Source organism: Rousettus aegyptiacus, unplaced genomic scaffold (assembly GCF_014176215.1).
Source record: "Rousettus aegyptiacus isolate mRouAeg1 unplaced genomic scaffold, mRouAeg1.p scaffold_m13_p_1, whole genome shotgun sequence".
Classification (NCBI taxonomy): Eukaryota; Metazoa; Chordata; class Mammalia; order Chiroptera; family Pteropodidae; genus Rousettus; species Rousettus aegyptiacus.
The window spans coordinates 9,688,207-9,758,784 of NW_023416284.1; the positions used below are offsets into that span (position 1 = coordinate 9,688,207).

General features: G+C 51.3%; 1 protein-coding gene across 2 annotated transcripts; it reads right to left on the minus strand.

Moving 5' to 3' along the window:
• Positions 1 to 3,908: 3,908 nt before the first annotated feature.
• On the minus strand, positions 3,909 to 46,199 carry PADI2 (peptidyl arginine deiminase 2). Of its 2 annotated transcripts, none has more exons than XM_016128391.2 (16): positions 46,087 to 46,199; positions 34,337 to 34,520; positions 33,281 to 33,353; positions 27,008 to 27,069; positions 24,740 to 24,857; positions 24,201 to 24,326; positions 18,890 to 19,068; positions 17,457 to 17,560; positions 16,577 to 16,688; positions 15,923 to 16,030; positions 13,444 to 13,595; positions 11,474 to 11,618; positions 10,639 to 10,732; positions 8,880 to 8,965; positions 7,341 to 7,469; positions 3,909 to 6,693 (listed from the first exon to the last, which is right to left on the minus strand). In XM_016128391.2, the coding sequence occupies exons 1-16, from the start codon at positions 46,176 to 46,178 to the stop codon at positions 6,460 to 6,462; spliced, it is 1,998 nt and encodes a 665-aa protein (XP_015983877.2). In that variant the 5' UTR covers positions 46,179 to 46,199; the 3' UTR covers positions 3,909 to 6,459. The 2 variants fall into 2 exon arrangements, with proteins under 2 accessions (XP_015983877.2, XP_015983878.2); XM_016128392.2 differs by lacking the exon at positions 46,087 to 46,199 and adding an exon at positions 45,863 to 46,057.
• Between the last annotated feature and the right edge of the window lie 24,379 nt (positions 46,200 to 70,578).

Genomic DNA, 70,578 nt, shown 5'->3' on the forward strand with positions numbered 1-70,578 from the left:
TACTGTGGTTTGATCATTTTCAGGTAGTTTCTTAAACATGTTTTTTCCTATTAGCTTAATAGCAATACAGAAATATATGTTACTGTCCTCTTTCTAAAATACAGAATTGGTCATGTGACTGCAGCTGCTCCAAACCTTCAGGGCATCCCCATTGGTCAAACCCTTGTATTTCCAGCATAACTTCAATCTATGATCACCATTTCTCAAACTGTCAGCCCTTTGTATCTCTACTCAGCTTGGCAGACTTTCCTTCCTTCTCTCCCCAGTCATTTGTTCCTGAATTCATTCAACAGTCATTTAGCCTAGCCCAAATAAACATTAAGGCTACCCCTGGTCACTCTTCCAGCCGGAAATAAGTACATATCTGTGTGAAACTACAGCGTTTTCTACCTTATTCATTTCTACCTTATTCAATATTTATCAAGTGCCTACTCCATCAGTCTGCCTCCTAGCTCTCCCGTCTCTCTCCTTGATTCAGCTGTCAGTCCCTTAAGGGCTGAGATTACGTCTTATGCGTAGGGTTTTCCAGGGAGAACAGATATCCTAGTTTGCCCAGCGTGGTTCTGGTTTTCATCTGCTATCTTGGTGGGATTATTTGTCATGCCTCCTTTCACTGTGGTTTAAATGAAAAATGATATAATCTCTTGAGTATTTCATCCAATAGATGCTTATAGCAAAAACAGAGAAAAAAAAATGAATGAGCGCATAAATGAATACGATTTAATTTTCATGGAATAGATGCCATCTTACTCTGAGCTCAAGCCTAGAGAGCATGTGCGATGCTAGGTAGAGGTCATTTCTCTCTGAGCTCTGTTGCCATTGAGGAGGTCATAGGAATCTTATAATCTCCAGACACCTTGCTTGCAGGTTGTGGGGTTTTCTTATCATAAGGTTGTAATAGGACATTTAGTATATTTAAAAATGACTGGTGTAAAGGCAACATTTATGAATAAAAGAATGATAACCGATTGAACTTGGGTTGGGAAGTTATTTCTGAAATGAGGTAGGTTGTCAAGAGCAGGGGTTTAGTGGTTAGGTTCACCTGGGTATGAATCCCATAAATTCTGCGGTATAACTTTGAGCAAGTCGATGCCTTTCTGAGCCTCAGTTTCCTCATCTATAAAGTGGAGGTAATAACCCCACATCTTTGTTGTGAGAATTTAATGAGATGATTAATGTAAAACATTAATCTGGACTATATGAAATCGACTCTGAGCATTTTGACCTTCGAAATGGCATTTTGTATAGTTCAGCCCGGCAGGTGCCTGGCATATGGTCAGTGTTTAAGAAATGGTGGCTATTATTACCTCATATCTGGTTGAGCTGATATTTCTGCTCCCATTGTCTGGCTGAACAGATGTTTCATTCTTTCATCCAAAACGTATTTGCTGAGCACTGACCCACCAGGTGCCAGGAATTGCCATCAGAGGAAAACAAAACATGCCTGTAACAGGTTGAATGTATCTCTTCAGTAGCACAGTAGTGTGAGAATAGGACCCTGAAATGCTGGTCAGAGACTGTTCTTAGAGAGTCATCTTGGGATATACCATGATAAAGTGGGCCTTAGCTTCTGGGGTGTGAGGGGCTGAGGCAAAGCAGGCTTGGCTTGAACTTGGCAGTTTGCTTTGAGGCTAGCTAGAGGACACCAGCCTTTTGCTTTCTCAGAGATCAGGGATGAGAAGGAGCCCAGCTGGCTGGGGGATGAAGCACAAATGAAAAAGCAGACTTCTCATATCAGCCAGGCTCGAGACAAAGCGGCAGAACTGAGCTTTCTGCCTGGGCATGTCCTTTTTCTGGTTGTCCAGCTGGAGAAAAGATTCTACATGCTGTCACTCACTGTATGTTTAGTTACCAATAACATTGCTATCAGTCCCCTGGGCCTAATGCCACTTAGATGAGGATCCTGGATAAGTCCCGCTGGGGAGGCAGAATTCATCTCTGGTTGCTCTTTTGTTAGGAGGGGAGGATCCCAATTCCATGGGCTTTTGGCTATTCCACGGTATGGCTCAGATCTGGAATGAAGGGGCTGGGATAATGAGGACCTCAATTCCCCTCACCTGGGATCCCAAGATAGCATCATCTTACATGAAAATGCAGACACAGGTTGTGTCCCAGGGAATGGTGAGAGGAAGGAAGCTAGAGGTGAGGGAGTTATGTTTTTCAAGGAACTCATAGGGTTCCCACCTTGACCTGGCCCAAGGCACTCCCCTTGCTGACAGAGAGGCCAGACCTGGCAAAGTGGTAGCAGTCATGGTTCAGGCGAGAGGACTTCCCGAAGGGGGCAGGGCAAGGCCCTGCACACCAGGGCCAGGGAGGGCCAGTGTTTACTTTATGCTTCTCTTTTGGGTATTATAATAATAAACTTTTGTTAGCCATTGCGGCCAGACTTGCTGTGGACTCTGAGGATTTAAGAAATGTGCCTATTTCTACCACTGGGGCTCAGCCTGGCAGAGAAGATTCTAGAACTATGCCTTTCAATATGGTAGCCACTGTAGCTATTGAGCAGTTATAATGTAGTTAGTCTGAATAGAGATTTGATAAAAGTATAACATATACATCAGCTTTTAAAGATTTGCTCTCAAAGAGAATGTAAAATATTTTATTAATATTTAAAAAGTTTTATAACATGTTGACATGAAAATAATCTGGATATATGGGGTTAAAGAAAACATATTAAAATTAACTTCGCCTTTTTTTTTTTACTTTTTAAAATGTGGCTACTAGGAAGTTTAAAATTACATATGTGGCTTGCATTATATTTCTATTGGAAAGGACCATTCTAGAAGTCTCAGGGTGACCTTCAGCTATCTTGAGGTGGGTGAGTAGCCAAGATGTGAAAATACCATCAGAATAGATTTAATGCACTAGCATCCTTTTGGGGGAGTCTCAGGAATAGGTGGGTCAGGAAACCCCATTGAATATTGGCCTAGCTGTGGCTTGGGCCACATTAGTTGGGTATAAAAGAGTGGGGGGAGGGGAAATGACTTTATAGGGCTGGACTTTTGAGTTAAGTCTCAGAGTAATAGAACTAGTAATTATCATTTTGCAATGACCCCTTAAAATGGCTGCACCAAAACATCAGTCCAGAAGCTCAAGATGGGGCTGAAGGGTGTATCCCCAGGTATATCCCAAAGAGTTTGGATGTGGCTTTTAGGTTCAGCAACCAATTAGGTAGCTCTCCTTTAGGGCCTTCAGAGTTGGTTCATAAAGACCGTGTTAGACCATGGTTATGTTGTATGGATTTTTATACCACGAGTCAAATCACAAATACCTATGTATAACAATTCCATATTATAAGGACATGACATTACTCAGAACAGTGGACACTGTTGATGCCCACCCCCAGCTCCTGTGACTTTATTGCTAATAACTACATTGCTGTGATCCTCTTTAGATGATTACACATCCATGGGTTACTGATGTCCCCATGCCCAGAGAGCCAAAGTCTCCATAGTCAGTGACTGATCTCCCTCTAGATGCGACAACTCTGATTTACCATATATGCTCCAGTGATGAGTCAAAGGCTGGACCTGAAATCACACTCTTGTTTGACTTCTTCCTTTTTCTATCCTGCTCCCTCCACTCCCTTCCTGGTTCCTCCTAGAGGCACTTCCTTAATAAATCACTTGTTCCTAAATGCTCAACTCGGGGTCTGCTTCTGGGGAAGCCCACCAGAAGAACATAATCAGATTTCATGGTGGGTATTAGTTTTCACCTTGGGCGGTCGCCATGTAATACACATCTACCGAGTATGTGTGGAATTCCAAACCCTTGAGATACCCTTGCTGAGAGCCTTGACCCTGTGCCCAGAAGAGCAGGGGCTGTAGGACCAACAGAGGGCCAGCGTGTGATCTTCATCACTCCAGGCTGTGACCGTGAAGCAGCAATGAACATCACACCAATAGACATGACTTCTCTTCTGACAGTTTATTTTTACTGTTATTTAATCTTCCCCATACATCTTTCGATCTTTATCATGGTATCTTGTCCAGAAAGTTGAAACTGTGCTATATTCATGACATCCCTGCCCTCTTACATGAAATATTTCAAAATAAAGATTGAAACAGGAACTTTTTTGAGTTTTGCAATACAGAAGTATATTCTAGGCCTACATTTATAGGAAGTGTGGGGCGGTGGTGGGGGAGTAGGGAAGAGCAATGAGTCCAGGGAGAAAAGGGGTGTCCACATCTAGAGTAGTCACACTGGGTGGGCAAGCAAGATGGAAATGGGTGTCTCAGTCTTGGGGGCTCTAGAATTACCAGGAACTACTACTGACTTATCGATAGGGAGAGCCTTAGAAAAATCTATAAACACACACTGTCTCCACATGGGAGGTACTTACTTCCCCTTCAAATAGACTAGAAAAAAATGAAAGAAAGCCCGAAAACCCACATTAACCAAACACACACACACACACATGACAAACCATAAGTCTCCAGATAAACACCCTCAAATAGGCACTTGGTATCTCCAGCTCTAGGGTTGGAGAGAAGATCTGGGGCTTTGTCCCCAAAAGCAGGGGCCACTGTCCCCACAGGGGGCACGACAGCTTCTAAAGGCTCTGGGGTCTGACTTGTTGGGTGGTCCTGGCCCAGCTAGACCGAAAGGAAGCCTGTTTAATGAACACTCCCCCTTCCCATTTCACAGAGACAGTGACCTTCAGAAAGCTCTGTGCCCTGTGCAATTTCTGAATATAGCAGCTTGGCATTTCTAAAGAGCACACCACTGCAGGATGAATATTGGCCATTTAAATGTGGGTGTTGCATGTTGGAAATTGACCAGCTCCATGAGGCAGGGACCAGGTCCAGCTTGCTACTAACCACCGTATCCTCAGATGCCAGCACTGGGCCTAGCACTTAGGCATACAACAAATGTTTGTTGAATGACTGAATGAAATAATCCAAGAAGAACATTGCATTTGCCCAAGAATATAAATTTATAACCTTTTCATTGGTTATAAACTGGTTCTTTTTAGCCATCAATGTGGAACTATAATTCACCTACTTTTTTGACATCGGCTGGCCCTTATGGAACTTCTTTTAGCTGAAGCCAAGTCTTTTCAGTTGAAGCCAGGGAATTAATCTGGTTACGTCCAAATGAGAGGGTCTTCAGCATGCTCGAGTGAACTTCAATGGGATAATCAATCTATCTCTAAGGCCAGCAGCTGGCCGAGAACTAGCTGTTTTGGCTGGAGGCCAGGCCAGCATCCTTATGGGTTGGGTCTCATTTCTGGGAAAGAGGGATAGGTCTTTAATTACATACTGGGAGAAGGGCTAGCTGCCTGGAGAGCTGGCATCAGGAATAGGATATTGAGGCATCGTGAGAAGAGGGAGGTCAGGGACTGGCCCTAGAACTGAGGACCAAGGAAGAGAAGATAGATATGGTTGACCCCGGGGCATCTTTACACACTGAGAAGGCTGCTCTGATAAAATCTGTTTCCAGGAACAGTTCTAAGCTACATTATTGGACCCTCAGGGAGTGGGAAGGCTAGCCAAGAGCGTCTACTCTGCAGAGAGAAAGCCAAGGGGATTTGAGAGAGGCTGGTAAGGAATGAATGATTGAGGTGGCTACCTCGATCCCCCAAAGGAGGTGAATTTGAAATGATGATGGCAGTTCAAGGTATGTTCGGGGTCCCACGGTCCCTTTGCACGGGATCTACCATGACCTTTAGGGCATGGGTACTGGAGAACTGGTGAGCCCAGAACCTCTTTCCCTTCTCATTTCATTCAATTTTGGACCAGACACTAAGGCTTCTTTGGGGAATGGTCTCCCAGTGGGAGGTCTCCCAGTCCACATCAGGCAGGGGAAAGCTCGGGGGCACAAGGAGTCTGGAGAAAGGAGGGCAGGAGAGGAGTTCCTCTGTAGTAGCGCAGTCCTGGGAGCTGGTTTCTTTTTGCAGTACAGGTGCCCGACTGAAGCTGTGATTGCTGAGGCGTCCACTTCAAAGATGGCATCCACTCCCAAGACACTATCTCCAATACACTCACTGCCAGCCACACGACTAGATAAAGAGCCAGGCTGCACAGCAATGCTACCCTATTCCCTACCCCCTCACCAAGCTCCTTGATTTTAGTAATCTTGGTTGGTTTCCATAACTGACCATTTGGGCAACTCATTTTTTCTCTTCCCATACTTCAAATTCCCGCTCTTATGTTTTAAATCTGCCAAAAAGAGTGAGCCCGAGAAACACTAAGCCCCGACCCTCGACCCCAACAAAAGCAGAACTCCAGGCCTGTGCACATGCGCACTCACTCTCTCTACCGGCGACCTCACTGTGTGGCCTCAGGTGTGCTGTGTAAGTTCCAGGTTCTGTAAGTAATAACACCTTTGTGTTTTGTTTCAAAGTTCCCTGATGGTTATTGCTGAAGGGTGTCGTGAGATCATAAGAACCACAAGGCCTGGTCCAGCCACAACATTGGTTGTTGACAGGCTGAGACCACACACGACAACCTCTGCTGGTCAGGGCACCATGTGCCACCACTTGAAGGTGAAGGGCTTCCTGCGGACGTTGGTGCCACAGTGCACCTCCCCCAGAAACTTGTGGTAGGCGGAAATGTCATCGATGAAGGTGCAGCAGAGGCCCAGGGGCTCCAGCAGGGAGCGCACGTGTGTCTCCAGGCAGCACACCTCCTCCACCTGGGGCCCGAAGGGCTTGGGGATGCCCAGGTCCTTGTCCAGCACAATCATGTTTACCTGTGATGAGGGCGGGGCAACAGCGTCTGTTTAGTGAGCACCTACTAAGTGCCCGGTCCTGTTCTAACCTCATTGGACCCTCCCGACAATGCTATGGAGTAGGTGTTGTGATTTATCCCCACTCTACTGAGGAAACTGAGGCACAAAGGGGCCTAAGCAAGTCATACGCACAGAGCTGAAGTAGAAAAGCAGGAAACCTGCCTCTGAATGTTTGTGTATACACGTGCACGTGCACATGAGTGTGTGCATGTGCACGCATGTGTATTTGTGTACATGCTGTATGTGTATGTATATGCATCCATGTATGTATGTATATGCATCCATGTGTGTATATTCTAACCTCTTCCTATCTCATAGAAGACTCTCTTCTATGATGAAAATCACTCCCGTCCACAAGGCCTTGTTAACTTACACAGCCCTTTCCTCTCTGTTAGGGTAAAGCATTCTTTAGGACCCCAGTGAGGCTGCTCAGAGGAATCGAGGCTCAGACAAGGTCAGTGCCTGGGGTGGGAGGGTGAGGCCACACAGCAGCTCAGCCAGGACTGGGACCTAGGCCTCCTGAGAAGACAGCCTCAGCCCGAGGGTCCTTCTGGATCTGGCTGTCCCCTGATTGGCCTGGATGAGGTTCGGGGTCCATGGCACCTCACCATGTTTGGGAAGTAGGCTCTGGCTTGGCGGTCCTCATCCATCTTGAACAGAGCGGGCAGATCGATGATGTCCTGCTCTGTCAGCCCCAGCTCCTTCTTGAGGATGTCACGGTTCCAGTCCAGGCATCGCTGGGAAAGGGGCAAGGAAGGAGGGCAGGAAAGTGAGGGGACACCTCTGTCCCCTTTGTCAACCCCCCTCATCTCTGCAGCCTCAGACCCAGGGCCCCAGTGCTCGGGGAGACTTTCAGTGCTCATCTGGCACACCTGCCACTCTCCAGGGCCCTCTCCCCAGGGCCCAGTGACGGCAGTAATAAAGAGAAGAGAGAAGATCACAAAAATATTACTACGACTCAGACCCCGTGCTAGGTGCTTGCTACACAGTATCTCATTGAATCTTCAGGCCGTACTCCATGACCTGAGAATAACGGTGACCATGATTTTGATTAATAATAATAAAAGCTGACATGTACAAGTGCCCTAAGGGTACAAATGTCCTAAGTGCTTTACAGGTATTACTTATTTAAGTCTCAACTCCATGATAGACACTGTTAGTATCCCTTATTAGAGATAAGGAAGCTGAAGACATGGTGTCCTTAGTCAGCTGCCCAAGGTCCTACTACTAAAAGCTGGGGGCCATGATTTAACCTCAGAGCTACCAGATGTCAAAAAATGAGCATGGAGCAGAGAGTTATAATAGAATCAACTTTCAAGTAGCCAGGGAAGCGTTTTGTGAACTTTGGGACATGCCGCAGTCACTTCTCCAGCATCCACTCCACCTCCCCTTGTAACGCAGCAGCACTTTGTGGGGTTGGATTCGCCACACCCTACCATCTGGTGAGAGCTAATAAGTAGACTCTCGCTCCTCTCTCCTTGCCCCAGTGATTGGTTCAGAGATGGGCAGTAAACCAGGTTTAAGGCAATCACTGTATGTAACTGGTTCAGTTATCACAATCAGAGTGAAATGCAAGGCTTTTGTTTAATTGTTGGGGGCATGGAAGACCTCTCTCTTTGTGGGTGGCATGCTGGGAGGATGTGAGACCTTGAACTATAGCAGCTGTGCTCCTACCCCTGAGGGTCTCTGCAGAACCCAAGAAATGCAGAGAAATGGAGCTGGAGCCCTGATCAACCTGTGCCTGAAATCCATAGCACCACTAAACTTCCCACTCACATAAGCCAATCATGCCTTTGTTTAAATCAGTTTGAGTTTTCCAGTTTTTTTTTTTTTTTTTAAAACTTGGGAAGTAGTGGAGAGACCATTCCATGACATGACTGCTGCTGGACCCATGAGCTGGACCTGGGCCAGAACAGAGATTGCTTCCTGCAAAACCCCCTTGGAGGCTGTCTGATCATAATCAACAGGAGCAAATCATGTAGGTGGAACCCAGTGCTCATTAAAGCCCTTCCCTCTGTCATAGGCCATTCCCTATGGAAGCCCCAAGGTTGTAAGATGTGACATCGGGCACAGCGACATCCTTCCCAGGAACCCTCTGCCCCAGCCCCATGGGCCCCTTGGCCGTTGGCCCCCTGGCCCGCTCTCACCTGGAAGTACTGGTTCTCTTGCACGAGGCTCTCATTGGACAGAATCTTGTTGATGGTGATTCGCTTGTTGCTCATCCCACCCAGGCCTGTGGGGGTCAGAGGACAGGAGACAGTCTAGCATTAGGTACCCAGCCAGGGTGCTCCCCTCTGCCAAGGTGAGTCAGCTTCTGCGCTAACTGCTAGGATGAAGGAGATGGGGTTGGAAGCAGGCTGGGGCACAGGAGGGCAACCCCAGGGAGACAAGGCCCTCTCTGCCTGCGGAGGGCAGCATATACTCCTCTCTCGAGGGTTGGCCATGTCACCTGGGAAGGGGTGGCAGCTGCCTTGCTCTCTCTCTGGCCAGATGATGGGGTGGCACAATTACCTACCTGAGTCTTCCACCTGGACCCTGCTTCTAAGAATGAGCAGTTGACAAGGCTGAGTATGACAGACACAGGATGCCCAGAGATGTTGACTTCCTGTTTTCCAGACCTGCCTCATGCTTGGCCCCTGCCTGGTCTGCCAGCATCTGCCTCCTATTCCGCCATGGTGGCCCATATGGCTTGAGCCTTGATTAATGACACCTAACGCTCACCAAGCACCTACTATGTGGTGGGCACTTTCCTAGATGTTTTACATGGATTAACTCAGTAATCCTCCCACATTTCTATAGGTAGCTGCTAGCATTAAAGATGAGGAAACCAAGGCACAGAGAAGTCACATGACTTGTTCGAGGTCTTACAGCGAGTGGCACAGCCCGATCAGGGAAGAGTCTGCTGATCCATTGTATTCGCCAGTCTTGTAGCTTGTTAGTGGCAAAGAGATTGGGGCTGTCAAACCCTATACCTGAGCTGTCTCCACACAGCCACTTGGACCTATTGGTATGAAGATAATGGTTCCTAGATCCTATGGGTAGCTTTGGAGATATGTTTAATATAGAAAGAAGCCTCCAGAAAATCAAGACGAATGCCTACCAATCCAAGATAAAACTTCTCATTGGTGAGGAACTGAAAAAAGGACAGTGGTCTTAAATTGGCCCTTTCTGTCTTTGATACCAGTCACTATTAGAAGCACTGACTTTGGATATGCAGGGCACTAATTTGTGTTAAGTATCAAACAGACTTTTGGATGCAGATAGATTGGAGAAACCAACCTGAAAGTGACAAAAAGTAATTTAAGAAGAACAGAAGAAACTGTCATGGCCTCTCTAACCTGGCTCGTTGTCTCCACCTGATCAGCTTTCCCTCTTTCCATGATTAATTTAAGAGCAAAGCTCATTCCCATCTATATCTGTCCTAATTATGTGAATGTCTCAGTTACGCAGGGAACTTCTCACTTTGGGGCTGACAGTAATGATGTCTGGCTGTCATGTCTGTTGACTCCCACTTTTCTTCTGGTCCCTAAACTGCATTATGTATATTTCTCTCTCTCCTTTTCTAAAACACAAGCTCCTTAAAGGCAGATTGTATGTCAGTTTTGAACCATTTGCTTCTCCTCTAGGTCTGGTGCCATTTACAGTGTACACTAGGTCCTGAAGAAGCATGTGGCCCTGTTGATGATCATAAGGAGCAGTCGGCAGTTCCATGGTCCAGCTGGCCAAAGCAAGGGTCATAAGAGGCTAGGGCTGTTTTCCACCATGGTGATAGCCCTGGGGTAGACCAGACACTCAGGGAGGTAGAGCTGGGTGCTCAAGGACAAAGCGCTCATCTTCCCCGTCCTCCTGAGGGTCTCTCTGGGGGTTCAGCTCCCCGCTCCCTGCCAGGACCCCGTGGGCACTCACCTTTGAACATGATGGCCTCCCCATGGCCTTCCTTCTGCTTCTCTCGGAAGAGCTTGTAGCAGGCTGAGGTGCTGGCCATGAGCATTCGGAATTGCTGCAAGAGACCATCCAGAGGGACAGTGTCAGCATAGGGGATATGGCCACAGAGCACAAGGGACCCCTGAGACCCAGAGCCTGGTCTGCACATCGTATCGAGCCTCCCTGCACCAAATGGCAAAGGCTGCCTAGCAGGGTTTCAGAGGACTGTTTCTCACCCTTCCTGTTAGAGAAACGCCTCTACCTCAGCAATGCCATCGAGTCAAAGGTGGCCTTGGAGGAGCTTCTCAAAGTTGCTGAGAGGCCAGGTCATTTGCACAAAATTTCCAGGGTATAAAGTTGCCACCATTCCTTTCACTTCAGAAAATGAAAGAACCTCTCTCCAGAGGTCCTTACCCCATGCTCCATAGAGTGTTACGGCCAAGACAGTAGCCGCCAACCCTCCGTGATTCTTAGACACTTGAATTGTGGCCAGTCTGAACTGAGATGTGCTGTTAAGAGTAAAATACATACCAGATTTTAAAGCCTTATGAAAAAAGAATGTAAAAGCATGAAAAAAAGAATGTCGAATCTCTCAATAATTTTTATTTCAGTTCCCTGTTGAAACGCTAATATTTTGAATATGTTGGGTTAAAAATTTATGTGCTACAGCGACAATACACACACCAGCTCTAGCCTGCTTCCTCCTTCCTTTATGCAGTCCACTTCCTCCAGATCACACCTTCTGCGGACAAGAACTAACAGTACTATCCTATTCACTTCACTATCCTATTCGCTCCAGCCTCAGGAACCAGCTCACCTTTGTGCCCGGGATGGGGATGAAGGTCATGAACTCGTCCACATGGCCGACGGTCAGCCAGTCTGAGTAGAGCTCCACAGGTGCCTGCACCTGCTGGGCCTGCAGGAAGTCTTGCACCACCTTGGTCATCCTTCGACCGCCGGACCTGGGGCAGGGTCGAGGAGCAGGCAGCTTTTCAGAAGGTCGCCCACCGTGCCTGTCTCACCAGAGGGCCTGCAGCCTCTGGAATCCAGCCTGAACCCAGGGCAGCACCAGCAAAGAGATCACAGGAAGGCATCCGAGCTCAAGTGGAAAGAGGGAGATGTTTGCTGCTGCCACGGCCCGTGTGACAGGCATGGAGCCCACCCAGCCTTCAGCCCCCGAGGGCGCCAGTGGGTGTGAGGGACTTCTGTGTTCAGGGGTCCTTCTCGGATTTCTGGAGGGGGCTAGGGCATAGGCATGGTTCTAAAATCTGCCCTAGCCCATGTGCCTCTTTGCTTTATTAACTTCTACTCAACTTCATTTTTAATCAATTCAAGTAACACCTCCTCCAGGAAGCCTTTCAAGACTTTCAGGTCCTCTGAGGTCTTCAATCTCCGCATTACCCTTAGAATATAATCCAAGGTCTTTACAATAAACGACAAATTCCTCTGTGATCTGACTCCACCTGGCACTCCTACCTCATCTCTCTTTCTTCCTTCTTTCTCTGTTTGTTTCAGCCGCTGGCTAAGCCTGTTATAACCTCCAGGCTTTGCTCGTACTGTTTTTTTTTTCTGTTAGGAATGCTCTTTTCTTTCAATCTTCTGACTTCCTCCTGTTCTTCATCCAAGCCTCAATTCCAAAGCCACTTTCTCAAAACCACAAGTTAAGGTGACCCCGCCCCTCCACTCTTTGTCATATAATCCTATCGTATCTTCATTCCACTTATTAGCACCAAGAAGTACCTTATTTATGTTCTTGCTTTCATGTTTATTTTCTGTACTCCACCCACCCTAACTGAAAACCACCTGAGAGCTGAGATTTCCTCTGCTTTGCTCAGTGCCGTATCCCCAGAGCCTAGAACAATGCCTGGCACAGAAGCCGCTCAATTCATATTAGTCTCTAGAAGTCCTCCCTGAGTTCCCCACGGGGGCTAGCGACCCCTCCTTTGATTCCCCTGGCTCTCTACCATTCTTTCTATCACTGTACGTGCCCCTGTTTGATGTCTGTGATTATCACCATCCCCTCAAAGTTGGGGGCTGGGCTTCATGTTTGGAACCCCATGCCTGACACAGGGCTTGGCACTTGGGTGATGCTTGGAGAATACCTGCTGAATGGACGAGCGGCTGCTGAATGAAGGGAGAAGGAGGGAAAAGGGGGGGCAATGGTCGCTGACGGTGCCAATGGTCCCCACTAAGAAGGTCAAGCATTCCATGTGGCTCAGAGGCACTTGGTGCCCAAGTCCTGGTTGCTCCCATTTATGCAGGCTTCTGGCAGCCCTTTTGTGAAGTGAGGACCACAATACCCTCTCCCCAGCCCTGACTGAGGAAGAATCTGCCTTTTCATTGACAGGTCATCTGGGGATGGAATTATGATGTTGTAAACAGGCCATGAAGCCAAGGACTCATGCTTTGTGACAGGGCTATGTCTTCTCATGCCTCTTTTGTACGTGGGCACCCCCGGGGATTTGTTGGTAAGCTCCTACTCATCCTCTTTCAGTATTCTTTCTCTGGACTCTTTCATCCCTTCCTTACCTGGTTTATAATGTCATTATATACCCTTCTATTTTGAGAAGAGAGTTATTTAGTTTTATAGTCGATCCTAATTTATACTAAGATGTAAAGGCTAACTTGGTTTTCTTTTCATGAGCATCTGTACCTTATCTGAGTGTAGTGGGAGCAGTTAATTTTCTAAGCCAATCGCTCTCTATATGAGGAACCAAGACCACTCCCAAAGAGACACAGTAACCACCTCACGCCCACTGCCCCCAGACCCATGCTGGCTTCTCTTACAGAGGAAAGCTGCTCCCGATGAGGATCCGGCCCAGGGGGTATGTCTTGCCATTCACAGTCACTGGGGGACTGACCTCCAGGTTCCCAAAGGAATCAAGGCTGGTGACAGGCTCAAAGAGGGGCTCCCGGTTCACATAGCCAAAATCTGGACCCTAGGTAGGGGGCACACACTTGTCATTAGTCTCCTGCAGCCAAGAGTCCTTAGCCCCAACCTACGTACATTCTGATGACCACTCTTTGACCACCTGTGGTCTGGCACTGTGGGCAGGTCCTGGCATGGGGAGGCTGAGTGTGTGAGTACGTTGGTGTGAATGCGGGGATGAGTGTGTGTCTGTGTGTGTGCATCTGAGCCTCTGCATAGGCCTCTAACTATCTCCCCGACACAGAGACCCATTTGTGAGTTTAGGACTGGTCCTCAGTTTGTGCTATGGATGTAACCGCTTGTCTCTTCGTATCTCCGACTCTCAGTTTCCCCATCTGTCGAAGAAGTGTGGGACTAAGTGACCTGAAGCAGGGTGGTAGAGAGTATTATTGTTCCCAGAGACTTGCTATCCCCCTTCCCAGTAAGAGGATTTTGCTCTTGCTGTGTGACTTCCGGTACCTCCCTGGAGAAGGAATTTTCCTCCCTGCCCAATATCAGACTTGGTCATGTGACTTGCTTTGGCCAATGAAATGTGAGCAGAAGTCACTCATGCCAGTTCAGAGTAGAAGCCATAATATTCACAGTGTATGCCAGCTGTCTTTCTCCTCTCCTTGCGTGAGGAGAATGGCGCTTCCCAGACCGGGACCGTTCCTGCAGCCTGAGCTCTCAAATGAGGAAGCATGAGGAAACAGAGCTGTACACAACCAACCAGCAGTCGACATGAGTATAAGCAAAAAATGGACCTTCACTGTTGTCAAGCCTTGAGATTTGGGGGTTGTTTGTTACTGCGGCCTCACCTAGCGAAAGCTGACTGATACATGCAGAAATGACAGATATGTAACGTATATGACATTCCAACCTGTTCCCAACCAGCCACATTTATTCACTGAGCCCAGATGTAGCCTCAGAATCCTTAGCACGAAGCTCCAATAGATTGGAGTTAGCCTAACCTCGGTGATCTCCAGTTCATATAACCCTTGCGACCTCCTGAATTTTAAGGTTCCTTTTATGGTTTTTCGGTAACAAAAGCAGGGGCCTTTCTTGGGGACTTGTAGTGGGGTTGGGACTAATTTGGCTGACAAAAATCTTTGTTAAAAAAAAAACAAAATATGGAATGGGAAGAAGTGTGGCTTATCCTGGCCCAGCAGAGAGGCTCCGGGGACAGCTGTGGCAAATGAGGTAGACGGCTAAAGCTTAGCACTTCCTCGCCTGGAAGCCCCAGATGGCAAGGTGCAATCTGCAGGAGGCCGGGGCAGCTGATGCTTTATGGCATCACGCAGGCGGGCAGGCACGCAGCACAAAGCCGGGCTTGGCACAGGCCTCCAGGAACAGCGCAGCCCAGGGCCTTGGAAGCAGGCCAGCCTGGGATACTGAAGGCAGATGGTGCCCCGGGAAGAGCGAGAGCAGGATCTGGGAGGTCTTGGTGCTCATGTCTGGGGCAGCCGCTGCTGGTGACTTTCCCCCTCCGAGTGCTGGAGGAAGTGGTCAGTCTTCACTAAGGATAGTGTCCAGGGCTGTGCAATGATAATCATAACAACAGCTAATAGTGGTCTAAATACGGCAGGCATAGAGCGGAAGCCTTAGAGAACACCTTTGATCTTCACAATGACCTAGTGAGATAATACCGTTTCTAACCCCATTTTACAGGTGAGCAAGCTGAGGCTCGCGGAGGTTGGGTTGCTTGCCCAAGGTCGCACTGATGCTAAAGGGTGGAACTAGGACTCAAGGCCAAGTCCGCCTGACATTCCATAGCTTTGTGCTCACGCCATGGGCTCCACCATCTCCCTGTGAGGAGGAGACTTGGTTAGTGAGTGTTCTCAAGAAGCGAGTGTGGACCTGGCAAGGGGTCACCTCTGAGTGGCTCTGACGTCCTGTGGAGGCCAAAAAAGAGGAGTGGAAATGGCCTCTAGCATTGGGAGCAGGTGGTCAGATTGCTTTAAAAAAACACATATGCTGAAAACCACAACTTTATGAGCTTTAGAGTTGGAATCATGATTTTGATGATTGCTTAACTATAATTTTCCTCTTTGAAACCTATTTTGCTGTAAGTTAGAGGTGGGGCGGTAGCAGGAGTCAGGGTCCCTGCCCTGCCTCTGTCTCCCATAGTTCCCATGAGAAAATTCTCCACGTTTTGGAAAAGCGTCACTTATCAGAGCCGGAAAAATCCTTAGAGATCACTATCCCAACCGACCCATTTCGCAGGTGAGAAGACAGAGGTCCTGGGCCACAGAGTAATTTGTTAAGGGCGCCCAAGGTTTCCAGACCTCTTCGTCCTGGTAGGGTACCCAGGATTGTGTCCCTCCCTCCCCCACCCCAAGGGGGCCCTCAGCATCTCACCAGGAGCTGCTTCACTGGAAATTCCTTCAGGTTTCCATCTCGGGGGGAGTCCAGCACCACGGGGAAGCCTTTGTGGGGGGCCTCGATGTAGCCAAACTCGATTTCATCCTGCAGGGGCATGAAGAAGAGCCATCGCCTGAGCCCAGAGGGCTGCCGGCGAGTACTGGCCAGCCTCCCCCAACGCGAGTACTGGCCAGCCTCCCCCAATTCTCCTCCTCCACAGCAAGCGATGGCTGTGGTTTCTAATTATCCCTCCACAGACAGTCTCTGCACATCCCATCTCTGTACTCCCATCGACCTCATTTTAAAAAACGTGATCAGCAACGTCTTGTATGTAACTCCTTAACCGGAAGGGCATTCTGTATTGATAGATCAGCCTCTTCTTCGCTGTTGTATAGTACTCCACAGCAAGGCCATCCCGTCATGTGCTGACCTGGCCACTTGCAGATGGACATTCGGGTTGTTTCACAGTCTTTTGCTACCAGATGAAGTGACACTGCTGTGAATTGCCTTATACATTGATGTCTCTGTGCCCATGTGCATGTAGGAGCTGACGGCAGAATTCCCGCACACAGAGCCGCTGGGTGCCAGGGTATGGACTTTAAGTGACCCTTCTTGTCTGAGCCATGTCCTCCCCAGCCTGGGGTTTCTCACCTGGATCCAGCGGTCGCCTCGGTTTATGTACTGGAAGCAGACTTTTAGTTCGCAGTTGGTTTTCTCGACCAGGTTCTTCACCTCTTTCAGGAACAGGTAATTGTCCTTCATGCTGGGAAGTTGAGGGAAGAGGGGGAGGCCAGGAGGAAGGGTGAGGCGGGACGAGGGCCAGCCCACTGAGGTGACAATAGCAGCTGGCACCTCTGGGCTGCGCTGGGCAGATGAGCCTACATCTGTGTTCACAGGCATCTTTGAAAAGTCTGCTGGACTCAAGGGCCAAGCAAACTCACCCACTCAGGTGGTGAACAAGTAAAACAAAGAAGGGAACGCTCACCCCCACTGCCCCAAAGCCTTACATCTCTGACTCCTCATATTTCTAGAGAGGAGTTAAGTCTGGCATGGAGACAGGGGTTGGGCCAGGGCTTCAGGGGTCCTTTCGGTGTGACCAGCGTCCACCCGCAGACACTTCTTTCCCCTGCTTCTCACCTTGCTGTGGCTGTCTAGCGCATAATAGCTATTCAATAAAAAATTGCTGAATGAATGAGATAAATATCCATTGCATAGGAAGTTCCTAACTCCATGGTATGGGCCAAGAATAAGAAAAGAAATGGTAACTATTATTTTTAGAGCTCACAAACTCTATGCCAGGACCTGGGACAAACACTTTGCTTGCTTTGTCTCATGTCACCTTCGCAGTGACTCTGTGACGTCAGCATTTCAGAGACATGGAGGCCCAGAGAGGCCAAGTGAGTTGCTCGAGGTCACACATCTGGTAAGTGACAGAGCTGGGATCTGAACTCGGGTCCGCCTGCCCCTAACGCCCCAGCATCAGCCACTCTGCCGCACTGCCCCCCTCTCTGTGCCGTGGCCCCCCGCTTACCAGCACACGTACACCGACAGGGGAGGCAGGATGTTGGGGGTCATGATCCACGGGGCAATCCGGAACATCACAGTGTCCGTGAAGATGGGTGTCAGGGGAATGTGCTGGGCGTGGGAGAGAATGAAAAGGGGATCACAGAGTCTCGTCAGGGTGCTTTTTACTCCTGCCTTCCAGAGTAGGCGAAGCTGATAACCACAGCGCATTTATTGAGCACTTACTGTATGCCAGGTCCTGTGATGTTTTTATATGAACCAATTCATTTCTGCGTTACCCCAGGGGGTAGACACGTTATACTCCTTGTTTTACAGATGGGGAAACTGAGTCACAGACCTCTGAGCCACAGAACTCTTACGTAACCGTCGAAGGTCACATGGTTAGTGAGTGGCAGAGCCCGGATTTAAACCCAGGTGGGCTGGCTGCTGAGCCCACACTCTTGACTGCTTTCTGACCTTGTCCCATCGAAGTTCTCTTCCTGAAATCGGCCCACATGATGGCTGAGCCAGCCTTGGGCCTCCTTCTGTTTTTGCTCTGGGCACCTTGCCCTTTTCTTTTCTTAAAGTTTTTTGGGGGAAATTTTGCTCTGTTTGATTGTTCTTTCCAGAAGGGTTCAGGAAGTATGTCTGGAACTTGAGGGAAAATGAGATATGATTCCAGGGTTCCTTTGCACGACTGACTTTGAAAAGCTATAGCAAGGGTCCCCAACCCCTGGGCCATGGACAGGTACCAGCACGTGGCCTGTTAGAAACCAGGCTGCACAGCAAGAGGTGAGCAGTGGGCGAGTGAGTGAAGCTTCCTCTGAATCTGCAGCCAGCATCACTGCCTCAGCTCCACCCCAGGTCACCGGACACTAGATTCTCATAGCACTGGTCCCTGGTGCCGAAAAGGTCGGGGACTGCTTAGCTCTAGGAAACCGGCTCCTGCCCTTGGTGGGGAGGATGGGGGTGGGACTGTGGGTAGGGCTGGCCTTTCTTGCCCGGGTCTGCCTTTCGAGCCTCTGCGGGTGCCTATGGCGGGGGCCGGTCTGAGAGACCTGATGGCCAGGCTGCCCCAGGCACCAATGGGAGCAGAAGCCCCCTTCTTACTGCATGCTGTTTTTTTTTCTCATGGACTGTGAATAAGTTCTTACCAGTTTAGATGCTCATGACAACCCCAAGAAGCTGGAGCTTTGTCGTTTCTGTTTTGCAGATGGGGAAACTAAGGCACAGGGAGTCAATTCACTCTCCCGGTGTCTCATGAGCTTGAACCCGGGCAGTCTGACTCCAGAGCTTGTTCTCATCAATCTGAGGTGGACACAACCTCACCTGAATGTGGGTGGTGGGGGCTTCGAGGTCTCCAAGCCCATTTGGTGCTTTGAGAGGAGTGGAGCATCATGGGGGCTTCTGGGAGGGACCCTCTAGAAGGAACCCCATTTGGCACCCAGGGGCAGCCCTCACCTCGGCCATATACTCCAGCAGGCTGACGTGGATGGAGACCAGGCCTGAGAAGCCCTCGTCGGGGAACCGGAGGCCTTCCACGAAGAACAGCAACTCTGCGGAGCCGCCCGTGTACTTGACCACGTGGTACAGCTTCTGTCGGCCCAGGATGTGGATATAACGTTGGCCGAAGAACGGGTCTGAGGGGAGAAGGACCAATGTCAGGCTCCTACCCCGACCAGGAAGAGGTCAGTGGGGGCGGGGTCACTGTTGGGGGACAAGATGGCAGAGTAACTTGTCTTCTAAATTAATAGAGAAAAGCACAAGCAGAAAATGCCACCAGAAGGGCCATGGCCTGGTCATCGTCCCAGCGCTGCTGTGTGCTGGCCGTGTGGCACCAAACCAGACGACTTCTCTGGCTTCTGGCTTCTGGTTTCCTCATCTACAAAATGAGCTAACTCCCCCAGGAACAGCACACATGAAATGATGACAGAGAAGGACTGAGCAGCCAATGGTGTCGAGGAAAGATATTATTATTCTTACTTTACAGATGAGGAGACCACGTCTCAGAAAGGAGAAATTGGCTTGTTCGAGGTCACACAGCCAGTAAGTGGCTGAGCTGGGACTCAAATTCGTGTCTAATTCTGAACTCCAAACTCCCCTCCCCTTTACATAAATTAAACGCCGAGGTGCCCGTTTGTACCAAATATCCCCCTCCATATAATGGAAGCCGTGCTGGCTATAAGGACCCACATGTGGGTCTCCGGCTGTCCATTTTCGTGGCTGGGAAGAAAGGCGGGTTTCTTGCAGAGCACCTGCCCCTTTGAAACCTCCCAGCCCTTCACAGTGCTCTTCCTTCTGCTTAAAACAGTTGTCTCCCTCCTTCTTTCAGGTCTTGATTTGTGCTGCTTCTGGGAATTGTGCCCACATCCTCTAGAGACCAAGCCAGGGGCTCTGTTTGGAGCTTCTGCAGCCACCCCCGTCCTTCCCCATCACAGCCTTTCTAAACGAGTCTGATCTCAGAGTTTAGTTGTTGGCCCCGAGAGGCTGTCACCTGTGTGGGGGCAGAGACAGGCTCAGCTGGGCCCAGTGTTGATCCGGCAAATGGTGGCGTTTTGTAAATGCCACTGAATGAACCCAACGGTCCACATCACTCCCTAAAGAATTTTCAGGCAAATTCAGAACACACACATTGAATTCCTACTCTGTGAGCTGCATGGGCAAGGACTTTGAGGAGACAGAGGCGGTCAAGACACAGCACCTCTGTCTACGAGCAGCACTCGGCTGATGATAAGATAGCGTGGAGGTGGGAAACGTTATAACAGAGCTATGGGGTGAGCAATCCCGTAGGGTTACTGGGGTGGGGAGGCAGGGGAAGGAGGCAGGATGGGAAGCATCTGAGCAGAGGGGCAGCCTCAGAGATGGCCTTTGGGGTGGCAGAGGCGGGGTGTAGTGAGGAGAGGAGATACTTGCATTGGCAAAGGCATGGAAGTAGGACCCTATGTAGTTCCAGGAGTTTCTTTATGCCTTGCAGAGCTAGAAGGGCAGAATCAGGCTCCGCTTAGCACTGTTGTCAACAACGGGAGTGGTTAATAACCAGCCCTCCGAGAGTTAGAACATGTAATGAGAACAGTCCTGGCATGAAGAAGGTGCAGCGTCAAAACTTGCAAAATGAATGGAGGAACCACCCAAGCCCAGGCTCGGCGCGGTCCTCATGTAAGACCATGTGTTCAATGGACCTTGGTCATATAACTTACTGAGGGCTGGAATTCTCAATGGTTATGGCTCCCAGAGTCAGAGAGACCTGGGGTTAAATACCACTGTCTTTACAAGCTGTGAAATCTCAGAGAATCCACTTAACCTCCCCGAGCCTCAGCTTACTCATCTGTTAAATGGGGGATAACAATACCTATGCCGCAGGGTCATCGCAAGATAAAATGACACAGCATCGGTAACTTTGGTAAACTTGGAAACCATGGGAAGCCATCAGTAACACAGCTGGGACCTGTTGGTGTTACTACTACAAGGGCACGCCCCTTACTGCAAAACTCACGGCCTTTTCATTGATTGGCTTATGAACAGAAGCCAAAGAAATAATACCTCACGTCACCTTCCCTTGGGTGGGCCCAAGAAATGAGGCATACAGACTCAGGCATTGGATGTTCCAAGGCACTCATCACAGCCTGCCACAGATGGCGAAGTCCTTCGCATTCAGAAATGATAGCGTGAGCCCTGTGTCCCCATCACTGAGTAGATCTACATGGTTCTGCATACGTAAGAAATTCTCCCCCAGGTACTCAGGCCCTCCCATGCCCACACGCCCAGGCTGCACTTGAACTGACACTTGGAGCAGAGATCTCAGTCCTAGAAGCTAACTTGTGTTTGCAGAAAGCTCCAAAGCTTCCCCAGGGACTCTGGGTGGCTGGGGGCTCTGCCAGGGCCTGGGGCAGGGCAGGGGTCTGGCCAGGGGAGCTGGATCAGGTGGAAGGACATGATCTTGCCCATCTGCACGCAGTTTTCCCCTGCCTGTGGCTTGCGGTTTATGTGTCTTTCTTTCTGATGGCTTGGGCCAGCTCCAGGCAGATCTGTTCTTTGGTGGGAACAATCTAGCCACTGTTCTGGGGAGCCTGCCCCCACCCCACCCCCGTCCTCCATGCCCAGCTGGGTGCAGGCCCACCTGGGCATGGCTGGCTTTCCCTGTGGAACCAACAATGCCCCTCTATTGAGCGGCCCACGTGCCTGGGGCCAGGCCCGCCGGCCACCCTGACCTCTCCGCAGCCCCAGGCACCAGCACCATCTGGAACGTGGGATGGTTTGGCATAACTCTTCTGGTCGCATCGGAGCCATTCCACCTCCTGAGGAGATGCTGCGATATGGTTGTGTGACTGACAGTCCTGGTTTGCCCAAGACTGAGGGGGTTCCTGGGATGGGGGATTTTCAGTGCTAAACTCAGGAAAGTCCTGGGCTGCCTGGGACAAGCTAGTCCTTGTGTCCTTGCAGGAAGAGGTCAGGACCCAACTTTGGGATCCTAGGGCAGCAGCTGAGGCTGGAGCACAGACACCTGGGTCTTCCCAACAGTGCTAAAGACTTCATGAATGGTCACAGTAAAAATCCCAATAAAAGCGACAAGTGCCATCTATAGAGAGCATTCCACGGGCTGCTGACTGTGCCGAGTGCCTGACACACGTTCCTCTTTAATCCCTATCACCGGCGGGACGGCCAGGTCTCTCATCCCCACGTCACATCACAGACGAGGAGCCCAAGGCACGAGCTTGTGAGGAGACTTGCCCAGATCCAGGATTTGCACTTCCTGGGCTCCAGAGCTTCCTCTTGGGGTCCCTTGGCCTCTAGCCCAGCCCTCTGCCCTCGGTGGACACACACAGGAGACCCATGACATTTGTGTTACATAACATATTCACATCCACAGCTATACTCTGATTTTGACAAAGCCCCAAATGTTTGCACAGAAGAAAAGGAAGAAAAAGAAACTGTGTCACAGATTGATTACTTTGCTGCCTGCTCTTTAGTGTGACAGAGTATCCATCCAGGATGCTGCCTTTTGTGGGAAACTGACTATCTTGGGATGCTGCAGCATCAGCAACACCCCCTCCCTCCCGTGCAGGGTGGCACCCAGACAAGACAGGCTGGCGACCAGTGTCTCAAAGCACCTGCAGCGGCAGGTTCTCTTTTTCTTGTCTGCTCAGAACCCATCTCAGATGGCAAGTGACGGGGAGGGATGTGATTACAGGGCCAGACCTCAATCCACTCCCATGAATAAAAAGAACTCTCTGGATAACATCCAGGCGTCACTATTAGCTACAGGTCACATGTCACAATTCAGGGCCATGATTAAGAAGCCCAGGTGAAGGTCCTGCCTGTGTCTCTCCTACCCCTGCTGGCAGCCACATCCCCCCTCCCCCGTGGCAACCTTGGCCTGGATGGGGGTAAACATCAACATCTCCGCCCCCTGGGGCAGCAGAGCTGGCCAGACTCTGGGGACATTCCAACCTGTGTGAGGTCACTGCCTGAGCCCAGGGTGGATCAGAGGAGGATTGACTTCAAGTGGCAGCTGTCCACTGCTGTCTTGGCTGAATCACTCCCTGAAGCGAGGGTTCAGGGCCCGGTGGCCAACTCCTCGTGGCGACTGTTAGAAGTAGGCCTGTCCAGAGGTGGGCCCCTAAGCAAGGCCAGGGATCCTAGGCCCCCAGACAGCTGGGCGCACAGCAAATTGCAAAGCTAAGTATTTTGCTTAGAGAGCATTTTGACACATAAATCAGATCTTGACAGTCTGTTGCTTAAAACCCTCTCATGGCTTTCCACTGCCCTGAGAATAGAAGTTAAGCCTTCTCTGTATGCCCTGGCCCCCGCCTGGTTCGCTGACCTTGACTCCAGCACATCCCCTCGCTCTGGCTTTCCTTCTGCTGCTCCAAGTTGGTTCCCTCCTCCATGATTCGTACGTGCTGTTCTCTCTGCTTCGATCACTCTTCCCTCAGCTCATGAACGGACGGCTCCTTCTCATTGCTGGTTTGAGTCTTAGCGCGAATGTCACCTGAGAGAGGCCTTTCCGCACCAGCCGGGCTAGCGACACCTCATCTCTGCTCCTGCCACTCTGTTATGTGGTCCATGTCATTTCCTCCAATCATGCTACTTACTGTGTCTCCCGCACTATACTGTCACCTTCCTAGGGCAGGGCATATTTGCACGGTTCACTGCAGGGACCCCAGCTCTGAGAGCAGCACCTGACGCGGAGGCGGCTCAACACAGAGAAAGGACGAGAGCGTGCAGCTGCCAGGACCAGCTCTGTGGCTGAAGCACATTCCCTACACAGTGGGGGCCCAGGATGCCCTGTCACCATCGAGAGGAGCAAGAGGTCAGTCCCTCCAGGTGCCCGTAGCATCATCAGGGGCTCTTCAAAAGGCAGATGCAGTTCTCAGCTCCAAAAAGTCTGAGATGGACAGAAAACACCTGGGGGGTGGGGTGGGGGAGGTGGGACCTGCTTCTTGAAGGGGTCACGACTCTGGAAAAGGTGGACCTCGAAAGCCCTTCCTGCCCTGGTTTCGGGGGACAAGGGCCTCTGGGTTCTACATAAACCCACGTCACTACTGACCCCTTTGAGAGATGAGAGATCTGTCCTAAGGGGGCCTCCTGACTTCACAGGGCAACAATGGTCCTGGTTACTCTTCCCAAGGCTAATCCTGGCCCTCTCCAGCGCCTGCAGCCATGGGGGCAAAGGGGAAGGGTCTTGGGGAGCCTCCGAGGGCAGAGTTGGGCTGTGGCGGGGTAGCTCGGTGAGCACAGAATGAGTCGGAAGGGCTGAGCCGGGGTCACTCACTCTCCACGTAGAACACGCCCACTTTGTCCGAGTCCGACATGGAGATGTAGAGGACCATCTCGTGTCCGGCGGGGAGGCGGTCTGGGCCTTTGGTCCGCAGGATCATCTGGGACATGTCCTTGAGGTCTGAGGGCCACACGCACGACGAGTTAGAATTAAGAGACTTGTGGCTGGAATGTGGGCTTACACACGACTGTTACTTGTATAATCGGGACAGTGAAAACCCCACACGTGTATATTACGGAAAGGACAGAAAAGCATAAAAACCGGCTGTCGTCCCCAACACCGCAGGTGACCTACAATCTTTTAGGACTCTCCTTCCATTTTTTTTTCTATGTACGCATAACTTCTTAAACGACATGGTTCCAATTGAACCATATTACTAGTTTTGTTTTCTGTTTTTAGAAAGAATGCATATTTGAGTCCAGCATCTCCAGGAGACTCAGGGTCGCTCCTGCGTCACCCCCAGCCCAGGACTCAGCACGAGGGCTTCCGCTGCTCCGCCCTGCCCCCAGCCCGAGCGCGGGTCCTGCAGGCACCTTCCTTGCTGTAGACCTTCTCGTCTCTGCAGTCCTCCTTGGACAACCAGGGCGTGTCTCGGTCACAGTTCACCAGCAGGATGGCCCCCTGGCCCTCGGGGCCCCAGGTCCAGGACGCCTGTGTTGGCAGGGAGAGAGGTCAATGTCCTCTTCTCTACCTCCTGGCAGATGTTCCCAGCCCCCGTGCAGACCTCACGGGACTGAGAATAAAGTGCAGCCGCCACCCACTGGGCCAGCTGTGACCCGGCAAACGTGAATCCCATGTCTAACGTCCAGAGAGGGTCGGTGTAAGCACCAAAGAAAGTTCAGGAGGGGGACGGATGGTGGCAGATATACAGAGACTGGAAGGCTGATGGGGCATTCATGAGTCCCAGCCTGCGCCTGGGTGGGGTGGGGGCAGGGAGACGGAGGGCGGCCAGAGAAATGGGCAGAGAGACATTCCACAACAGGCTCTAAAGTCCCCAGAGGGGCTCAGGGGAAGACACCCAGCTGTTCCCAGACATCCTCAGGCTGCGAGGATGGGACCTGCGAGGCAATCCGTTTCCTACGCGGTAGTCATAGCGAGGTAGAACGAACTCCAGCCAGATCACGTTGCCTCCTGCCTCCTGCCTCCCTGTTGACTTAGGATAAAGCCCCAGTCTCTACTGCGGCCTGTGAAGCCCGGTGAGACCTGTCCCCGTCTCCATCTGTTCCCCTCACCTCCCCCTCACTCACTCAGCACCCCCAACCCTGGCTGCCTTTCTGCTCCCCAAAGACTCCAAGCTCTCCCGCCTTCGCCGGCACTGGTCCCTCCGCCTGGACGATGTCCTGTCTCCCTTCGCGCGGCCAATGCCATTCCTCCTTCCAGTCACAGCAAAACCATCCCTTCCTCCGGGAAGCCTTTCTGATTCTCTAGAGCAGAGCAGCTTCCCGGGGTTTACACTTAGGGCATTATGGCACTGTACACGTCCTCTTTGGGAGCAGACTCAGGACAGCTGTGATGAAGCAGCCACCTACGTCATTCTTTAGTTAACGTGGGTCTTCCCCCGTCCTCCCACTGGACTGTGGGGTCCCTGAGGGCCAGAGCTGCGTTTTTTTCATTCTTTCTGTGTACCCGGAGCCTGCTCAAGTCCTGGAATATAAAAGATGCTCAACAAATATGTATGGGATGATAAAGGAAATGCTAAACGTCACTGGCCTGCATGGGGGACGTCTGGGTAAGTTCAGGCCCACAGGGACTATGTGACTTCACCAAGGCTGCAGAGCTCCTCAGGGGAGGTTGGACGCCTCAGAGGCCTCCACGGAGTCCATTGTCATGTGGCTCGGCCACCAACACAGAGAACATAGGCGTGGGGCTGGCTCGGCTACCTCAGGAAGGCTGGACCAGGGCAGAGCCCCACTGAGGAGCCTGGGACGAGGGGCTCCCCGACAGGCCCAAGGTCCCCCTTGGTGGCATGCAGAGAGTCTGGGGTCAGCTGCTTGGCTCCAGGCTTCTCACTGGGCTATATTTATTTGACTTTTTAAGGTTCTATCTCCATATAATTTAAACCAGGCTTTACATTGTTATAAAAAATAGTTAGAAGCAACAGCCTGGATGACAGATTGAGACCAATCGCGCTCACGAACTGGGTTGAGGGAAACGTATGTTTCGAAACGAGATTGAGAACACAATGCTCTCTGCGCGTTAAAAATACGCGCTCATCAGCCAGACCACACGTTCTCAAGAGTCGTAAGAACAGAAAGGGACACGCGAGACCCGTTAAAACGGTCCACTGTGGAAGCGCAGAATGAGGGCAGGATTGCAGGAAAAAGAGAACGAACGAAGAAACTAATGAATGATGAATAAATGAATGAGTAAATAAATAAAACAGGGGTTGTGCACGCACTGTTAAAGATCACGTGACTTGAAGCGAGGGTGATTAATGCAACTTCTGCTCCTGATGGTCTCGCTCACTCAGATTTGTTTTCTTTTTAAGCAAAATAATAAGAGCGAATACTTTGGTGGCACTTTCCACCAACTCTATGAATTGGGGGTCCCCATCCTGTGGGTGGGGAATCTGAGACTTGGGAACCAGCTCTGTGGTTGTCCCCATAAGGAGCTTGGCTGGTCTGTGGGTCTGCCACGGTGCGCTGTGTGTCTGGGGGCCTGTCTCGGGCCACAGTCTCTTCATCTGGGACTGAGAGCTGGCTGTGCTTGCTAGGAAGACCGCGGCTGCATGCAGGATGCAGCCCGGAGCTCTGCCCCGGAAGCCCCCACGTTCAGGCCCATCTGCCCTGGTAGATAGTTACCTTTCTTGGGTTGTTCTTCTCCACCACGCCGTCCCGGTCTGCATCCACATCCAGGGAGATCTCTGGGGACAGACACACGAGTGAGCTGCCTGCCAGACAGGGTGGGGCAGGGACAGGAAGAGCTGTGGGATTAGGGTGCAGCTCACCTGTTTGCTTGGTCCTTGGAATGAGAGGGCCTTGTTGAGGTCATCTTTTACAACTCCCTGCCTCAACACCCCTCTGCCCGATGGAGAACCCCGGCAGATGCTGCAGACTACAGCTTACGGCTTCGAGAAGCGCTGTCAGGTAGATCCGGATCCCCCACCACTTCCTGGTTCCTCAGTCAATTCTGGGTGGTGGGGGATGAGCCTCACTGTACGGCTCTGGGAGCCTCAGTTCAGAGAGGCCAGTTCACTGCCCAGGGTCACACAGGAGGCATTAGTGGAACTGGGGCGCACACTGCAGTTGGTCCGATTTGAAGGTCACGTTTTGAGAACGGTCTTTGGGTTCCCGAACTGCCTTTCCCAGCCTGCCCTGGGCACATGTTCACACGTGTTTGAGCATGTGTATCTCCCAGAATTCTTGGTGGTCTAGATCCCACCTTTTAAGACCGAGGGCTTTACACTAGGTGGGAAACTGGGTCTCCAACCCTTCTTGATTTGAGGGTGCCCAAGAGGACAGGCTGCCAGATAGAGGATCCAGGGCCGGGTCCCTGTTTATCCTTTCCCCTGGGAAAGGGACTTTCAGTATTTTAGCTAGGCCTGCCGTGGGGACAGGCTTCATGGAGTCTGTGTGGGGCAGTGAAATGAGCCCAAGATTCAGCATCAGACAGTGCTGGGTTGGACCCCTGACTCTGTTCTTATAAGCTGTGTGACTTTGGGCAGTTTCGACAGCCTCTCTGAGTCCCAGGCTTCTATCTGCATGCAACATGGGACCCTTTCCAGTTAGAGGAGTTGCACTAATTGCAGTCGTGGGCACTACGAACATTCTGAGCTAGCTACTTCTGCATTGAGGGGGCCAGCCTGTGTGCTGTAGGATGTTTAGCAGTATCCCTGGTCTCGAATCCCTGGATGCCAGTAACACTGCGCCCCCCCTCCCCCAGTTGTGATAACCAAAATGTCTCCAGATCGTGCCAAATGTCCCCAGGAAGCAAAATGACCCCCTGAGTCAGAGACTAACAGGGAAGGTCAGGGGAATGGTTGGGAAGGTGTTGGGAGCATCACACAGAATGAGATGAGCTGGGTCCAGGCCTAGGAACTGCCCAGCGGCTCAGCCTCACGCTGGGCGTGACTTGGACTGAGATGGGAGTTGGGTGGAAATGAATGAATTCCTGGTCAGTCCCCTTGGCAGGCACGCCCTCTCCCTGGACTGGGAGGGTCCTGGCTCAGGAAGGGCCCTGCTGTCACCCCTCCCTGTGTGGCTTCCTCTGAGTCCAGGGATTAGGTTCAAGCCCTCTGTTTGCCCATAGTCTGATTCCCTCTCAACACTGAATGTGACTTTTCTGGCCTAGAAGGAGGCAGGAGAGGGGAGGCCTTAAGGGCACCTGGGCCTTGGGGGAAGTGGCACTCCCTGTCCCACCTCTGCGGCCCCGATGTTGGTTAGACATCATAAGGCATAATTACATACATGCCTCCTGCGATCCCATTCGCTCAGCAAGCCACTGTTCAGCATCTGCTGTACCCCAGGTACCATACTGGGCGTGGGGACCTTCGTGGGCCATCAGGGCACAGTACCTGCTCTTGAGGAATCCCCGGTCCTATGAGATAAATATTGCTTTTCCCATTTTACAGAGAGCAGACCCAGACTCGGAGATGTCCCTTGTCAGCAAATTGGGCTGATAATCTGAGAGGCGGGTGCTGGGTAAGGATTTTAGGGAGAAAGCAGGGAAGGCCACATACCAGCTTCTATTAAAGGGGCCAAAGGCTCAGATGGAGCAACAGCATTGAGTTTGGCTCCCACAAACTTTCCAGCTGGACACTCGCCACCGATTCGGAGAGGTCGGCTTCCTGAAGCTCCTCCCTGGGAACCAGCTGCGGACCCAGCTTCCTTAAGGAGTCACGCTCTGCCTTTCGAGACGACAGCCTGTCCTGTGTGTAGCGTCACTCTGCCAGCAGTGGGCACGGTCCCTGAATGTTTTCCCATCAATCACACCAGGAGGAAGGGGTTATTATCCCCGACCCGGCCACCCTACCATACAGATGAGCAAACCCATGCACCCAGCAGGGCAGTCACTAGGAAGTCCCCAGAGTGTACAGAGCCAGGTGTGCTGCTCGGCCTCTGACCTCAGACCCCTGCTCTTGGCTGTTCTCTCTACTGACTCAGGCTGACCTCCACCTGGGCTGTTTCTAAAGGCCAAGCCTGCCTTCAAACACCCAAGACTTGCTCCCTGAAGATCATTCCCAGAGGAGCAGGCGGCCCTGTCGCCTTCATCTCCTGGCTGCAAGGTGGCACCGCCTCTCGGCTCCTGCGGTGTGCTGATGAGAGCAGTGAGTCACAGGAGATAAATCGTAAAGCACTTTCCTGTGCTTTACTGCATTCGGAATGTCTTAAATTTAAAGACTTATAGATGTAACACTTGCACACAGTACAGAAGAAACCACATAGTACCAAAGAGCTTCCAAAGAAACAGCAGTTCGCCATCAGGCCTGTCCCCTTACCCCCCTGAAGCAGTCTCCATGGTACTAAGTGACATGCTTATTGCTCTTTCTTGATTTTTGAAACTCGGAGGGGTTTCGTTGACTTCCCGTTACGCGATTCAGGCATTGCGATTGGGCTCTCATAGCACGCGCCTTCCAATCTCCCCCAGAGCTTTACATCATCTCTCTTATGACCCGTGACCCATCTCCACGGTCAAACCGAATGATCTTCTTGCTCCTCCTCCCTCTCTCGGGACCTCCTCTAGCTATAAGCCATCACCAGAGAACTTCTCCCTTCCAAAGCTTCTTCCAGTGTCCAATTTAACTAGAATCCGATGGGATGATAGGACGGGGAGCAGGGTGACTGTGATGTGCCCAGAGCTCCATGCTCCTGGGATGGCTCTGCCTTGGGGAGGCGGGAGGGGACATCTGTTTCAGGGCCTCTGGGTTCCAGACGACATTTCTCAGAAGCTCTGAGTCCTACCTCAGCTTCCGGGAATAGCCCCAAGGTGTCAGGTGGCGCCTAGGGTGTGGGGCAGATTAATGGGAAATGTCATATGGTGGGGGGGGGGGGGCGGGGTGGTCTAAGGCAGTCTGCCTTGAGAATGTAGCCACTGAGGCCTCAGAGTCTGGACACGGAGCCATAAGCACTTTGGTGGACTGCCATGAACAGTGACAGGGTGCCTGGCCTTCTTGCCTTACTGGGCAGCCTGGGGTGTGACAGGGAAGGACTCTCTCCCCTATAACCTAGATCTAGGCTCTGGGGAGGGGGAACAAGGAATGAGGCCCCAGGTTGATGCTAAAAGCTCTCAAGGCTCATGTACCTAGGACTACAGCAAAGAGGGTGAGACTCCAGGCCTCCCTCCTCCCCCACCTCTATTTTCCCCCTTAGAGGGGAGGGTTTGCATATCGGCTTTAATTGGAGCCTTTAAGGACCTCAGGGACCAATGAGCTGAAACCCTCTTGTTTCGTGGTTGGGAGAAATGGAGGCCTAGAGGGGCTAGGCCACTTGTCAAGGCCACACAGCAAGGGTTTGGCAGGCCTGGGACCAGGACCCAGAATCTGATTAGGCCGAGGGCACTACAGGTCTGTTCTCGAATCCCTAGAGGAAGTGTGAGGGACAGTAAGATTCTTCAGCTTCACCCAGCGGAGAGCATCGGCTGAGCACCTTCTCCACGCCAGCCCTCGGCACACACCATCCCATCGAATCCTCGCGAGCACTGTGCAAGGGTGCATTGTGACCCCATTTTGCAGATGAGGAAACCAAGGCTCAGAGGGGTGAGGGTCATGATGGGGCTGGAGGGGACAGAGCCAGAACTTAGCCTTATTTCTGTCTAATGATGACAGGGTGCTTTCTGTGGGCTCAGGACAGAACTAAGGTGAGATGGGCTCAGATATGTTCTTGTGGGGGGGGCAGCCCCCCCATCTTGGGGCTTTCAGGGCGTTCCTGCCTCTGAGGTGCTGTCCCTGGATGACTACTTAGGACGTGGCGCTCGGGTACTCTTGGGGTAGATGCTTGGGGAAAGACGAAGCGTAGAAAGGTCAGCGATAGTAGTAGGTACCAAGGGAAACCAAATTTCCACCAGGATTCCTGGTGGAACAGGAAGCAGTTCAGCAGGGTGAGTGTTGCATTAAGTTTTATTTCTGCAATGTAAACGGCTGTCCTTTATTCTGAGATTATGCCCTGCCTATTTTTTAGGTGTTCGGATGTTAAAATGATGATGATAATTGATGGCAAATTATTTTATTAACGTCTTTTTTTTTTTTTTTTGGCCAAGCATCAAAGATGTCAGTCTTTTTTTTGGGTAGTGGTGGTGATGGTGGTGGATATTTTATGGCAGTTAAATAAATAACTGTTCTGTGAAAGCACGATCTTAGAAACTCAGAAGGGTGAGCCCGGCCATTCACCACAGGCATGTTCGGTGCCCTCTGGGGTACCAAACATGTGCAAGCTTTGCCATCGTCGAGGGGAAAGTCTAGTCTTGCTTTTTTATAGCGCATCGTTTCCCGTCTATCTAAAGACTGCCTCGCTTCAGTGGGAGTCTCGTTAGTGGCGCTGTCAGCCCTCTGGAATCACCCTCATGTCACAGGCCTCTGGCCGCTGCCCTTCCTGTTTATGTCCTCAGGTGTCCTGTCTCTGTGGGATTAAGTTTCCTCGGGGACGGTCACCTGAGACAAACTGGGGGCCCTGTGTGCCTGTGAGATCTGCACACGTGCCAGCTCTCGGCTGCAACTGGGTAGGCTTTAGTTTCCACCACTCGAGGTCCCCTGAGGTTTTCCCGAGGACCCCGCTCCAGGGCTGGGCACTTCCTTAGTGTAGAAAGATGAACAGGGTGACCAGTAACCAAGCCCATGTGGGGATAGCTGAGAAGCAGAGAACATTGGGGTTGAGCCTGTTTCAGAGGCTAAGAGCACAGGGCTGGGGAGGGAGGAAGGGGCAGGCCTCGGAATTAGCTATTTTGGGGGGAGGGAAGTTTCCAGACCTCCAGAGAATATGAGATAACTGAAATGGCTTGGTGTCCTACAAACCACCAAGGTGTGTGGCCGCAGGCGAGTTTTTGTTTGTTTTACTAGTTTATGAGCCTTGGTTTTCTCATCTGTAAAATGTGGACACGGTAAGAATAGATTGAGATCATGAGAGTAAGGCATCTAGTACTGGAGCCTGCATACCGTAGGTGCTCAATATATGTCAGGTGTTTCTCCATCCCCACCCCAAGCACTAGCATAGTCCTGGACACAGAGCACATGTTCAACAAATGGAAGACATCGTTATTATTTTTAAAGCACTCCATACGTACTTGACTCTCAATAACTGGTAGTTCACTCACCCTACCATGTAGCAACTCTGTCAATGTTAAACAAGGTCGGGTGGACAAATGAGCCTCTGAACTACAATCACATTATATGACTAAAATCGCACACACGCACGCACGCACGCACGCACGCACGGAAAACACCTCAACTGCAGAAGAGCTGAGTGACTGAAGGTTCAGAAGATCACATCCCTGGGCCTTGCTGAGCCAGGCTGGGCTCTACCCCCCACCATCCCCCAAGTCTGGCACCCAGGGCAGGGTAATGCTATGCAATGGGAAGAACCTGGGGGGAAAATAATCTTGAGTTCTGGACTCAACCTGCCACCGAGTTGCTGTGTGACTTTGAATGAGTTCCCTAATCTCCCTGGGCCTACTGCCTTCTTAAGTTAAATAAAGAGCTGAACTAGGTGAGTTAAGGACCCAGGCTGCATCTCTAGGTCTAGGGAGGGCAAAGGGGTAGCTAGGGTTGTTGAAGACACCCCGGCCTTGTGGGCAGGCCATTTCCTTTACCATGAGAGGCAAGCTCTTCTCCAGGTTGCAGGGGAGAGGTGGGGAGGGAGGAGCAGGCTTTGCTTACTTCTCCATGACCCACAGAGCCTGTGACAGGGACCCTGACATTGGGGTGAGTCACTGGCAGACCAGGGCACCCCTCCTCCCACGGGATATGCCCCACCCTAGGAGAGAAGGGCCTGGGCATGTGTGGCGTCACTCTGTCCTGCATTATTTAGAGGAAGCTCCGAGTGCCAGGTCTGCAGCATTGAAAACAGCCCAAGTGCCACTGAGAAGGGCAGCAGTGCCAGGCCCTGGGGGATGAAGATACCCAGGCTACAGCCTCGTCAACTCACCAACGGCCGTAAGGAAGAGCCCAGCCTGGTCGATGGGGGTGTTCCCCTCCTGCTCATAGTAGTTCACGGTGACCTTGGTAGAGAGGGAGCGCAGTGGGAGGGAGAGAAGAGCAGAGATCACAGATCACAGGTGGGAAAATCTGCAGTGCTGACCTTCCCTGCCTCAAGCCAACTTTCTTTAAACAACTGAACCCTCTCCTCCAGGAAGCACTCCTGGGTTGGTGGGCTGCTTTCCTCAGATTATTGAAATAGATAGGGGACTCCGCTCCTCTCAGAGTGCATTCAGGGTGCCGTCTGCCTACCAGTGCCCCCTTGTGTATTCTACTGCCTGTGGGGGTCCCCATAATGGTCAAAGTGCATGTCTAGCTCCCGCTAAGCAACTAGTGAGTAGGGCTGAGGTTGTTTCCTTTGGCTAATGATGCCCAGCACCATCACTGCCACGGGGCACGCGAAGTTCATAATTAGAGAACCCAGGGAAGCGAGAGTCTAGTGTTGGCCATACCACCTGGGCAAATCAATCTGCTGCATGGGCGCCCAGCACCCTATTTATACACAATGAAAACCAGGATGTTTGTGGCTTTAACTTCCAACGATTCTAATATTTCATCATCAGCAGCTCACAATTTTAACCTTCCACGAAACTATCGTCCTGTGGTCTAACACTGAGCTGTCTTATACAATAGCTACGGGCCGGAGGTGGTTATTAAACCCTTGTAATGTGGCAAGTTCAAGTCGAGATACGCTGTAAGTATGAAATGCACAGGAGATTTAGCTTTGATATGAAAATGGTGAGTAAGATATCTCGTTAAATTTTTTTGTGCTGATATCATAGTGAAATGATAATATTTTGATATGATATATAGAGTTAAGCAAAATATATTATTAAAGTTAAATCCACCTGTTTCTTTTTCCTCCTTTAATGTGGCTCCTGGAAAATTGAAAATGACACATGTGGCTCACATTCTGTTTCTATTGGACAGTGCTGGGCTAGCCTGTCTTGATTCCATGGCCCCTTGTTCTGGTGGCCTGTGGAGGTAACTTCCTCAGCCACGGTACCTTGTCGCTGCTGGCCTCGGTGCTCGCCTGGCTCATGGTGAGCCGCAGTGTGGTGCTGGGAGAGAGAGGCCAGCGCCTTTTGCCACTGGTGACCACCTCCTCGGCCTGCCCATCACACACCACCTCTACCTGCACGTGCTCCGAGTGCTTCAGGCTGAAGGTTTGGGCCCCGGCTGGGGCTGCACTGTAGGGAGAAAAGAGAGCAGATTGTGGGGATTCTTGGGACAGGTGGGACAAAGAGCTTCAGGAGGAGACTGCTGGAGGGGCGAGGCTGCAAGGACTCTCCTAGGTCATCTGGTCTGGGGGACTCGAAAGGACCCAGCTGTACCACAATCACCTGGTAATGAGGAAGGTACTCATTAAAAATACGGATTCCTGAGCCAGTCTGGTACCTACTGAGTCGGAATGTTGGAGTGTGGCTGGGAGATCTGAATTCTTAAAGGGCTTCCTGTGCTTCTAAAGGGCGGTCAGCTTTGGGAGCCACATGATAACGTAAGGGGGGATAACTGGGGCCCAGACAGAGGAATGAGTTTGCTCCAAAGGCAGCACTAGGACTAGAACTCTATCCCCCAAGCCCCGTCCAGCGCCTTGCCTGGAGGCCAGGAAAACTCGGCTAGGGACCAGGAGGTGGTCGTCAAAGTGCTGGGTTTGCACAGGGATAGAACCTGGAACTCAGGTTCTAGAGGGGTACGGGTGGGCTGGCCCCGTCACAGAGATCCCTCTTCCCTGTCATAGCTTCCATGGCTTGGAGTTCCTTACTTTGAGAGTCACTCCTTGGGGTTCCAGAAAGGAAATACTTCTGGAATTCTTGAAAATCTATCAGTGCAGGAAACTAACTGGTTTGATCTGATTGCAATGGACTATTTGTCTCCCCCTAAACTCATGCATTAAAGCCCTAACCCCCAATGTGATTGTATTTGAAGACAGGGTGTTTAGAAGATGATTAAGGTTAAATGAGTCACGAGAGTGAGGCCCTAATCTGATAGACTCGTTGTCTTATAAGGAGAGGGATGGAGGGAGGGGGAGGGAGAGAGAGAGAGAGAGAGAGAGAGAGAGAGAGAATGAATATCTTTATGCACGCCGAGGAAGGCCACGTGAGCACACAGCTAGAAGGTGGCTGGCTGCAAGCCAAAGAGAGAGCCCTCACCAGAACCTGATGGTACTGTCACCCTGATCGCAGACTTCCAGCCTCCAGAGCCACGAGAAATAAATTTCTGCTTTTAAGTCGCCCAGCCTATGTTATTTTGTTATAGTTACTCAAGCTGCCTAAGACACTGGCTTAACGGGAGGTAACAGGAAGGACAGGGGTACCAGGAGAGGAAGGTGCCCAAGGCTGATGGTTTTGCTAAATCCAGCCCATGGTCTGAAGGTTCCCAAAGAGTGCTCAGAGGGGTTTAGGGGGGGATTCTCATGGGATTTGGGACTAAGACATAGGTATAAGTGTCTGCCTCAAAGGCATATCCTCTATTTTGAGGGCCTGGTGCTTCTGGGTTCCAGAATAATTCTCCACTATGGTTGGGCATCACAATCCTCAGGGAGGCTGCTTAAATCTTCAGGGTTTATTTTAAGGCTACAGCTTTGTGAAGCCCATCCCCAGAGAGTCCGGCTGGCAGGATGGAAGTATGGCTGGGGCAGCTGAAGGTGTGAACGGTGGCCAGGGTTGAATGAGAGGTTTGGACCAGTGGCTGTCAAAGGTCAGCAGCAGGAGCAGCATCACCTGAAGGGCTTGTCACGACACTGATGGCTGGGTCCCTCCCCAGAGTTTCAGATTCAGTAGGTCTGGGGTAGGGTCTGAGGATTTGCATTTCTATCATGTTCCTGGGAACTGCCGATGCTGCCGGCCCAGAGGTCTAGGTGTTCCACAGCACAGCCTGGTACTTCAAGCCCTGGGGTGGCCAGGCTGTGAGGATGAGTCTGTTGAGGTCACCCGTTGGGATCTCTCTGACCCAGGCCACAAACTGCAGGGGCCACAGGCAAAGGCCACTGGTCCAAGGGATTGGCAGGAGAGGAACTGTCCAGCAGCTCATGCCCAGTGCTGGGAAAGGTGTCCATGTACAAGCTCAGGGCCTTTCGGATGATTGTCTGTCTTCTCCCTTCTAAACTCCTCAGTCTATCGCAGGGAACCTGGGCTCATCTGAGGCTGGACACCTGTTGGCTATGGCCTGGTGCCCTCTGTCCACATCCATTAATAAGAGAAGCAAAACCCCTGGATAAGATAATACATGTGCAGAAGATCTGGGTTCGAACCCAATTTGCCACTGACTTGCTGAGGGGGCCTTGAGTATGGAGCTGAGCGCCAGGCAGCATTTCCCAAAGGCGGGAGTGGGCACACATCAAGATGTTTTTAGGTGTCACATGGACAAACGGTTTAAAAGATTTACGTGTTTATTAAATGTGTTATTTTTTTTTATAGCAACTAATAAAGACTCGCCATTTATGGTAAGGATGTAAGATGTCCATTCGAAACAGAGTTAGGAGAAAAATTGAGTTGATTTAAAGAAAAACGTTAATAGTACTACAAGTGGAATATGGTTTTGGTAAAAATCGCGAGAGCCCAGGCAACTGTGGGTTCAGGTCTGGGGAACAATCCTCTAGGCCAAGTCTTGGCTTTGACCATCAACCTGCTTGGTGGCCTTGGGCAAGAGGCTTCTCCTCTCTTCATGTCATCAAGTACCAAATGAGAGGATGGGACCAGGTCAGAGGTAGCTGGAGTCTGTAGAGCACACAGGGGGCAGGTCCTGGGCAAAGGGGTGGGGAGAAGGCACTAAAAATCTGGGCATCTCTCTGCTGGATGCCCCCCGTCTGTACCTAGAGCCATACTTATTTTATCTGGTTTTATATATTGGGTTTCTGCATATAATTCTGTTTAGAAAAAAATGCCTTACAAACTCACAGGGCGGGATGATTGTGTGGGACCTGGACTTTGTGGGTAGTGCTGTAAGTGATGCTTCCTGCCACTTTCCTTCCTCCAGGCCAGTGAGAAACTGAAGGAGGCCCCAGAGGCCCAAGGGGTTAATGCCTGGCCCACGCTGGAGCCCCACACTCACCTACTACCCCAGCACCAGCCCTGCTTGGAGCTGAGCAAACAGCTATTCTTGGAGCGGCCCTGGCAGAAGCAACAAAGACACCCATTGTCCCCTGCAGTTCCTGTTGGCTGCCTCCCTCCCCAGGAAGAACTGCTCAGAATCCCCCGCAGAAACCTGAGAGCCAGGGGGCTGTGGGCATCTCTGTTGTCCCTGGGGGCTGCAGGGAGGGACCCAGGACAGTATCAAAGGCAAGAAACTGGTGGGGGGTGGCGGTGGCTATGATCTCCTGCTTCTGGAAAAGAGGCAAAGATGGGGTGGATGGAAGGATGGACTGCCAGCTCCTGTGATCACGCCTGCTCTGCCCGCCACTGTGTCTCAGCACACAGCACATGGCCAGGCTCAATATATACTTTGGGAATAAATGGATAAGTGAATCCATCCTTCTTGGTTTCCCGAACTCTATTTGATTTAAAAAAAAAAAAAAAAACGATCAGGTGACTTGTCCGACTGAAATCATTCAGTGGCCCCTCGGTGCCCATCCATATGATAAAATCCAAACTCTTTAGCCTAGTAGCCACCTCGCGACGTCTCAGTTTGACTCTCCAGCCTCATTTTCTGCAGCTCCTTCCATCCTCTCGACTCCTCGCATTGTCCCATCTCACTGTGAATTTTGTACATGCTGTTCCTCCTACCTGTAATACTTATCCTCTACTTCTCTGCCTGGCAACTGTCCACCCCTATTTGAAGACCCAGCTCAGTCGATGTGTCCCCTTGTTTATTTTCCCTTTCGGCAGTTAGCTCCTTGGAGGTAGGGACTGTCTTTTCCTGTTTCAGCTTCAGCACCGGGCCTAGTATGCGCATACAGTAAACATAAACGTTTGCTGTGGGAAGGGCTGGAAGAGGAGGGTTTTGCTTATGCCATTAATTATTCACTTCATGTGTATTTATTGAGCACGTATTATGTGCCAGGCACAGTTCTAAGTGCTGGGGGTAGGATGGTGAAAAAGGTATTTCCTGGGCCCATGGAGCACATATTCTAGTGGAAGAGAAAGACTTTCAATGAATTACACAATCGTGTGATTACAGTTGTGGGGATTGTTACAAAGGAGAGGGATAAGGTGACAGGAGGTCCTGATCTGGGAGTCAAGGAAGGCTTCCTAGAGGAAGTAGCATTTGAATTAAAGTCTAAACTTTCCACTCTGAAGGACAGACAAGACTTAATTAGACCAGTGGTTCTTAATTTGAGCAGATATCGGCATCACTTGGGGAACCTGTTAAGATACCAGTTGGTGGCCACTCACAGTCTTTGCTTCGGGTGGGCTGGGCTGTGGCCAGTGACTATATTTCCTTCTTCCCCCAAATTTTATTGAGGAACAACTGACAAATAAAATTGTATATGTTCGAAGTGCACCATGTGATGACTTGATACGCATATAACACTGTGAATGGGCAGATGCGTTTCTAACGAGCTCCCAAGTGATGCTGATGCTGCTGGTCTGGGGACCACAATTTGAGGACCAGTAAATTGGACAAAGTGAGGACAGGAAGAAGAGCAGAGATTTCCAAGCGGCGGGAACGGCTGGGGTGATGTCTTGAGGTGGATGTTTGCCCAGCACAGATGGAGAAATCGGAGAAATCAGAAGGAGGTCCGCATGGCTGGAGTCTGTGAGGGGGAGGGGACAGTGGGAGGAGAGGATCCAGATCCTGGCGCGGAGCTGGCTTTGCTCTGAGAGCATTGAAGCCCTTTAGACGGGGAGTGGCATCGTCATTTCTGCACTGTAGACAGGTGACCCAGGGTGCAGAGTGGGGAATAGATTTCAGGAGAGCAATACTGGGAGTAGGGGAGCCAGGGAGAAGGTGACTGCAGTTGTCCTGGTGAGTGATGGTGGTGGTCTGGGACCAGGTGGTGGCCATAGAAATGGAGAGAAATGGCCAGTCAGTTGGTTTCAAACAAAGGAAACTTGAGCAAGACCGGAAAGTAGCATCAGATGTAGAAGAGGGATGTTCACTCAGTCCAATCCAAGGGAATTCTGGGCTTTGTGACTTAACATCTGCCTAGCCCCACAAGTGCTGGGGAGCCACCCAGCCTCTTTGGTCTGTGCTCAGTCAGTGGGGAAGGTCACCAGCCTGGTCTCACAGTCCCAGACTTGACGGCATGAAGTGCCTGCTCCTCACCAGCCTCTGGCTCTCTCAGCTCTTCCACCCTCCCTGAGCCTTGTTGGCACCGGCTGGGGCTCAGCCCCACAGTAACTCCGGCTTCCAGCAGCCTGGGCATGACATCCTGTCCTCAGGTCTTTGCAGGGGGGTTGTGGGTGTCAGCCTGGCATTTGACCCTAGGTGAGCACCCCAGGTGAGATATAAGGGGAGGAAGGCGAGGCCTCACAGCTGGTGTGGACTTCTGAGGCAGGTGAGTGCTCCCAGGCAGGGATGGGTAGAGGTGACTACGTCCCTTTGTTCGGCCGGCCTCCTTTTCTGCCTGGCACCCTCAGCGGCCCCCCTCACTAGGCACCAGTGCCTCCAGCTGCCCCGGGCCCTCTCCTTAAGGAAGAAACAACCTAATCTATGGTCACTGTCTCCCCAGACACCTTCACTGACTCCCCACTGCCTACAGAGCAAAGTCCATCGCCTGAGCCTGGCATTTAAAGCCCAGGTCTGAACTCATTGACATTCTTCCTATGCCCTTTCCGCTCCCTGTGTCCCATCTTACTTGCTGGGTATGTTTGCTCCTACGGAGCATGTCCTGGCCACACTGGGAACCCCTGTCCATCCTTCAGCTTGGTTGCCACCTCCTTCAGGAAGTCTTCCCTGATCCCATCGTTCAGGACTCAACTCTTCCTCTCTTTGCCGGTGCCTCAAGCAACACTTAACAAGTAAGTGTTGTTCAACATTTCTCTTCCACGAGCATTATAAACTCTTTGAGGCCACATTTCATTATTATTTGTTTTAATAACATATACTAAACCCAATACTAACGCATGACAACTACTTACTGAGAATTAGGTGCCAGGTACTGTTCCAAGCCCTGGGCCCACCTGATCTTGGTCCTCCCTTTTGATAACCCCATGAGGTCTGTATAAATGCCTTCCCATCTTACAGAGGAGCATGCTGAGGCTCACGGAAGGTGAGCACTTGCTCCAAGTCCCAGGGACAGTAACAGCAGAAGTGAGGTGAACTCTGAGCCTCGCTGCTCCCTGCTTGGGCGAGGATCTATGGTTACAGTCCTCTCTAAAGGTCTTCCAGGAAGGGACACCTGGTGGGGGGTGGGGTGAGAGGCAAGCCTGGCTCAGGAGAGGATCAAATGAGAAGCTCTTAGTAACCTCTAGAGCCCCCTAATATTTCTCAAGACAGGCCCAGAGGGTCAGAGAGGGGACAGCAAAGGCCAGCTTCCTGCCCTGGGCTTTTGGTGAATGACTGAGATGAGCAGGCTGGGACCAGTCAAAGCCCCTGGGCACAGAGACTGCCATAGCTGGGCAGGAGAGAGCCGCCTCTGAAAACTGGCCTCCCCTGAAATTTAATGGGCATGCCTGCCTAGCTGGCGGGGGGCGGGGGTGAGTGCTGGGGTGAACCCCTGCCACCAGGCTCCCACCCTGACTCAGGACTCTGCAGGCAGGAAAGGAAGGCTCTTGGGGACCCCAGCTGTGCAGGGGGCCATGGGCTCAGACTGCAGGGTGCCAGGTCCTTCTTAGAACCTTGCCACTCCTGAGAACTAGCTTGAAACCTGAGCCCTGGAGCAAGTTCCTGGCAGGGTCTCCTTTTTAGGGCTGAGGGCTCTGGGAGCTGTTCTAAGTTATGCGGCCACCTGACCGACCAGGCCTGATTCCTCCTCATCATTCTCTCAGGAGAAGTGCTGCTCCGGCCAAGCTCGGCCACTTGCCCTTGACCTTCCACTGGCCCATCCAACGGTGCCTGTCCCTTGAGGCTGGGGGTGGAAGGCTCAGCCCAATGATAGGCTAGTCCATGTGCATCACAGGCCATATCATTCATTCATTCTCTCAACCAAGGAGCTCTTCATTGACTTGGAGGCTGGAAGGGCATGGAAACGAGGCAGAGAATGTGGAGGAGGACGCGCCTAAAACACAAGTCCCCAAAGGTAGCCCAGCCGGCATTGCGGTCAGGGGCCTGGGCTTTGCACCGCCACCATTAACTGGCTGTGTCATCTTGGACAAGCATTCCTTACCCCATATTCCCCTACTGTAAAGGGGGCCAATAATAGCACCCAACTCATAAAGTTGTTGTGAGGTTTAAACACATGTAAATTATTAAATATATGTGAGATGAACATGCAAGGCACTAAGGAGGCTGCCTGGTACAGAATAGTGTTTGATAAATGTTTGCTAGGATTAAGTAAATAATAATATCTGCAAAGGAAAAAAAAAAAAAACAGAGAGGGCCTGGGGCTCAGGGCAGGGCACTATGAAATGGGGGTTGTCAGGAAACCTGCTCGGAGGAGGTGACATTTGAGCTGAGACTTGACGGGTGAATGTCAGCCTTGCAGAAGTCTAGGGGGTAGTGCTCCAGAGGTAGGGCACCTGCAAAGGCCCTGAAGTGAACATGAACTTGGTGCATTTAAGGGCCAACAGCATCCCAAAGCCAGTGTGGCTGGAGTGGAGTGTGTGCAGGGGAGTCGCCAAGAGATGGATCAGTGAGGGGGAGCCTGGCACTCTATGGGAAGGGGAGACCACGGCACCCCAAGTCCTCGTCGCTTCGGGCTGGATTGCAGACTCTCTATGGCCTTTGTCCTAATGGTCCTTTCTAAAATACTTGCACCAACCAAGAGACAGAGAGAGGAAGTCTAGGAAGGAGTCGAGGGAGTAAGAGGCAGGTAAATTTAGATTTTCCAGGCTCTTCCTTGAGATGTGACACGCTGCACTGTTTCTGGCTCTCCCAGCATTTTCCTGTGCCGATGTCTAGGAGCTCCTGCCCTGGTACTCCCTTCCTATCTCCTGCCAGAGAGTGATGGGCGAGCTTCTGCCTTGGGGTTTCCCAGGTAAGGGGGCAGGGAGTACCCCCAGCTCCCACCTCAGAGGCTCATGAGGTCAGATGTAACCAGGAGACTGCTCTGCAGAGGCAAGAGACAATTGTAAACATCATCTCTGCCCGGAAGCTCCTGCAGACCTTAGGATATGGATCCGGACCTCTCTCCACCAGGGACAAGGGGACACCTGCTCCCTGGACAGATGCATAGGCTGAAGGAGGAACAGGAGAAGCTGTCCCCACGGCTGGTTTGCGGGTCAGTGGGCGAGTCGGGCAGTGGGATCGCCCCATTCCTTCACTCCGAGGCTGCCCTTTCTCTAATCCCTGCAGATCCCGCGGCGCCCCTGGCTCCAGCGCAGGGAATACATACATCACTCACCAGAGACGAGGCTGAAAGCAAGCCGAGGCGCTCACTCTGTGCCTCCTCTCCAAATTCAAGCCGGAATTACACGGGACCCAGGCCAGCCCCAGGGAAGAAGTGGCTGCCGAGTAGAGACTGTGGGGGAGACGGCGTGGATAAGGTGTCCACGGGAGGTGTGCACAAGGGAAAGTAGGAGCAGGAAATAGCAAGCACCTCTAAGAACTATCTCAGTGCAAATCTCCAGAAAAAAAAAAAAAGTCCCAGTTCCTTTTTTCTGTGTATCTGCTCATAGCCTGCTGGAGACTAGTGCTCAGAATGTGTCAGGGTCAGGCATCCAGCCCCAAAGAGACAGTTTTGCTGGGAGAAGGTGGGTGGACCACAGGGTCTGCTGGGGATGGGGCGGGTGAGGCCCCCGTTGTGTTTGGAGGGGAGGGAAGCTATGTGTGCATCTCAGGAGAGGGGTCCCAGGGCCCTTGGGAAACGGGGTGGCTGTCGAGTCCTGTTCTCTCACCTCTGTGACTCAGAAGGAGGGAGGGGTCAAGACACCAGTCCCTAAGTAACTGGCCCAGGGTCCACTAGACCTTGTTCCTTGGTGTCCCTTCCGAGACCTCGGGGAGCATCATGTAGGGTCTTGAGTCAGGACTTGTGTCTAGGTGGGGAAGGACTCAGTGGGAACTAGAGGGTCGAATGGGGGTGGTTAAAGCCTTTCGGGGCGGTGGGCTCGTGGTCCAGGTGGAGGGTGGAAGGGACACAGGCTGAGAGGGTCAACCAGTTCAAACCGCTGGTTTTGGGGTCACACAGGATAGAGTGGAGGTTAACAGTACGAGCTCTGAGTCAGACAGAACTGGACCTGACTCCTGTGTGACATCAGGCAAACGGCTTCACTCCTCTGAGCCTTGCTTTCCTCATCTACAAAATGGGTCGATCCCAGCAGAACCTCCAAGGTCTATGGCGAGGACGATAGGAGATAACGCACCCGGTTGGGTGTGCACTAGTGGCTCCTGCTGCTATCGATGCTGACAGGCGCCTTTACCACTACAAATATTCAGAGTAACGGCAGCAGGAGCAGCCCAGCCGCAAGCCAGGGAGGCTGTTAACCATCCTACAATGCACAGGACTGGCCCCCACAGCACAGAACTGTGTGGCCCACATCGGGATAGAGCCACGGATGAGAAACCCTGCTTGGGACCTGCACTGTTCGGTGCCGTGGCCACTGGCTACAGGTGGCGATTGAGCATCTGAAATGCGGTGAGTCCACTCTGAGATTTACACACCGACTCGCAAAGACTTAATGTGAAAAAGAGTATGTAAACTATCTTATAAATAATTTTATATTGATTATAGATTAAAATGCTAATGTTCTGGGTTAAATAAAGTCTATTATTAAAATTAATTGCACCTGTTTATTTTAACCTTAAAAATGTGGCTACTAGCAAATTTAAATCGCATGGGTGGCTCCGTGGGTGGCTTGCATTCCATTTCTGTCGGCCAGCACTGGTCGGACTGTACTACTTCTCCTGGGGGTGGTGGAGAATCCTAAGCCTAGTGCAGGTGAGAGGTGTGAGTCACTGTGCCTGTGGCTGATTTCTTGAGAAAGGACAAGGGGGATCATCACATCTCTGCCCCCTGCCAGAGGGAGGATGAGTCCACACCTCCCACACTCCCTGTCCCCAGCTGGGCTGGGTCTCGCTCTGCCAGGACAGAGGGAGGGCAGGGGGACTGAGCATGGCCCTCTTCTTCCCCCGCCTCCCCCCTGTAAGGTGCCATGCTAGTCTTTTAGGCTGCACAAAAAGTGCCTCAGTGAATAAACAGGCGGGTATGGTGACAGCTGAGGCTTAGAGGCTTGAGCCTCCTGGCTCCCGGCCTGCTCCCTGACAGTGGCCAGTTAGGGACTGGGGGTGGGGAAGAGCTCATCCGGACCGCTGAGGACTGGACCACACTCCACTGCTGTGTTGTAACCCTCAGAAACTGCCCCTGAGATTTATGTGTGGGGCAACCGAGGCCAGGGGCAGACGAGTGGAGAGGGTGTCTGGTCTGCAGGCGATCAAGCCTTTTGTCCTCCGGGAAGGAGGCTTGGGCTTGGTGGTAACCTCGTGGCCAGTGCCTGCTGAGTAGGTGGCAGGAGACTGGCTGGGCACGGTTGCCAGGGCCACTGAAGAGGGCAGAAAGAATGGGCTGGGGAGGGTGCGTGGGAAGACACATGGACGGGGTTTGGTGGGGGCCTGAGAGAGGCAGGGCGCTTCAGATGACAATGATTTTGGGAGCCATAAGCCACATTGGCAACCTCCAGCTCAGTTCAAGGCACAGAGAGGTCAGGGAACCCAGCCGAGTTTTGAGGTCCCAGCCCAGTCCTGCATGCTCCCCCCCTCTCAGCACAGACCCCTCCCAGCCTGGCAGTGGGGAACATTTCATGTTTGGAATAGAAGGGGCTGCACAACCCCACCCCGGACTCCCTCCACCTTCTCTTCTCCGCCAGTCATAGGCCCGCCCCGCACTCTGTAGGGAGAGGGATCGCTGGATGGGCTGCTTCCTGGGGGCCGGGGGGGGGGGGGGGGGGGGGGGGGGGGGGGAGGTGGGGGTGGGGGTGGGGGTGGGGAGGGTAGTGGTGGGGCCCTCCATCCCCCCACCCTACAACCTGCCGTCTCAGAAATCGCACACCCCACCAAGTTTGTGGACAGAAGGGTAGGGGCACGGGGTGCTGAATCAGGGGGCCCTCTTCTGACAAAGACCCCGCATCTCCGCACCCTCAGCTGACCCCAGGGTGAAGTCGAAGGAAGGCATTTGGGGACATGGAGCTCACAGCCAGTGTCTGCGGATAGGCCACCAGCAGCAGCCCCCAGGGCCAGGATCCGCCCTAGGGCAGCTCGCAGCAAATCCCCGAGGAGGCTCAGCGGATCTGGGAGTCGGGTGAGGGGCTGGGCTGAGGTGGGTGGCGAGCCTGGTGGGTTTGAGGGGGAGGGGAAGGCATGAGGAAGAAGGGAGTTTCTGGGGGGAGAGGGGGAAGTGAAAGGGGAGAGAGGCTGGCGGGGAAGCCGAGGGGGTGCTGAGGTCGCCCTGGGTGCCGGAGAGGGCCAGGCGGTTGGAAGACTGGGGCGCGGGGGAGGGGAACCCGGGAAAGGGGTAGCGAGGGAGCTGGGGCTGTGTCACCGTGTCTGGGAGGCTCACCGGATTTCGTAGAGGCTGACACAAGGTTTGGGCTGTCAGGTTTCTGGGCGAGGGTCTTAGTATTTCTGGGCACGGGAGGCCCTCCGGATGAGGGGCAGTTGGGGCTGGAGGAAGGCTGTCCGTGCGTCCCCGAGTCCCGGAAGGGTCTTGGGATTTCCGCGGCCGAGATCTGCGAGCCCCGGGGGCGGAGGCAGGTGTCGGGCGCGCGCGGCGGCCGCACTCACCTGCACACGTCGGTCCAGAGGTGCGTGCCCAGCACGTACACCGCCTCGACGCGGCTCCCGTGCAGCAGCCGCACGGTCCGCTCGCGCGGCATCCTCCCTGCGGCGCCAGGCCCCGTGCGGGCCCTCGCTCGTCCAGGTCCGCCTGGAGCACCTGTCGCAGGTGAGCCAGCTCAGCAGCTGGCGCCGACCGACGCCCCGCGCGCCCTTATTCGGCCGCGGGTGGGTGGGGCATGGGCGGGGCGGCCCGCCCACTCTTCGCAATGGGTTGAGGGCCCGTCCGTCAAACTGATCACGCCCTCAACCCTTCTGGGCCCCCGCCGTGGTCAGGTTGAGGACAATTTTCTTTTTTTTTTTTCATGGTTCATTCATTCAACATACTTTCAGTGGGCTCCCAGCTGCCGGGCGCCAGGGCGCAGGACCAAGTGCTTCCTGCAGGTGCCCCCAGCCTTGCTGGGTAGATAATGCAAACGTGGAGGGGCCGTAGGGGTAGGGACAGGAGGTGGTGGTGGCCCCGAGGGAGTGGGTGCTGTACCCGAGCCTGGTGTCCCGGACCTGAGCCAGAATCAGGGGCGTTTGCAGACTAAGGGGGAGGGAAGAGAGGGAGCTGTCTGAGCAAAGCCAGGAAGCCAAGTACAGCCGGACACCTCCTCGGCCCCCACCACTCAGACGGGTACTGCCAGAGGGAAGTGGGGGGAGGGGTGGGAGTGGAACCCGGCTCTTGCACGGCCAAGCCAGGGCCTTGGTGGGTGGGCCCTGGGGGCCTTGACACGTCTTCCCCAGGAGTGGTCAAGTGTGGGAGTGAAAGCAGTCATTCTGGCAGCTATGGATGGAGGTGGCCCCAGGGAGGGTCACTGAAGCCCCCTGCTGGGGCTGCCTGAGAAGGCTGGAGAGAAAGGGACTGGTCCGACAGTGTTTGTGGACGGAGATATTGATGTTTCAGCGGAGGGAGAGTGAGGGGCACCGTTTAGGCTTTGGCCGCGGGGTGAAGGAGGGCCCTGGAGGGTGCCAGTGCAGCATCAGTTTGTGCCTCGTGGAGGTTCAGGTGCAAAGGGACATCTGGGCGGGGGTGCTAAACCAGCCCCTACCCCTGTCCCAGATGATTCAGCCATGTGTGAGTAAGTGGTTCTTGCTGGAACTGGGGAGTGAATGGGCAGAGGGCAGGCTGTGTGTGTGGGGTGGAGGGGTGCGGGGGGGGGAATGCATGTTTGAGAACGAGGGAGGGGGGCGCCTGAGCACAAGGGTCCAGGCTCAGAAGTGCCCGGAGCTGAGACACACTCAGCCCCCTGTCCCCAGGTTTCTCAAGGCAGCCCAGGTCAGGAGATGGTGGAGAGGGCCATTGCTCCTGGGCGGCCGGGACCTGGGAGGAATGCGGGCGGGGAAGGGGGAAAGTCTGTCCGGCCAGGGGCCATCTGTCCCAAAGGGCACACAGACCCAGGGAGGTGCTGGTAACTTCTAACTGGCTCCAGGCCACCACCGAGCACATCATCTAATCAGCCGGCCAGTGGCCACCTGCCGAAGAGGAGAAAGAATGGTGCGGCTCGGGGCTGACTTCGGGCCCCCGAGGCGGGCTCTTGTCGGGGCCCCCCTCTTTTAGGAATTATTTTTGAGCCTCTAACATGTGGCGGATACTCAGTATCTGCCAGGGTTCCCACCTTCTTGGGGATCGTAGAGCATGACGCCGTATTTTACCCACTGGGAAACTGGGTCCCAGAGTGTGGGGAGGAGCACAGAACCCCCACTGAGGCCCCGGGCAGGTCGCAAGGGGAGCAGGGGGTGATAAGGCTGGGAAGAAGGCGGCGATCGCCGCGAGGGGAGGAATAAGCGCGGGCCCCCGTTGCATCCTTTCTGCACGCCAGGCACTGCTGCCCTGGTACTTGTCATGCGTTAGAACGAGATCCGCCACTTTACAGATGAAGAAAGTGAGCCTCAGAAAGGCTAAGAAATTCGCCCTCAGTCCCATAGCTCCTAAGAATGTCAGAGGCAGGATAGGAACTTGCGTGGCCATGGAGGAAGGGCTGGGAGGGGGGCAAAGCGAGGAGAAGCAGAGGGAGAATGTTATCTCAATCGCTAGATGAGGAAACCCAAGTTCTGGTCCCAGCCCTGCCTTTGTGGAGCCGTGGATGGCTCGCCCTGCCATTCGGAGCCTCATTTTTGTCACCTGTGAATAACCGATTTCTCAGCAGAGATAAAAGGGGGATATCGAATGAGGTGACGTATGGAATACACTAGCACAATGTCTGGAACGAAGCAAGTGCTCAAAAACCGAAATTCCCTCTCTTTAACGATCCAACCTGGACCTGGCTGAGCCGCACGCAGGGCTCCTGCCTCGGACTCGGAGCCAGCAATGTTGGGCCACAGGGCTTCGTTGGTGTGATGGGAGCCTCCTGATGCCCGAGAGTTTAAAATAGCTGAAGTGGTCACAGCTGTTGGTGGATTCAGGGCCGGAGGTCTCAGCCTGCTTTCACTGCTCCCTTGGGGCCCAGAAAAGCCCCAAGGCATCTCACTGTGCCTTTCGGGGCATGCCAGCCAAGGGCAGGCTTAGCTCTGGCAGGTTCCTGGCACTGACCTGCATCCCAAACCCCCAACTCTGGCTCCTGCCAGAGAACCTGGGCTGGAAGGGGCTCATCTGAGCTGTTTTCCGCTATGATCCTTTACTGGGGGTCTCTCTGTGCCAGGCCTTGGAGGAAGCTGGGAGGTTACTCAGGGATCTCCTGGGTCCGCCTTGAGGAGAATGACAGTTCACCGAGGGCATCGTATGTGCAAGAATTAAAAAGAAAAAAAAAGACATTCAAGTAACACCTGAATTTTAAATTGTGGGAAATTAAAAAAATGTAGCCGAGACTGTGGCCATTAATATTTTTTGACTACGACCTCACAGGACCACCCAGAGGCATCCGATGCTGCTGTGGGTGAGCCTGGAGGTGGTGCCAGGGGCTGATCTAAGGGCTTCACACCTCTTAACTCATTTAATCCTCCCAATAACCCTGTGAGGTGGGAGCTATTATTATCTCCAATTTGCACAGAGGCAACTACCAGCTGGGTGGTGGAAGCGCTTACATGGCCTTTGGACTTGGCAAGCCAAAGGCCAAGTCCAGCTCTGCCCCTCAGCTGGCTTGGGGTCCTCTCTGGACCTCGGTTTTTTCCTCCATATAGGACAGTAGTCCTCCCTCATCCACGGCGGTTATGTCCCAAGACCCCCAGTGGATACCTGAACACAGGGATAGTACTGAACTCTTTCTTCTATATACTACGATTTTTCCTATACGTACATCCTTACGCTAATGTATAATTTGTAAATTATACACAGTAAGAGATTAACAACAAGTAATACAATAGAACAATTATAACAATATACTATAATAAAAGTTATGTGAATGTGGCGTTATTAAGTAAAATACGTGTGACTCGAACATAAGCCTTGCGACATGTGACAGTCCATCTGATAACTGAGATGGCTCCTGACTAACGGGCAGGTGGCGTAGACAGTGTGGACATGCTGGGCAAAGAGAGGAGGCACGTTCCAGGCAGGATGGAGTGGGACGGCGTGGGATTTCATCATGCTCCTGGGGGCGGGGTGGGCAGGAGGAAATTCCTCCTTTTCTCTCTTAGTTCTTCTGGCTGGTTTAATAACCAAACTGACATGAGACAGATTAACAGGAGACTATAACCACAGTTAATTATATATGTGCCTGTGGGGGTTCCATACGAATATGGGGCCGCAAGACAAATCGGGCAGTTGAGGCGTATATGCCATCTTGAGCTAAAGAGAAAGGAGGGTAGTGGTTTGGGACTTCGAGGGGCAGGAAGGCAAATGTTGAGGACATAAATGTTTGCTGGGCCACCTTTAACTATGGGACCCAGAGAGGATTTTGATCAAATGGGCCTTGTTAGGTTTCTCCCTGGGTATCACACACTAGTTCATATTAAACTATAGTCATCGAGGATGATGGCTCCCTTCCTGGAGCAGGTCCTCGTTTAAATTCTTTTAGGCAGGTAGGGAGAAGGTCAAAGTTTTTTCCTGAGTCTATCGTTTCTTAAAAATAACCGGCTAAAATAATCAATATCTCAAAAAAGACATATTTGGAGGTGGCAAACTGCTCTCCCTCACTACTCAGAATGGCACACAATTTAAAACTTACGAATCGTCTATTTCCGGGATTTTCCATTTAATGGTTTTGGACCATGGTTCTCTGCGGGTAACGGAAACCATGGAAAGCGAAACCGCGGATAACTGAGGGACCACGGTGCGGGCGGGGTGGTGAGGATCAACGAGATGGCACACCGCGTATCGGGGTCCAGCGCAGACTCAAGTCCCAATGGGTGGTAGTTATTTTCTACATAAAAATAGGCTTCAGGTCACACATGTTCTTTGGTAACATCCTTAAAAAACCTCCTCAGTGTGTCACGAGCGCGCATTCCTGGGCTGCCAACGTTATTCTCCTTCATGTTGTCCAGAACTTCAGAGTCCGCAAATCGAAGCAAGGTTCTCGCTAGCCAAGGACACTCATAAAGGAGAAGAGATTATTCGAGGTCACCCAGCCAGACAGCAAATGGAGGAGACAATATTCGGTGGGCACCGCGGTGCGTCAGGCTTGAGGACAGGCAGCCAAAGCTGAGCAACTTTGAAAGGGGGAGAGTAGGCGCAGGGGAGGGTCCTGCGATCATCATCGGGACCCTCCCCCCCAAAGCCGCTGGAGCAGACGGCAGTTGTCTAAGGCCCTTCCGTAGAGAAGTTCCCGAGAGGCCACTGAGCCAGGGCTTTGAGGGTCCAGAGGAGGGGAGCAGCGCTACCATGTAGAATGAGCGGAGGGAGCTGCATGTCTTAGGTGAGGCTGGAAGGGTGCGCTGGCTGTAAGTGTTCCAGAGACAGGGAAGTGCAAGCGTAAGGGCCAGTGAGTCCCATCTAGCCCGGGGTTGGGGATCGGGCTGGGGGTCGGGGAGCAGGGCGGAGGGCCATGAGGTAGGGGAGTGGAGGAGAGGCTGGCCTGGTCACGGCCAGCTCACACAGTGCCTCGGAGTCACGTGAGGGACTTCTGGCTTTATCGTAAGGTCACGGGAAAGCCTTGGAAGGACCTCAAAACGTGGCGATGACACGTTGGATGGGTGTGCTGATGTAGGAAATGTTCAAACCTGTGGAGAATTTCTATGAGTTTGTTTGAGCCAAACTGATGACAATTGCCAGAAAGCAAAATCTCAACCGAATTGAGAAAATGCTCCGGAGGATAGCAATCTTGCAGCTTATTTTATATGTTAGAATCACAAGAGGAGACATAAGGAGGGTCACATGAAATCTATTGGTGGTAGATTAAGGGGGCGGGAGCAAAATGGGGGGTGGGAGCATCTCTGAGATTGGATAAAAAGGCAAAATAGAAACACAGTTCTTTTATGTCGGTGGGTGCAGTATACATAGTAATAGACGTGTACAGCACGTATTTGGGGGAACAAGATAACAATGAAGGGCTCTGTGGCCTTGGGCTCTGATATGGCAGTCGGTCTCTGAGGGGTCTGGAAACAAGATTCGTCTGATATTTCAAAGATATATTATCTTAGATGCAAAAAGACAATAGATAAGCTCACTTCAGGTAAAGACTGACCTCTGTCAAGGAAGCTACGGGCCTATAGGCCTATGGGCCTATGTGACTCCCCACTATGACCTGCTTTTAGTTAGGAATTTTTATGTTAAGACCATCCTATGTGGTTATTTTTGGTCTCCGAGTTTGCAGGTCCCCCCATGCTGGCCTACTCTGAGCTTGTCAAGTGTAGTTTATGGCCCCTTTTTTCGTCCACACGTGCTTTAGGAAGATCACTGTGTCTGCCACGTGGGGCTGAATTTGACAGGAATTCCGATAGGAGGCCAGAGTGGGGAGGTGATGGGGGCCTGGGCCATCCATCCTGAAAGTAGCCCAGGGACCTCCCCGGCCAGCCTGTTCTCAGGAGCAGCGCCCCACACTCCGGCCTTTCCCTGCTCCCTGCTCCCTCACATCCCCGGTCCCCCAGCAAAGCTCGCCCCTCGATCCTGATCCCGGGGTTCTCTGGCCAGCTGGTGAAGGAGGGGCTCTGGGATGGAGGCATCAATTCCACTTCCGCCTCAGCCCTCTGTCCTGTAACGCATTTCACTTAGAGGGAGGGAAGAGCCGGGCTGTTACATTTATGCAGTGGCTTGAGCCATGTGGTTACTCTACCTCTGATACTATACTATTCAGAATGAGGGAGGGGCCTCCTGTTCTGCACTCACTCTTCAAAGCCTTTAGGGCTACCATCGCTACCATCACCTACGGAAATGGAGGGCTCTCTCTCTCTCTCTCTCTCTCTCCCTCTCTCTCTCTCTTTCTCTCTCTCCCTGCCTCCCCTCACCCCTGCATCTGGCTGAAAATTGAGGAAGAGTTGATGTCCCAGTCTAGAGTCTGAAATCTGCAGGCTGGGAACTCAGGCAGGGTTTCTATGTTGCATTCTTGACGCGGAATTTCTTCTTCAGGAAACCTCAGTCTTTGCTGGTAAGGCCTCTCTGGCTGATTGCACAAGGCCCACCCACAGTACAGGGGGCTATTCGCTTTACTCAGTCTGCCGGTTCAAATGTTAATCACAGCTAAAAACCACTTTTAAGGGCAACACCTAGTCTGGTGTTTGGCTAAACAACTGGGAGCCACAGCCTGGACAAGCCGACACATAAAGTTAACCATCCCGATGTCAAACAGCGGGCTAGGCTTGGGTTCATTAGGTCATCATTTATTGAGCATGTACTCTCTGCCAGGCTATTGGCTACAATCCCAGAGGTAAGCACCTTCATTATCCTCATTTCACATTTCAAAGGGTAAAATGCCTTTCCCAGCTTCTTATTCCTAGTCACTGTGATTCAAACCCAGCTCAATGGGAGGACAAAATTTGGATTCTCAACTACTCCATGCCCCTGAAGCAAAGCTGAAAAAGTGAATTCTTAAGAAGACGTAATGGGCCAAATATCTGAAGGGCTCCTAAGAGGCCAGAGTAAGCTCTGTGCTCTCCAACAGGGTCGGTAGCCACTGCCATGCAGGGCTATTGAGCACTTGGACCGGGACTGGTCCAAACTGAGATGCCCGGGAAGTGTAAAACACACTCAGGTCTCCAAGACTTCGTATGCAAAAAAGAAGGTACTTAAAAAATATTGATTGCATGTTGTAATGATAGTATTTTGGGTTTATTGGGTTGAATTAAAATTTATTTAAATTAATTTTACCTATTTATTTAAAAAATGTGGCTAATAGAAAATTTAAAAGTACATGTGAGGTGTGCATTTGTGGCTTGCATTATATTTCTATTGGAAGTGCTGGTTCGGACTCTTCTAAACCACTAGGCCACCTTGCCCATGATTGTCCCTCCTGGGCTGAGCCTTGGTGCTGGGGAGTAGCAGTTAACTATTTCGTGAAGAGAGTAAAATTGCTCTGGAGTTCCCAGAAGGCAGGAAGATACGGAAAGAGTGGTGGCTGGTGGATGAGGTGGCCACGAGGTGGCGCCAGACCCCCACTTTAGAAGCAGGGAGGAGGGAGGTATTAGCTGGCACGATCCTAAGAGATGAGGATGCCTTCTGTCTCGGTCCCACTTCGCTTAGCACTTTCCTCTAGTTTTTAGACTTATTTTCCCCAGGTGGTTGGGGTCAGGGTTCAGGGACTCCATTTGCATGAGTTCAGGTTCCCTTAGAGTGAAACCCTCTCCCCGGACAGAGGGGGGGCACCAGGGGAGCAGGGAATGAGACCCAGGAAAAAGGATAGCGACCTGCCCAAGGACACACAGCCTGTTAGTAACACAGCTGGGTCCTCCACGCCTGTCCTGTTGCTTTAATGCCTCGGTGCTGTGAGCCTGGGTTGTTGATTTGTTCTAACGAGCGCTTCAACAATCACTGAGCGGTGCCAGGCACTGGGCTGGGCAGCAGGAGGGGCACCGATCCATAAGACACGTCCATCTGATGAGCAAATGAGCCCAGGTGACACACCAATGCGTGCCTGCGTGCACAGACACACACATTCTTTTCTAGGAAGAGCACCTCTCAGGCATTTACGACTGCCTGGGAGGCAGGTGATATAACCATTCGCTCCCATGACTCCCCACAAGATAGTGCCAGTCTCCCCATCTGTGGAATCAGTCCTCTTGGATTTAAACCCCAGCCTTGACACTTGCTGGATTTTGAGACTTTGAACAAGTCATTTAACGAGCCTTGTTTTTTTTTTTTTTTTTTTTTTTTTCCCCACCTGTGAAATGGGGGTCTCCATGGCATCTACTTCCCAGGTTGTCATGAGATTTAAACGCAATAATACATAAAAAGGGCCAGGCGCACCAAAGGGGCTTGATTCATCTTGCCTCTGGCTTTAATGGTCATCACTCGAGGCCCCTGCTGACCAGTGCTACGGCAAAGGCATCGGATAAACACCATGGCTTCGTGTGAAGCAGACCCTGTGATGGGAATTCGGCCCCTGTTGCTAATTCGAGAGGCAGGCCCGGGAGACACCAGCAGGGGAGGGAGGAATCGAGGCCGCGAAGGTTAGGGCGTCAATAAGGAGAGGAGTATCGAGTGGTTCACGGTGTGGGCAACTGCAGCTTGACTCCCACAGGGTCTCTGGGAGGTGACGTGGGGCAGGAATTCGGAGTTATCCCAGCCCCGGGGTGAGGAAGCTGGGGGCTCATCCTCCATCTTCCAACTGAGTTATAAGTCGAGGGGTGCACCTGGGTGGGGGTTGGGGTAACTTCCTAGCCCTCTTGATCCGTTGCCTGCTGTAGAGAAAGCCTCCGGCAAAGACACACGTGCTGTTGGAAGCCTGGTTGCTGTGTACGGCCTTTATTTCAACAGAGGAGAGAAAAGTTAACTCAAGCTAAGGAAAGAAGGGAAGCCTTCATGGAAGAGGTGGCCTTTGGGCTCACCTTTGAAGGATAGGTAGGAGTTTGACATACAGAGGTGAGGGAGGGCATTCCTGGCAGGAGGCAGAGCACAGCCCAGGAAGAGGAATGTGGAAGCTCAAAAAGTGGGGGGTATGGTGGGAGCAGGGCCAAGAAAACGGACTGGGGCTAAGCCAGGGAGAACTAGAGTGCCAGGCCAGAGTATTGTGGCTGGATTATTTGGGTGGTAGGGAGCCATATGGAAGGTAGGATCTCTCTAGCTGCTGGTGATGGCGAATTCCTGAGAGCAGGTGGGAGACTGTGCTCTAGGTGACTAGTGATAAGGGCCCAGTGGAACTGACCTTAGAGAGAGGCAAAGTCCTAAAGGAACTTTCTAGGGGCTGGTCCTAGAAATCTTGGAGCCTGGAGCCCTTTCTGTACCTTCCCTGGGCGTAAACCTCCCGTGAGCTCCCGAGTGGCTGTTGGTGACTGTGCTATGTGCTCATCTTCCAGCAGGCGGCGCCACCGACACAAGGAACGCTCACCTAGCGCTCGAAGAAGGAAGAAAGAAGGGTCTTGGCTCTGAAAGTCAGCTAGATGGGTTCCTTCCTTAGAGAAGACCTGGAGATATAGCACCTCACAGCCAGGAGAACCCTGGAGTTGGGTGGGTCTGGATTTGAATCCCAGCCTTTACCTTTCTGTGTCGATACCTTTTGATTTTCCCACCTGTAAAATATGAGTGATGGAAGTATCACCTTCACATGATGTTCTAAGATACAGCTCATAAAACCCTGGCGCATAGTAGACCCTCAGAGATTACTAGCTGTTGTTAGCGGTAGGCAGGAACTGGAATCAGCCACTGCCCATGAGGGATGGAGCCAAAAGGCTGATCGGCAGGCCGGGCTGACCAGAGAAGGTGCTGGGAGCATCCAGAGACCCAGGGCCTGGCGTGGGGTCGCCCATTCCATCCAGACGGTCCCACGCCAGGTGGACGTCAGTCACTGGGAAAGTGAGAGTGGGTGACCTGGTTTTTATTTCCATAGCGATCGTTATACAGGTGTCAATGTGAACTTTTGGTGCCCTTAAGGGTAGCTTTTCTGCCTAGAAAAGATTATTCTGAGTCTCCTTCAGTTTTCAAAAATTAACATTAATGTTCAATTGATTATAGTTGTAAATTCAACTACCCCACTTCAGCCTTCGAGTTCAGGTTAAAAATCTTTTTGTAATGAATATAGCAACTTTTAAAATAATTTTTAAGAGATAGCGGATGAATGTTTGTTAATGATCTTGGGTAATTAAACAGGTTTAAACATTTTAAGCTGCATTTACTATTTAGTTTCTTTTTTAAATGCTTCACTTGCCTTCATGACAAACATAACTTTTTTGAGCACTTAAAATAGTTCTTAGAATTCTAACAGCTTATGCTTTCACAAATGGCGAATTTAAATTCTCATAACTATTCTAATGCTGTTGACAAACTTAGCAAGATTTCAACTTAAAAATCACAAGTCAAAATCAATCGATGATTTCCTTGTGCACTTAAAATTAGAATTTAAAGTACAGGATAGAGAATATGGTCAGTCACATTGTAATAAATTTGTGCGGTGCTGGGCGGTTACCAGACTAATGAGGGGAATCACTTCATAAGTTATATAAATATCGAACCACTATGCTATACACCTGAAACTAATATAATATTGAATGTCAACTGTAATCGAAGAATAAAAGAAATTTTTAAAAATTAGAAGCTTAACGCACAGGTAGGGTTTTGGGGAGCTGATACAGGTTCTTGGGCTTGAGGCAAGCTAGGCTTGTGTGTGAGAACTCTAGGAATGAGAGAGAGAGAGAGAGCGTGTGTGGATGTGCATGCGTGTGTGTGTGTGTGTGTGTGTGTGTGTGTGTGTGTAAATGGCAGGGTCTGCCCCCTCCCTGGCAGTTAGCTCCTGGAGTTCAGGGACCACTAATTCATCTCTGTCCCCAGTGTCTGGTACAGAGTTCGGAAGCACTCAATAATCATTTAATGAAACATGAGGTCGGAGACCTTGTCCCCGCAGAGCAAGAAGATTAAGTATTAAGCACCTGCTTTGTGCCGGGCGCTGTTTTAAGGTTTTTGCAAGGATGAACTCACTGAGTGCTCTCAAGCTTCCAAGGAAACTGAGGCACAGAGAGGTGGGGTGATGACAGTGGTGAATTTACCTGAGCCCTGTGAGCCTGACAGTGAAGGTTAAGAAACCCCCCACCCTTGTGAGTTGAGCCCCACGGAGCCCCCCTGCTTTTCCTATGCTGAGGCCATGCAAAGACCCTCCAAACCTTTATTCCTCACCTGATAAATGATTAGCTGAACTGCTTGTCCTCACTCATCAATGAGAACAAAATGCTTGTTAACTGCGAAGCTCCTCTCTTTCCTCCAGGCCCCTGAACTCCAGGCTCACCCTCAGCCTGAGCCAGCGGGCAGCCCCTCCTGAAAATATGGGGGCCTCAGGGTAAAACGGTCTCTGATCTGCCTTTCCATCACTTAGGCTTCCATCCCATTTCCTCGCATCGATTTTTCTAGCCTTGTTTACCCCTATCAAAGAAACCCATTTTTTGCCCAGCTCTTGAGATGCCCGCAGAATCTCTGGGTCAGAGCATTCTCCTGAGTGCCGTTGTCCTGTCACCCCCACTGCGATGGCCCTTGGGAACACCGCGTCTCCTTATGGAGTCTGGGTTTGCTGGGCTTTACTTGACAGTAGCCTGCCCAAGGTCACACAGCTGGCAGGTGGCAGAGTCGGGGTTCGGACCCAGGCCTCCTGCTCCAGAATCTGCCTATCGTAGCCGCATGCCCCCTACATACCGTCACAGCTACGTGCAAACGCACACGCGAAGCACGCGTGAGAAACACGCACCTCCATCACCGTTCTCACGCGCAGGCTCACGCACGTGCTGGCGCCCCGACCCGCCCGGTCCCTCTGTCCACGAGGCAGCCCTCGTCGTCACGCAGGCGTGCGTGCACCCGCGCACACGCTCTTCCCGTCTCCCACACACAGGCGGGTCGGTCGTGTTTTTTTTTGTGCCGGCAAAGGAAGCTGAGTCTGGAACAGCTTGTAGCCAGCCCTGACGGTGACCCCGCTCTCCTTCCTTCCCTCCGCTTCCTGACAGATGCCTGATCCCCTCACCCCACCTCTGTGCTCTTCCAGGGAGCCCTCCAGGCTGTGGTTGTGACATGACTCTCGGGTGGTTGTGCTTCAGGTGCTAGAGGAGGTGGAGGCCCCAGTAGATGGTAAATGGAACTGGGGTAACTGGGGACCCTGCTCCCAGGGTGTGGCTGGCAGGTGCGGGAGGAAGGCCTGAGCTGCATAGACTTGGCCTTTGTTCTCTGTCCCACCTGCTCCAGAGAGGAGTGGGGTTTGCATCTGGGTTCGAATCTTTGCTCTGCTGCCCGCCAGCTGGGCAGCCTTGGACAAGCTACTTCATCTTTCTGAGCCTCAGTGTTTTCATCTGCTATAGGAGGATTAGGAGGATGATTCAATAAGATGAGCTACTATTTATTGAGCACTTACTATGTGCCAGACACTGGTCAAGGAAATTGCATTAATTTATTTACTCCTCCCAGTAACCTGCTGGTGTAGAGTTTAGGTAGAAAAATGGCCATTATTGTAGGCCAAAAAGAGTCACATTGTTGACAAATTTAGTTGGCTTAGCTTGTTATTATCGCTGGGTTACAGATGAGGAAACTGAGACTCCGAGAGAGCCCAAGCTTATACAAGTCATGAGGGAGCAGAGCGGGATTGTACTTAGGTCCAGTCAGCTCTTCTGTTATAATTTCAGTCTGAACGCTGGGTCTTGGGATTTCTGCCCCAGGGAAGAAGTGGATTCCTGACCATGGAGAAGGTCCCTTCCTCCAGACACTCTGATATTCCATTGTCCTAAGGATCTGCAGTTCTCATGTACCCGGATTAAACAAGTCCACCATTTTCGCATTTTAAGTGTTTTTATTTTTGACAATGTAGCAATCAAAGATCCTCTAATCTTAACATTTTAATTATCTTATGTCTTGCATTTTTTTTCTGTTCTAAGCGTCTACTAACCCAAGAGCTTAAAAGCTTGGAGGTTCTATAATTCACACCTACTGAGGAGACTTTGTGTTTCAGACCCTGTAATTTGCAGATTTTATGATTAATTTCAGGAAGATGCTGAGTGTGTGGGTGGCGGAGGCAGGGACAGGTCTGGTGCCTAAGTACCACCCTCCCCCACCTCGAGTGTCAACTTCCCGAGGGCTGGGTACAGAAGAGGAACAGGAAACATTTGCAGAATGACTGGCTGGGCGAGAAAGGACAGGCCTGGCGGGGGGGTGGCGTGGGGGCCAGGGTTGGCTCTGGGCCAGGCACAGGGCTCCTGTCGGCACAGTTAGGAGGGAGGAAGAGTCAAGGGCATTTGTGGGAAGCCCACACAAAGTTACAGATAAAAGGTTGAGCTTTGGAGTTCGTATTTGGAATAAAAACCATGCTGACATCTGCCTGTAATGAAATCAGACTGAAGGTCCAGGCCCACGGCCTCTGTGAAGCCAGGATTAACCAAAATCAGGGGCGGCCAACCTTCTTCACAGAATTAGATAGTGACTATTTTAGGCGTTGTGGACAAAGACCTATATCGTATTCTTTTAGCACAGATACAGTGTCCTTGCATAATAAGCACGACACTTTGCCATCTAATTCGATAAGAAAATAGTGCACATCCCACTGCACCTTCAAAGGACAACATTTGACCACCAATGGATGAATGGGTAAACAAAGCGTAGCATATACAGTCAATGGAATATTATTCAGCCTTAAAGAGGAAGGGAATCCTAACACATGCTACCACATGCGTGAACCCGGAGGACTTTAAGTGCAATAAGCCAGAACTGAAGAGCAAGCTCAGTATGATTCCATGTATATAGCACCTATGGTAGTCAGATTCATAAGGCAGAAAGTAGAATGGTGTTCGCCAGGGGCCGGGGGAGGCAAAAATGGAGAGCGATTGGTTAATGAGGACAGAGTTTCAGTTTTGCAAGATGGAGAGTTCTGGAGATGGAGGATGGTGATGGTTCCACAACACCGTGAATGTCTTTAATGCCACGGAACCATTTAAAAATGGTTAAGATGGCCAATTCCATGTTTCGTATGTTACCATAGTGAAAAAAGCGCAACATTTGAAGTCCACTTTTCTTGTTTGACGTGATGGATGTGCAGTAGTAGTAAGAAATGAAAGGCCGCACCATGGTGACGGACACGCTGTCAACTTTCAGCTGTGCCCCTCTGGCTTGTCGTGTGCTGAGCAGCCATGCAAAGGGATGAGGGTGGCGAGTCCCTGTCGTAACTCCTGGACTCTGCAGCTGCGGGGAGAGAGCCCGTGGCCAGTAGGTAATGGATGGGCATGGCCGTGCTCCAACGAAACCTGATGTGTGCCCTTGGAAACTGAATTTCAGTTAATTTTCATATGTCGTGGTATATTCATCACTTTTTTCCTCTGACCGGTTAAAAAAGTTAAAGCCGGTCTTAGCTTGCAGGCTGTAGAAAAATCAGGCGGTGGGCTGGATTTGGCCTGGGAGCTGTGGTTTGCTGACCTCTGGTCTAAAACATCACATTTCTCCACGATCTGGTTGATGGCTTCCTTGGAGAATTGGTCCCTGGGTGAGCTGACTTTTAGTCTGTTTGCGCGAGGTGAGTTGGTCTGCCTCCAGGTGAGCAGGGGAGAATTCCTGCCACCTCGGATGCCACTTTGCTGGCATCATTCTGGGCAGAGAGGAAGTCCTGGTGCTGGAATGTCTGGCTGGGATATTGTGGCCCAGGTTAGCTCCCAGGTCAACTCAGGGGCAGGACGGGGTTTCAGGACCGTGTCTGAAAGAGGAACCCTTCACCATTTACACTCGTGGATGTTGGGGGCAGAAGCTCATTGATGTCCCTCAGTAGTGACATAGCTTTGCGCCTCTTAGGCCAATCCTAGTTGTCCTAGCTGTGAAATGGGGTCCAAGGGGCCATTTGCTGTGGTGGTCCTATCTTTGTGGTTCAGGCAAAGAATCTCTTACGTGGAGGTCAACTGGACACTCGGAGACTAGCAGGGCCCAGGTGGATCTGAATATGGTTAAGGGCCAAGGTGAGACTGACTGGAAGGGTTGGAGGAGTTGCTGCCCAAATAGCTCCAACCTCCATCCCTGTAGACCTGAATTTCCACCATTCGTGATACCAAACAAACCCTGAGCATGGTTCCCAGCCCTCCAACTTCTGCGTGGCCATGTTCTACTTGAATTGTTAATAACTTAATATTTTGTCTGTAAGCTTACTCACTTTTTAGACTTTAGGTCCTTTAAGAAAGAAAATTCATATTACTGCCGTAAATAAAATGAGGGAAGTAAAATCATTTGTATGAAAGTCGAGCCAGAGGCATTGGCCTGGAAGAGGTTCTGAGAGCCTGAGACTTGATTTCTCTTCAGGAGGGAGGGAGATTGGCGAGTGTTCGAGGAAAGACTAACACCGACCTGAGACTTCCTCCTGGAGATAATCAGAAGGAATGGCAGAGAACCCTGAGAGGAGTAACTTACTGCAGGGGATTCGATGCTCCCTGATACTACACCACCTAAAAAGCATCTGGGGTCCCACTAGTGGCATTTTTGACATATTGGGGAACAGTGGATTAAGCCATTGGCCTGCCTTTCATGGGTCAATATCTCCAGGGTTAGGTTACTCTGACAGTATTGTCAGAGCTGGACATCCAAGAGTAAATGGTTTTCTTGGTTCCTTCCCCGTGAGAGCTGGTTGGATGAAGGCGGGGGGCGGGGGGAGAGAGGTGGGTATAGGAGGAGCAGTTTAGATGGAGCATCACCTGGTTGGGGGTTGGAGGGCTGCAGAAAGGGCCCAAGAGGAAGTGGGAGGGGCGCACACCTCAGGGGAGAACCGCTTGGGTCTGAGAGATGCATGCTTTTTATGGCCAGCGAAGGAACTAGTCAACTGTCACCCCACCACTCCAGGTGGCTTGCTTCAAACACAGCCCTGAAACGTGGCCTGGTAAAGAGCAGTAGGAACTTTGCATTTTAGGCAACCCGGCAAGGAGACGTGGAGATGCTTAGGCCCCATGACCAATCGCCTCTCTGGAGAGTGACGTGGATACATACGGTCGCAGCCCTGGGAAGGGAGTGGGGTTTACCATAAGGGCACTGTACCCGGCTCTTGAGTTATGGGAGAATTTCAAGTCTGCTTTCTCAGGGTGACGTCCACTCCCCATCCTTTTGAGGACACAGTTAATCATTCTTACCAAAAACACATCTGTTTATTCAGTGAAGCTTACTGAATATCTAGTGCTGAACCCTGGGGATGCACCTGCTGCTGGGTAATGTGCTGGCCATCACGTGGACTGTGTGAAGAGTCAGAGATCTTACCCTAATGCTGATATGCTACCTATCATAGTCTCATGGATGCTGGCAGACCCCTACGCTGTGCTGAAACTTGTGATCCGGAATTAAATAGGTCGGGGTCTGGCTTCAAGGACCTCCAAATGGGGATGCTGACACAGGTTCTGGCTCAGTACCCGCTAGAGCAGAGGTGGAATGCCAAGGAAGGAGCATCAGATGAGACTTTGGGATGGCTTCCCGGAGGAGGCGGTGTTTGAACTGGAGCCCGAAGGGCAAGTCAGAGTTTGCCTGGCAGAAGACAGAGAAAGGTGTTGTTGGCAGAGGGATGGTGTGCAGTCTGGACACGTGAGCAGTCCAGAATGTTCCGAGGGGTGGGTCTGGCACATGACCCTGGATCCAGGGGCCTGCTCAATTAGCTACATAATAATTTACCCACAGCATCTGCAGAGAGTGGGGGGAGGGGGAGCCCTTGGCCTTGGGGGTGTACCAATCCTACTCAGCGCAGTATAAACTGTTCCCAAGGAGGGACTGGAGGAGGGAGACTCAGTTGGGGAACACCTCCCAGGGGGAGCACGCTGTTTTATGTTCAGAAACATTTAAAAATTACTATCGCAAAGATAATACATGTTTGTTGGAAAAAAATCAAACAATACAGAACCGTATAAAGTAAAAAAGTGAAAGCTCACCCTCCCCCACGACCTTTCTCTCCAAAGGTGACCACTTTTAGCCCTTGCATGTCAATCTTTCTAGAGCGTCCCTTATATGAATATAATTATGTATGAATTTTTCCAACAAAAACAGGATCACACGGATAGCCTGTGTCTTATTATGCAACTTGCTTTTATTCGCTATCGCTATTTATTTGTTCGACAAATATTTATTGATCACGTACCGTATGCCAGGCATAGTGTTAGGCTGCGGGATGAAAAGGCAAAGAGCAGGTCAGCCAGAGTCATCGCTGCTTAGATAGAGCTTATTTGATGCAAACAGACATACGATAAGCGAGCGAACTCATGTATAAATAAAATAAGGATGGGTTACTGGAAGTGCTGGGAAGGAAATAAGCATTCACAGAGAAAATAAAAGAGACTTATTTACATAGGATGACCAAGGAAGGCTCCTCGGAAGAGGTGGCATTTGAAGTGAGACTCAAAAGAGGAGGAGAAGAAAAAGCAGCTGAAAAGCCAGGAAACCAGCATTCTAGGCAGAGGGAAGAGAAACACAAATGCGATTATGCCAAGTGCATCATGTAAGCCTAATCATAAAGGAGCACCAGACAGACCCAAGCTAAGGGACAGTTTCCTCACCTGTGAGATGGGGATGATAACCAGACCAACCTCATAAGGTGCTTGTAAGGCTTATATGAGAGTACCTATGTAGAGAAGTGTTCTCAACCAGCAGCGATTTCCCCCCAGGGACCACTGAGCAACGTCTGGAGACATATTTGGTTCAACTGTGTGTGTGTGTGTGTGTGTGTGTGTGTGTGTGTGTGTGTGTGACCACTGACATCTAGGGAGAGGCCAGGAATGTTACTAAACATCTCACAATGTACAAGATAGCCGCACAACAAAGAATTATCTGGCCTCACAATATCAATAGTGCTGAGGTTGAAAGCCCCTGATGTAAAACATGCCAGGCACAGAGAAAAAGCTCAATAAATTTAGCTGTTACTATTATTTTAAAACTTCTGTCCAAACCAGCTTCAGCTCCTCCATTTTTCCCATCTAAGAAAATGTACCACTATCTATCCAGAGTTCAAGGCCAAATATGTACGGTATCCCTGACTCCTCTTTTCTCCTCATTTCCAAATCTGGTCCCTTATCAGCGATTCCTTGTTAATAACTCCCTAAACATCCCGAATCCCTACACCTCTTCCTTCTCCCTGGTGCATCCACATCACTCCAAGCCCTCATCAGTTCTGCCTGGATGCAGGCAGGTGCCTCCTGGATCCAGCCCGACTTTCTGCTTCTGCACCGGCCCCACTTCTGTCAACTCCACGCAGCTGCCAACGTGATCATCTAAAAATGCAACTAGATCACGTCACTCTGCTGCTTAAAACCTTCCAGTGACTTCCCACCTCACTCAAATTTCAACTCTCTGCCTGGCTTACTGAGCCCTGCACGTCCGGGCCCCTCCATAGCCTACACTTTCCTCCTTGCTCACTTCTCCCTAGCCACATTGGTCTTCTTTTGGCTTCTTGAACATTCAGGCTCATTCCTACTTGGAGACTTGGCACTACTTCATTGCTTTTTTTCCCTGACCACTGCATGACTGTTCTCGCCTTGTTATTCAGATATCAACATCTCCTACTTGAGAGGACTTTCCTGACCTTCCCACTCGGAGTGGCTCTGTTACCTTTATCACACACATCACCCTATTTTACTTTGCCTCATAGTACTTATCACTGTCAGTTGTATGGGATATATGTTTGCCTGTTAGTTTGTTATTGCCTGTCTCTCTTCACTAGGTCATTCCACGAGTGCGGGGACCTTATCTTGTTCGCCGTATACCTCCAAGGTCTAGAACAGTGCCTGACATCCAGTAGTTACTTAATGAATAATTCTCGAGTTGATTTTAAATTATGTGGCTTGCCTCTTTGTGACTTCTACCTATTTTTCTGAGTTATTACTTTCATTTTTTTGTTAGAGCTCTTTGTTTAGGAAGGATATTAGTACGTTGTCTTTTGATTTAAGAGGTGTTTGCTTAAACAAATGGTGCAAACTTTTGACTACGGTAGTGTGAGTACCTAGCTCTAACCACTTGGATTAACTGCCCCAGCCTCGGAATATAAACAGTGAAAAAGTACTAATTGGCCAACTCATAGGCAGAATCAAAGGGAGGGACCATTTCCTCTCCTCGGAATGCTGAGGAGCTTGGACTACCAGATCTTTGTCCTAACTTAGCTAGTAGCATGAGCAGGTGACTTTTTGGCATGTTTCTTTGAGCTGAGTCATTTGCAAATTGGGGATAATGACATTAGCACTTCGCTCATAAGCTTGGGGGTATTTTAAGCTTTTCGGGGCGGTAAGTTTGGAGTTGGATCAGCAGCAGGTCCACAGATGTTTAGTGAGTTCTCTTTCTGTGCCAAAGCTCTGATGGAATAAGACATAGTTCTGCCTTCAAGGAGTTTACAATTCAGAGAGGGAAAGAGACAAGTATGCAAATCACTAATGATAAGTGTGTGCACAAAGCATAGACACTGTACCCAAGAAGAAGTGGTGGCTGCCTAGAGGGAGGACAAAGAAGGCTTCCTGAAGGAGATGACATCCGAATGGGGTTTGAAGGAATGAATAGAAAGGAGTTCATCGGACAGAGAGGCTGCAAGGCAGCCACAGCAGAGGGAGATGCATGTGCAATGGCTTGGAGGGATGGGACGAGCCGACGAATATGGGAAAACTACAGTTCCATGGGAGTCTTCTCTGGCTCACCCTGTCGCTTCTGGGACCTCCTTCCTTTTCCAACTTTAGTCTGAGCTAATATGGTCCTGGTATTGGGCCTCCGTGGGGGAGGGCTGGGAAGCAGCCCTGTTAGGAGGTGCTGCCTGGGGGAGCAGGTCTTTGTTGCGGGGTGGAGGCGGGGGCGGGGGAAGGCTGGTTTGCCAAGTCTTCTTCCGCAGCACCACAAAGAAAGAGGCAGAAAAAGGCTCTGTCCTGTGGCTCTCCCACTTGGCCCAACGGTCTCATCTGTCTTAGGCGAGGATCCTTTCCTGGAGCAGAGAAACCACAGGGATGGGGATACTGGGAGTATCGGAAGATATTGAGCTGAATGGCAGAGCTGGGCAGAACCTGAGCTACCTGAGTCCAGGGAGAACAATGTGTTGCATCTTCCTTGGCACCTTGGTGTTATATATCGTGGCTGAAGTGTGTTCAGCAGGAGAGTGTGCTGTGATCAATTAGAAATGTCTGCCATGCGTGCTGGTTCACGCAACATCTACTATACGCCAGGCCCTGGCCTAAATCTAGTCAGGAACAGGCGACGACAGTGGGGTGATCAGAGCTCCCACGGAGAAGTCCAGTTCAGCTGGCTCTGGGCAAGTTCCTTCCTTCTGGGCCTCAGTTTTCCCATCTGTGACACGGGGATGTCGGCCTGGACCCAAACTGCGGGGCCCCTTCCTGCTCTGGCCTGCGGGATGGGGTGAGGTGGGGTGGGATGGGGTTAGGTAGGGCGGGGATTGGCTGCCGCTGTTTGCGGTTTGGGGTGGGAAGAGATGAACCGCGTGAGCTGGACGAGAGGCCCGCCCGACCGGGCCCTGACCCGTGACGGCCCTTCCCGGCCTGGGAGGGAGCCCGCAGCGTGGGTTTAGCGAGGCATTAGCCCCGGATTAGGGAGGACGGCAAGCGAATTAGTGACTAAACCGAGCGCGAGCAGCGGGACCAGAGGCGCGGGCGCCGGAGCTCTTGGGAAGCAGGCGGGACCGGCTTTGCCCCGCGAGGGCATCTGCGTTTCCCTAAGTGTGGGAATGGGAGCTAACTATTTCTAGAATTCTTCCTCCCCATTTTCCAGATGGAGGGACTGAGGCTCAGCGAGGGTAACTGATTTTCTGGGAACTGCACGCCAGAAGCTGATGGCCCCACTGAGCTGAGCCTCCTGGGGCTTGTATCCTTCCTCCAACATGCAGGCTGCACCTGGCATCTGGACCAGGACCTGGGCCCCGCCCATGTCTGCCGGCCCCTCCCAAGATTCTCTCTTAATCCTTAATGCTTTGGCCCAGCCAGGTGAGCCCGCGCAAGAACAAAGCTCCAAAAAGGGAAGGGTCGGAGTGATGCCAGGCTGAGATACCTCACTGAGGTGAGGGACAGGCTTCCCAGGGGGCAAGCGGGGGCTGAGCCCTTTGCCTTGCCTGCCTGGAGAGGAGCGAGACCCCCAAGATCTGGATTTGAACTGTGGACTTTGTGATTTTGGGGCTGGGCTCTCAAGTTCTGGTTCTCCCAGAAAGCTGTGGAGGTCAGTTCCCAAATGAGGAAACTGAGGCCCAGTGTTTATATATTCATGTTCTATGGCTGCTGTAACAAATTGCCACAGAGTTGGTGGCTGAATAATACAAATTTGTTATCTTCTAGTTCTGGGGGTCAGAATTCCTACTTGAGTCTCCTTGGGCAAAAATCAAATTGTCCCCGGGGCTGCATTCCTTCCAGGACGTTCTGGGGCGAATCCACCTTTATTGGCTTATGGCCTCCTTCCTCCAGCTTCAAAGGCAGCGGCGTTGCGCCTCTCTGACCCTTCTGTTGTCACGACTCCCTCTGACCACAGCCAGGAAAGACTCCTCACTTTGAAGGGCTCGCGTGATTAGACTGTGCCCATTTGGATAATCCAGGATAATCTCCCCATCTCAAGATCCCTAATTTTAATCACATCTGCAACATCCTTTTTGCCATGGTCACAGGTTGTGGGGATGAGGATGCGGACATGTTTAGGGAATCATTAATTTGCTTAGCACAGAGGGCTTAAGTGATTTGTCCCAAATCACACAGCCCAGAAGCAGCAGAGGCAGGATTTGAACCCAAACCCTAGACCCAAATCCCAGTGACTTCTCCCATCATGCTCCTCTGCTGCTCTGGTTGTAACTGAGTGAGGTTCGCTCAAAGGTTTCAGGAAGCTTCTAAATTAATAAATTGTTTCATAAACTAAGATGTCTTAGTAGCTAGGTGTGATCGATTGCGGGACAGAAATGCCAAAGGTGGGATGGAGAAGTGAAAATGCTCAAGTGAGTGTCACTGCTGTCCGCGGAAAGTCAGTCTTTCTACCAAGGCTGCTGAGAGACAGGAACTTGTTTGTGAGGTGTGGCTCCTTTCAGATGAGACTGGGGAGACTGGCCTGGCCCTGGCCAGAGTCCTCCACTGTGGTGCTTCAGCTCCCTCTCCACATTTACCCAGCAGCCTTTGGGGCTTCACCCTAGATTTGCATTTGGGGGTATAACCTTGAAGTCATCGTTCGGAGAGAACTGTGGAGAGAAGTGGCAGTGTGGGTGGAGCTGGAGGATGAGTAGCAGTCCCTGCTTTCTTGCTCTCCTGCAACCTATTGGTAACAACTGGGGTTATGAGAGTCCTACAAAAAGAGTCCTGTGTTTATCATGGGGATATCGTTGAAACTGTTTATATATGTCAGGCTGCTTTTCAGCAGGTATGAGTTATAGAAAACCCAACTCGACTCATGAAAGGAATGTATTTGGTTATGATACTGAAAAGCCAGTAATGTAGCCTTCAGGTAGAGCTTGATCCAGCAGCTCATTAATGCTCAGTTCTGTTGCCTCAGTAATAGCTTCATTCTCAGTCAGTCTTTCCCCTCGTGTTCCTAAGAAGCCTCAAGAAGTTTCGGGGACTCTGTTTCTAGCTACACATGTAGTAGAGAAGAGAAAGTTTACTTTTTTGGTGGCTCAAAAAAGTTCTGGAGTGGGGTTTGTTGGCCCCAATTGGCCTACCTTGGATCATCTGTCCATCTCCCAATCAATACTATGGCCAGAAGGATGGGACAAGTTGAATGACAAGCCAGTTAGCACCTGCCTCTGAAGCTGAGGGTGGGGGTCAATTTCTCCTAAAGCACCAGGTTGGCAAATTTGGGGTCCCATTAGGAAGAGAGAATGAATGCAGGGGAGTCTATGGTAAGCGCCTTCCAGTCATCATTGTGTCCTCTTTGTGAGGACACACAGCTTTGCTCTTTTAGAGCAACGGGTACATTTGTACCTATGGATATGATGACGCTTATATGTGTGTGTGGGGTGGTTCAAATGAAAAAGAATTAGGGAGAAGAAAATGACGGTTAGGCAGGATAAAACCAGGGAGAATTAGCACGTAGAAATTAATGTCACAAGCTCGTACATTGTCCTAGCCTCTCGGAGGCTTCGTTTTCTCATCTATAGAGTGGAGATACTAATCTCAGTATTATGCAATTAAATGAGAGGACGTTTGTAAAAGTTTGTGTGAACAGAAAGGGATGGCCATCCAATCATGCAGCAATTATTTATTAAGCACTTACTATGCATCATGCCTTCTGCTGGGGATCTAATGAAGGGCAAGGCAGATGTGGGCCTTGACCCAAAGGGTTCAGAGTTCTCCAAGTGTAAGAAGTTGTTGTTTTTATTATTAAAAGTTACTAATGCCAGAGGAGTCTCCCCAACTCATCGCAGATGGGTAGTGACACTTCCCAGGCCACACAGTGCTGGAGCTAGAACTCAAACCTGGAGCCTTCAGCTCTCTTTACCCACCCCCTGGTTAATGGGCCCGACTTCCTTCTGGTGCACTTAGGAGGCGCGTTTGATGTTGTTCTTCCTGGCTCCGGGAGCGGACAGGCTTTCCCGAAATTACCGCCGATAATAGTGGTGGGGTGTTAATCACTGCTTTGTGGTTCCGCTTTCCCCTCCGGCTGCCTGGCACTGCTGCCCAGGGAGGGAGGCAGAGCGTGAGCACCAGGTAATGATTTTTGTGTTCTGGGATGAAGCCATGGGGAGGAGGTCAGGCCAGCTCCGCTCTCTGTTTGTGCATTTGGGTGTTTCTGCACACTTGGGCGTGCATGTTGTGTGTGTGTGTGTGTGTGTGTGTGTGTATAGAGGGCGGTGTGCGTGTGTGAGGAGTATCGCTGGGCAGGTCTGGGGTCCTCCCCACAGGTGGCCTGGGTCTAGACCTCCATCCACTGTCCCCTAGCCTGGTCGCTAGGACCAAGTTGTCTCTCCCCTCTTGGTCTCAGCTTCCTTCACTGGAAAACAGACATGGTCCTCACTTTGTTCCTTGTCTTCCTTCAGAACAACAAATAAGACCACGAGGATAACAGTGGATGGGGGGAAAGGGAAGGATGCCTCATAGAGGCAGAATAGCCTTGTGTTTAGGGTGCAGACCCCTCTATTCAAGTCCTACCTCCTCCATTTTCTACTCACATGACCTTGACTTCGCTACTCTGGGCCTCAGTTTCCTCATCCGCCCAATGGGAAGAATATTAGAATTGACCAAAGTTTATCTAAGATTTCCATCAATTGTCCAAAACCAATATTTTATATACCATAAATAAAGATAAGCGACCACCAATTAAGCTAAGATACAATGCTTACTTATCATTAGGATTTTTATTTTATTCTTTTCGAAAGAGCTCTTTTAGGCAACGTTCTTTACCATAAGTCAGCACTCATTTACCATCATGCGTAGGACTGCTACGTTTTCTAGGATTTGACATTTTCAGTGATCGAACGACTAAAAACAAAACACTATAAATAGAACAATGTCGTTTGTTTCCCAAGACTATCAATATACTAGAGCGATGCGAAAAGAATAATAAAAGTGAGGCATTTCGTGGCA

What these genes read in the sequence shown, in the direction of transcription:
- PADI2 (XM_016128391.2), bottom strand. Translation starts at nt 46,178, where the DNA reads ATGCCGCGCGAGCGGACCGTGCGGCTGCTGCACGGGAGCCGCGTCGAG. An exon ending in AGAAGAACAACCCAAGAAAG is followed by an intron (nt 24,858 to 27,007) that starts GTAACTATCTAC and finishes CTGCCAACACAG; the next exon opens with GCGTCCTGGACCTGGGGCCC. An exon ending in GGAGGCCATCATGTTCAAAG is followed by an intron (nt 8,966 to 10,638) that starts GTGAGTGCCCAC and finishes TGACCCCCACAG; the next exon opens with GCCTGGGTGGGATGAGCAAC.